The 72,089-nt window shown below is 35.5% G+C and overlaps 1 long non-coding RNA gene and 1 pseudogene across 1 annotated transcript; one reads left to right on the forward strand and one right to left on the reverse strand.

Annotated features, from left to right (window-relative positions):
• Positions 1-25,429: 25,429 nt before the first annotated feature.
• Positions 25,430-58,517, reverse strand: LOC126727871 (probable LRR receptor-like serine/threonine-protein kinase MEE39; annotated as a pseudogene).
• Positions 58,518-67,235: 8,718 nt separating this feature from the next.
• On the forward strand, positions 67,236-70,205 carry LOC126725250 (uncharacterized). Its single transcript, XR_007655378.1, has 6 exons — positions 67,236-67,293; positions 67,413-67,484; positions 68,468-68,878; positions 69,185-69,215; positions 69,566-69,664; positions 70,047-70,205. It is a non-coding gene; the product is annotated as an uncharacterized LOC126725250 (long non-coding RNA).
• The last annotated feature ends 1,884 nt before the right edge of the window (positions 70,206-72,089 follow it).

Here is a 72,089-nt window from a genome sequence, read left to right on the forward strand (position 1 = left end):
ATTTATCATGCAAACGCAAGGTAGCACAAACAAATCACCAATAAACTAATTATGTAGCGGAAAATAAATAATACGGTGATTTGTTTACGAATGGGGAAAACCTAATGGCAAAAACCCCACCGGGTGATTTTCAGGTCACCACTCCCGAAACTCCACTATTATCACAACAAGCGGTTACAAGTTAAGGAATCCAAGTACCTTACCAACCTACAGTTGAACCCTTACCCTAATACCGAATTGGACTTGTTCTATAGTGACAGTTTCCCTTTTAGATGCACGACTCCAAGTACGTGACTAACCAATTGCGCAGATCCCAGTATGCGACTTCAATCACCAACTAAGAAGGTTGTTGGTTGCAAAGTTCTTCAGTTCATCCACACGATGAAGATCAAGAAGATGCTTGGTCACAAAACCCTACGGTGCACATATACAGCAACTTCTTCAAGAGAAAGAGATGAACTAGGGTAAGAACTTCGTCTTCGGTCACAATTTGCTTGAACAGAGTTTGCTCAAAACTTGTGCAACTTGTGAACACTTTGGCGGCCCTTAAACTGACCCTTTTATATGTCTAAGGTTAGGAGAAAAGAAAGCCTAAAGACACATTCACGAATCCCAAGAAAATCAAATTGAAGTTCTAAAAATCTTAAACCTCGATAGATAGCAGGTGTCGAGCAGCTGTCGAGTAGGTGTTGAGCACACCGAATGTAGAACAACTTCCTTAAGCTCGATAGATGCATCTGTTGAGCTTTAATGATTTTGCACTCTGAACTTGTTTTCTTGAACAGACTTGAAGACTTCAATAGTTGATCTTGAAACAAGGTTTCTTGAAGTATTTAAAGACATCCTAAATCTACCCAAATACAAGTAAAGTGCGTTTTGTCAAAGGATAAGCCAATTACATAAAATCATAACATATGTTCTTAAAATGTGAAACACATATGTCCTAACAAATTCAATTACCCAAGTTGATTAACAGGTTTAAATTACATGCAAACCGTGAAGGCACAAATATATCACCAATTAAACTAAATTGCAGTGGAAATTAAATTGACACGGTGATTTTTTGATTAATGGGAAAAACCTCTCTCAAGGCAAAAACCCCACTAAAAGATTTTCAGATTGCCGCTCTCAAGAACCCATTAATCAATGATCAAGCGATTACAAGTATAAGGAATTTTATTACCACACTAGCCTATCCCAAAATACCAACCTATAGTTGATCCTTCACTCCAATCTCCTATTGGACTTAATTTTGTAGAGACTTATTCCTTTTTACATGGATCCCAGTACATGACTCACTTCCTTGCAACTGATGTTTGTTGTTGGATGCAAAATTCTTCACTTCAAAGCACATTGAAGATTTAGAAGAACTTGTTTACAAAATCTTGAGGCATACAAGAAGGGAGTAGCTTTTCCAAAAGTATAAGAGTTCTCTAATCAGAGTCTCCGTGTCTTTAATGACTTTAAAATAAAGCTTTTATATCCTCTAGGAGTTTAGTGAAAGAAACCCTAGTAATACAAGTCATCATCGGCTGAAATTCGGATTTGAGGATTCTAGAGCTATATAGCTCAATAGATCGAGAGGTATGGAGCAGTGTTGAGGTCTATCATTTAATCTCAATAGATGCTAGTGTCGAGCTTCTGTTGAGACTAGTGTCGAGGTTCACTATTTCAACTTTTCTTTACTTGTTTCTTGCTTCAATCTTCATTTCTTTAATGATATCACTATTTTGACTTCTCGTCACACTTCATGATATTCTAAGCACATTTTAGATCTACCCAATTATAAGTAAAGTGTATTTTGTCAAAGAATATGTGAACACATAATAAATATGACCCTAACTAAGCATAACTTATTTGACACAACTTTGGGCTTTTATTTTATTTTATTATATAAATTATAATTTGAACTCTATTGTCTACTACATTAAGCATAACTTATTCGACACAACTTTGGGCTTTTATTTTATTTTATTATATAAATTATAATTTGAACTCTATTGTCTACTACATTAAGCATAACTTATTCGACACAACTTTGGCCTTTTATTTTATTTTATTATATAAATTATAATTTGAACTCTATTGTCTACTACATTAAGATTTTTCTTTAACGTTAGGCTAAGACATTAATAGGTTTTTGGAGCAAGTGGGAATATATTGTTGTTCCTAAGAACAATAATTGATAAATAAATAATCTTCAAATTTTCATTTAAATAATAATATATCGCAAGTATTGGATTTACAATAAAATTAGAGAACAGTTGAGAGATATTACCTTGATGATGCTTCAAATTAATCTCACAACATTAGAAGCAAATTTCTGTCAATTTATGAATGTTTTTAGATGGTGGAGTCGAGGCATAGACTATGTCACTGTCTTGACATGATACAGCCTTCTATGGGATTACCGATCTAGTAGACTAACAACATTGTGCATGCTGCCCCTAGAATACAACACAATCACCTTGCTAATTATCCTTACAAGCCTACACAGCTTGTAGGATCAGAAACTATCAAAATAGTATTTTCATTTACCCAAAATAAATATTGTATAGAACGCATGGTTATATACATGAATTCAAATAATTACATATATGCAATATATAATTGGCAAACTCTCAAATAAAGTTGGCTGATAAAAAGAGATAGCTAGACTGGAGATCACATCAGGTTTATATCTCTTACACTTCCTAGACCAAGATATATATATATATATATATATATATATATATATATATATATATATTTTAGTCAAAGTGGATCTTTCCCGTTTAATTCATAGCCTGAATCCAGGGGCATTAACTTCAAGAAATCAAAGAAAACTTTTAAAACAAATTAAAATCTATAAGCCACTAAAAGTTTTCCTTATAAAGTTACTAAAATTCATTTAGTCAGTATCATTAAAAAAAAAAAAAAAAAACTGACTTATTTGTAATTAATATTAGATTTGAAAATTAATTTATCAATTCAAATGAAAAAATAAATTTTAATATTTTTATCAAAATAATCTAACATTCGAATCCCAAATCTCTTATTCAATAATAAATATTTTATTAGTTGTGCTAACTGGAACTTGTAATGGTTATTTCCCATTTATTAGTTGGGGCTTTATGGCAATTTGGCATATTTCTCATTTACTAGCCTCTAATGGTTATCCCATATTAAGGGGGGTGAAGAGGCAAAGGACCCCTCTAACCTTCCACCAAACTCCTTTAATATAGGAGCCTAATGCTTATTTTGCCCCCCTTACCATATTTTTAGATGGAAAATTATTGAATACTCCCGAATTACTATAAAATCGCACTCCCCTCTCTCACATGAATTGTGGATGTTAGGTTCTAAGGAATTAGGAACTAATGTATTAGAACTTTAATGTGTAACATTAGCAAACCATGACCAAAACATTTAGTCTAGATTTAGGTTGCTTAAAGTGGGGTTTTTTGTAAAGTTTGCAGGATTTATTGTGTAAATCTGCAAAGCTCGATCGATCGAAATTAGACTCGATCGATCGAAGCTCGTGCAGATTGTTTTTCTACAAAATTTTCCAACTCAGGCCCAAGCCCATATGATGTGTAGGGTTTTATGTTTTACCTTAAGTATAAAAGGAAAAACCCTAGCCATGTTTTACAATTGTTTTTTATGCTGTGTGTATGAATATCTTATGAGATCTAGAGGTGTTTGCCTTCATACACACTTAGGGTTATCAAGATCAAGATTGATGTTGAGAGCTTGGTGATCGTTTTAGTTGCTGCATAAAGAGCTTAAAGAAAATCACAAGTGGGAGTACTTGTGGTTGCTATGAATCCAAGAAAGATGTACTCCGTAGACTCGAAGCTATCACATGGTCGTGGTAGTAAGTTTTCTACTCGAGGTAGCAATAGGATGTTAGTGGTCTAAGTCACTATTGTAAAAGTTCAACTCTTTCATAGTGGATCTATTTTACCTTGAGGATAGCTAGGTTAAATACTCCCCAGGTTTTTTATCGGTTTGGTTTTCCTAGGTTATCATATCGTAGTGTTTTTTATTTTCCACATTGTTTACTTGATATGATTTACTTGTGTTAACTTAGTTTTGAATAATTTACCTAAGTTAATGACTTGGCTAGATAACTAGGTTAATCTGTTTGTGTTTAAGGGGTCTAAAAATGAATTGTGGGTCTCATTATAAATTTAATTAGTGGGACCCACAGTTATGTAAGAGTGGTGAGTACGCATTAATAGTACTCCAAGAGTACCTAGTAATTACCCTTTTTAGATTAGTTTGCTCTCTTTAACCAAGAGTTAAGAGATAAGTAATACAATTTTTTTTTCTAAGAAGAGATAAGTTTTACATATTATTTGAAATGAAAGAAGAAAAAAAAAATTACATAGTAATGGATTCATGATAGTTTTTGTTTACTGATAATTATTAGAAGTCTCATGGAGCTTTTGATATTTTACAATAATTGAAATTCAATATTTTTGGGGAAGCTTGGCTTGTTGATCCACGAGTTTTATGGGTCAACAATGTCTTGCTACAAAGTTTCAAAAGTAGAGAAATATACTTGGTTTTAAAGCATTGAAACAAAGGATTTTCATGCACGCTCCCCTTACAGGCTTTGAAGATGTACTTAAAAGTCACATCAATTTCAAAGGTGTTTTTTAACTTTTGTTAGTTCTAACCAAAGTCATCTATAGCGAAGGTTCATTTTGCTGAGAGCTAATTGGTTTAAGATGTTATGAATGTAATAGAGAAGTTTATTTTAACTAGCAAAATTTGGCTATTTGGTTGTCGCATGGCTAAGACTATTATTAGGGCTATATAGATAATTTTCTACATCAATAAAGTCTGCTATTTCTATATCTGTTAATAGTTTTAGATTAGTTGTGCTTTTAATGTCGCTAATTATTATTGCACATGCTAAGTTATACATTACCGCATACACTCTAGCTGAATATCGTGTTTTGAAAACACAATTTCAGTTCTAATAGTGAAATGATATAATCGTATTTTGACAATATTGCAATTATAATTGAAAATCATGAACGCGTTTTTAGCTATGTGTTCTATACACATAGTGTGTAACTATTGCTACTGTTTTTAATCTTCCCCCTAAGCTAAAATCCTAGTTCCACCATTGGTTAGGCCTTAGGAATGAGGACCTTAATTCTTCTTAGAGCTCAAGAGAATTGGAAATTGATTAATGCATTAAAATTTAAAAACCCTAAAAGGGAGAGACACATCATATTTTTACTTTGTCCTTTTGCATTTTAGAATTGTAGCTTACCCAATAATAGGTAAATCCATTCAGTGCGTGGAGTGTGCACACACATGCTTGTGAAGGAGGGAGCATAATCTTTGAATTTTAACTTAACAAGTCTTTTTCTTTGCATACTTTTCATGTTAATGTTTCTTCGAGGTTACTTCAAAGAAAGGTGAGAGAGAATAAGATTAGCTAGGGCCTAAAATTTTAGGAAAGATACCTTCTCTACCGATATGGTGGATTGTTGTATATAGTTATACAGATACTAGTTATTAAAACATATTACGGTTTTAATCCTGAGTTTAATTTTGTCTTTGAATTATCAATTGTATTTATTTAGGTTTAAAAAAATATTAATGTCATCCTTGTTATTACTTTGTTTTTGGATGAATAATTTTCATGACGTTTTCAATGACTTGACATATATACATGTTCATGTCAATTTCACTACAAACAAATTGGACTATTGCGGCAACTCAAAACCGCAACAAAAGCCCAGAAAACCACCGCTAAAGGTCCATTCGGCCCATTGCAGTGGGGGCAAATGCGACGGTTCTACCTGCTAGGCTTGTGTCGCCGCAATAGCTCTATTACGGCGGTAACAAAAAATGCCACTATAAATGAACCTTTTAGTGGCATTTTTATTTTTTGCGGTGGACAAAAAACCACTGCCATATGAGGTCAAAATTCGTGTCAATTGACTTTTAGCGGCAGGTTATGCTTGCCACTACGGGGAACCAATTAAAACAAACTCATTGAACTTTTAGCGGCGGGGAGAAACGCCACTATATGTGTAAACATTTTAGTAGCGAGCAAAAACGCTGCTATAGGGCATCATTTAAATCATAATATATGCACCTTTAGCGGCACTTTTTGACCGCAGCTATAGTGTTTTTTTTTTTTTTTTTTTTTCCAGTATGTATTAAAACCACTATTTTTTTTTTTTTTTTTTACAAACCTATTGCAAAGAACGTATAATAGTTTTAGCTCTACTAACACAATACCACAAATACAACTAATTAACAACACCACAAATGTCTCCAAACTAACATAATATTAACATAAAAATATATTATCAAATACATATAACATTGTCTATAACCATTATCAAATACATATTTACACACTCAAATAGACTAAACTATGGATTTAAAATATCAAAAACAAAAACAATATATATATATATATATATATATATTAAAGATAAAGCCTTCTTCTAATCTTACTATGCCATCATCTTATGTGTCAATTGCCTCTAACCCAATTTCTTCAATAATACTCTTTACCTTCTTCCCACCAGAACTAATGATAGCATTTACTTTCTTTGGCTTGACCTACTAACAACATGGTGAGGGAATACATTATATGTTGCAATTCATCAATTTTAATTTACCAAGCAATATAATGAGTCCTACAAGTGATAAACAAACCTTCATGATGTGAATTAATGGGGAACTTTGAAAGCCTTTTCAAGGGGGGAGGTGAGTATTTCAGCTGAATTATCAAACATTAAAGAAAAAAAAAATAGTTTGAAATGATAGGACAAAGTAAAGCTCAATGTGCTTTTCAACATATAAAATGACCTTTAAAGACCAACACAAAACACTTATTAAATGTCTCTATAGAACCCGAGAAATTGAAAGAAACAGGACTACACAGACTAGATTGAGAGCTAAAAGGAGACAATTAAATATGTAGAAGATAATATATTGACGCATGATCATGTAGAAAAAGAACAGAAAGTGAATAGTTTCTGAACAGAAATCATACTTACATATTCTATTGTTCATATGCATTGTATGTTGTTAAAAAGGACAGTACTTTATCAAGTGACTAAACAATTTCAACAAAGAGAACCATACATGAAAACCAATTAGAGAGACTAAAAATCTAGCAAAGCTCCACTTCAGCTAGAAAGATTTCTAGAAATAGAAAAACTATGAATGGCTTTTAAATCTACTAACAAGTTTCAAACAATTTAAAGGAGAAGAAACTAACCAGAGAGAGATTTTGAAACTCTAAGACTTCATCATCATTGGACTCATCATCATTAGTCTCATAAACATCATCGCAAAGCTCTTCATCATCGATAAAGTCTTGTTCAAGCAATTCATCCTCACTTATTAACGGTGTATTATAAATGGTTCCTTCTTTATTAACTCGAGCCCAAGCATGGTTGTTATTTGCATCATCACTTGCATCATTAGTAGTTATATTGTAAGGGACATTCTTAAGATAGGTACCCACTTCATCATCATTATCATCATCATGTGAAGCATTAATACCAACATCAAACACTTCCCTAGATTTTGTTTTGACCGCCGCTGCCTGATCTTTATGTCTTACATCTTCCACGTAAAACACTTGTGAAGCTTGAGATGCTAATACATAAGGCTTGTCAATCAATCGACCACTAGTGTGTATCAATCGTGAAAAATTAACAAGGGGAAATCCAAACTCATCTTTTTTGCATCCTCTCCCATTAATAACGTCAATCCATTAACATTTGAATAGTACATATCGATACTTGTCAAAGTAGTTCAACTCAATAGTATTGATTAGTACACTATAATAAGTAGCACCACCTTCAGTAACAACACAAACTCCACTGTTTTGAGCTTTTCTAGTTGCCTTAGAGTCTTTGGTGTGAAACTTCACATCATTTGTAACATAACGCTGGAATTGTTTTGCTTCATTATTTGGATATTGAGTAAGCCATATGACTTTATCAGAGAGTTTCTTTTTCTCAGATGCATCCATTGACATCGCCTAATATAGACAATGACGTTTATTATAAGTATGCTATTTAAAGTGTTACAACCAAGTTTTATATATAGACATTGACATCACCTATTATAAACAATAAAGTTATATATATATATATATGCTTTACTTAGTTCCTAAACTAGTTGCAAAATTTCTCCATGTGCTACTTTTGAATATCATCAGTTACATGGAAAGGGAAGTCAGCCTTGATCTCTGCTATGTGTACACTATATAGACAAACATGTTAGTGTTAAATTAGAATATTGCACTTGAATGCCATGAATGGATACGTAATGACATATTACTTACTCATGCAATGGGGTGATTTCTTCACAATTGAATAGCACATAACGATGTCCTTGGATCCATGAATTTGAATCTAGTGTAATGCTCACCACCGCACCCATGGATTCCTCGACATTCCTTACAGGCTGATTGAATGTGGTTTAACAGATTTAAAATAGTGTGAGCAAAATGCTAAGCATTCCTCTGCTATATACCCTTCTATAATAGAGCCTTCTGGATAAGTTTTATTATGCACATAAGACTTAAGTCTTAACAAGTACCTATTGGAAAACCTAAGATCAACAATGGGAAATTGGTGTGAAAAATAATTAATTAGATAGACAAAGTTACTCTATGTGTTACCTCTCTATGGGATACATCCAACGATAATAAATTGGGCTAGCAACTTTGGCTTTGCTAGCCATATGCATGACTAGATGTACCATCCCTGTAAAGAAAGAGGGAGAGAATATCCTTTCCAACTCACACAATGTCATTGCAATTCTCTTCTCAAGAGCCCCAAGTTCATCCATATTTAGTACTTTGAAACATATCTCCCTAAAGAAACAAGATAAGCCAATTAAAGGCCTACTCACTTCGGGGGGCAATGATCCACGAATTGCTATCAGAAAAAATTGATGCATTAAGATGTGATTATCATGGCTCTTCATCCCATTAATCTTGCGTTCTTTGAGTTTAATGCAATGTGAGATGTTTGAAGATCATCCATCTGGCACTCCTACATCCTCAAAACTTGCAAAAAACCATCCTTTTCACTAACATTCATATGGTAGCAGGCATGTGACACATGTGTCTTATCATTCCCAACTTTTTCTAAGTGAAGTTCACTTCTTATACCCATATCCTTTAAGTCTTGACGTGCCTTCAAGTTATCCTTTGTCTTGCCATCCAAGTTCAACAATGTGTAGATTATATTACCGAAAACATTCTTTTCAATATGCATCATGTCAAAATTGTGACGCAACACATGGTCCTCCCAATAAGGCAAGGTGAAAAATATACTTCTTTTCTTCCACACAGTTAAGGCTTCCTCCTTCTTTTTCTTTTATTAGGCAAATTAACTGTTTTCTTCCCAAACACATAATCGACTACAACATCCGATTGTCACATGATTTCCCCTCCAGATACCGTAATAGGAGTTGATCTCATATCAATATGCCCATCAAATGATTGTTTTTTCTTATGAAATTTATGATCACTATCCAAGAATCGTCCTATGTCCAATGTAACTAAATTTCCTTCCATATTTCAACCAACGAGACTAACTATCATAGTTACAAGGGGGACATGTAAAAGCACCTTTGGTACTCCAACCTGAGATATCACCATATGCAGGAAAATCATTTATGGTCCACGATAATGTAGCATGCATTTGGAATGATTTTTTGGAAGACACATCAAACATTTTTACTCCAACATCCTATAACTCTTTCAGTTCTTCTACTAGGGGTTGTAAGTACACATCTATATTAATTCTGGACGAGGTTGGACCAGGAATCAATAATGATAGCATGAAAGAAGACCTTTTCATGCACATCTGTAAGGTTGAATTTATTCAACCATCTAATTGGCTTTATTCAGTGCCAAATTTGCTTGTAATTCAGCATTTAGTAACCCTGTATCTAGGTGGGTTTGTTGTAAGGGTAGTGAGTGAGATAGAGTGAAGATTGCTCAAGAGTGTGCAAGAAAACAGAGTGTCGCGGCTGGGACTCGCGGGTGGACTCGCGGCTGCAAGCCGCCAGAAGCTGCACACGTGCCAAGCATGCTGGAAGATGAACAGTCATGCTAGCTGGAGCACTACAGGACAAAACAGGACAACTGGCCATACGGTTAACTCGCGACTGGATCTCGTGACTTGGTCAAGCCGCGAGCCACCCCTGTTTTGCTAAAACCTGACGTTTCACATTCCTCTCCACTCCAGTATAAATACCCCTTTAACCCACGATTGAAAGAGAGCTTTCAGAGAGAATTTTGAGAGAGAAACCCTAAAGAAAAACCAGATTGCTTCATCCACAATCTATACCTTAGAGTCTCTTCAAATTCCCTTACTCTCTTCCTCTCCATTGTTAAATCCTTGAGAGGCATTATACCAAACCTGGTTCTCACCATTATCATCTCTGTGAGACAGTCGTTTGGAGTTCTGGGAAGCAGTTAGGAAGGAGCCAATCTTCATTGGTTGATGCTACGGTGTAGTAGCGGAATCCGGGAAGCTAGAAAAGAAAAAGGTTCGGCGCAACCTCGTTGGAGCAAGAAGCTTGGACGGCTTAGGTGCACTGGGTAGATTAGGCTTGGAGGGTCTATTGCTGTCCTTGTATCCCAACTGTATTTTCTAGTGGATTGATTACCGCTTGGAGGGCGGCGGAGAGGTTTTTCGCCGAGGACTTCAGTTTCCTCTTCGATAACACATCGCGTGTTGTCTTTGTGTTTGCATCTTCCTTCCTCTCTATCTTTGCTTTTATATTATCTGCTGTGGATTTTATTTTGTTATGGCTTAGATAGTTTATAACCAATTTCATATTATAGCATATGTTAAGTTTCCACACACTAGTTGTTTGACATATTGCTTGTATTGGTTAAATTGGTTTTTGGGGGTCTATACGTTCAAAAGTGTTTTTATACACGTTTTTGAACGTATATGTTAAGTTTCCGCACACTAGTTGTTTGACATATTGCTTGTATTGGTTAAGTTGGTTTTTGGGGGTCTATACATTCAAAAGTGTTTTTATACATGTCCTTATGAAATTTATGATCACTATCCAAGAATCGTCTATGTCCAATGTAACTAAATTTCCTTCCATATTTCAACCAACGAGACTAACTATCATAGTTACAAGGGGGACATGTAAAAGCACCTTTGGTACTCCAACCTGAGATATCATCATATGCAGGAAAATCATTTATGGTCCACGATAATGTAGCATGCATTTGGAATGATTTTTTGGAAGACACATCAAACATTTTTACTCCAACATCCTATAACTCTTTCAGTTCTTTTACTAGGGGTTGTAAGTACACATCTATATTAATTCTGGACGAGGTTGGACCAGGAATCAATAATGATAGCATGAAAGAAGACCTTTTCATGCACATCCATGGAGGGAGATTGTGTGAGATCAAAATGATAGGTTGTGTACTATAAGTACTACTCATATTTCTATATGAGTTGAATCCATCGGCTACTAATCCAAGCCTCACATTACGAGGCTTAGATAAGAACTCTACGTACTTAGAGTCAAATGATTTCCAAGCTTCAGAATTAGTAGGATGCCTTAGTAACCCATCATTCACATGACCTTTGGCATGCCACTTCATATGACTGGATGTTTCAGGAGACATAAATAGTTATTGCAATCTTGGTTTGAAGGGGAACCACCGTAGGATATTTGCAGGTTTCTTCTCTTTTTTTTTTTTTTGGAGGAAGTATTAGTACTTTGTTGACCTTTAGACTCATTAATTTCCCATCTTGAATGGTTACAGTTTAGACAAGCTTCAAGATTAGCATTCTCCTTCCAATATAAAATACAATCTTTAGGACAAGCATGAATTTTCTCATAACTCAAGCCCAAATCCTTAATAATCTTCCTAGCCTCATAACAATCTTTTGGCAACTTAGCATTTGAAGGAAGAAAATCAAGCAAAAATTTCAACAACATGGTAAATGATTTGTTGGTCCAACCATTAAGACACTTCATGTGGTACAAATGCGCAATGACTAACAATTTGTTAAAATGCTTACAACCTTCATAACAAGGTTGATTAGCATCTTCAAGTAATTTCATAAACCAAAGTGCATCTTCATTAGGACCTTCTTTGGGTTGTTGCATAATAGGGACGTCTTCCATTATCCTAGACGCCATATCTTGTATGGGGAACATGTCATGCAACATGTCATGAATATTGGCATATTCTATTGGGTTTTCTTGGACATGATTATTAGGAAGTTTAGAAGAAGTCTGTGCTAACGATAATTCCCTATTAAAAATCCAAGGGTTATAACCCCTACAAATCCCTTTTGACACTAAGTAAGCCCGTACGACATCTGAAAGTTCAAATAGTGTAAAAACACTCTTGAATGTTTAGACCCCCAATTTACAAATTAACCAATTCAAGCTTTATATCAAACAACAAGTGTGCGGAAAATGAACAAAAGCTATAAAACAAAATTGGTAAACAATCTAAGCCAATTTAAAATCACAACCCACAGTAGATAATAAAAGGCAAAGATAAAAGGGAAGGAAGATGCAAACACAAGGACAACACGCGATGTGTTATCGAAGAGGAAACCGAAGCCCTCGGCGTAAAACCTCTCCGCCGCCCTCCAAACGGTAAACAATCCACTAGAAAATGTAGTTGGGATACATGGACAACAATAGAACCTCCAAGCCTAATCTACCCAGTGCACCTAAGCCCTCCAAGCTTCTTGCTCCAACGAGGTTGCACCGAACCTATTTCTTTTCTTACTTCCTAGATTCTGCTACTTGACCATAGCATCAATCAATGTAAATTGGTTCCTTCCTAACTGCTTCTCAAAACACCAAATAGCCCTCTCACAGTAATGGATATGGTGAGAACAAGGTTTTGGTAAAATGCCTCTTAAGGATTTGACAATGAAGAGGAAGAGAGTTGAGGAATATGAAGAGATTCTTATGTAAAGATTGTAAATGAATCAATCTTCTTTTACTCCAGGGTTTCTCTCTCAAAATTCTCTCTGGAAGCTCTCTTTCTTTTGTGGGTATAAGGGGTATTTATATTGGGGTGAGAAAAGAATGTGAAACGTCAGGTTTTTCAAAACAGGAGTGGCTCACGGCTTGGACTCGCGGCTTAACTGAGTCACGAGATCCAGCTGCGCGATAACAGAACGTCCAGTTATCCTATTTTGTCCTGTAGTGCTCCAACTAGCATGATGCTTCAACTTCTAGCATGCTTGGCACGCGCGCTGCTTCTGGTGGCTTGCAACCACGAGTCACTCACGAGATCTAGCCGCGAGACTCTGTTTTCTTGCACACTCTTGAGCATTCAACACTCTATCTCACTCACTACCCTTACGACAAGCCCACCTAAATACAAGGGTTACTAATTGCTGAAATATAATCAAATTTGGCACGGAATAAAGCCAACAAAATGGTTGATTAGTTTCAACCTTACAATCTCCCCCTTTGGCTATTCCGTGACAAAACCTTAAAACAGACTCTAGACTTAGCATGTGAGTTGGGAACAGTTGAGCAAAACTCATTCACACCTAATTCTAGAAACTGTGAGGCACTTGAATCATATGAGCATGAAACTCCTAAAACACAACAATACACCATGATTATTGTATGCAGAAAACATGAAATGCATACGAAATAGGCATAAGATGATCAAGCAAGGATGAAGTTAAGAAACAAACCATGGCTTGATCAAACAAGTAATCACTACAAGGTAGTGATTACAATGCTCATTCACACTTGGAATGAACACTTAAACATACAAGCAAACAAGAACAATGCAAGTTACTTGTATGCCCAACACTCAACCTATGCATAATACACCAAGTATATGCATCTAGGAACAATCCTACAAGGGCACAAGAGTGACAGTACTTAACAAGAAAATGCATGACATTTAGATAGAAATACTGATTTAACAAAAACATAGAGGCTGCATAAAGCATGGTACAAACCACAAAGCCTACAAGTAACCCTAAAAGCTTACAAAAGTAGCATGGGTACAAACCACAAAATATTGAATATAAACTTAAACAATATAAACTAAAAGTGCTTAAAGTTTCTCCCCTTCAAAGTGATGAGAAGCTGTGATGCACTTGGAACATATATACTTGTAACCTGAAACACTTGCACAAAACACATTAGACCTTCAAGGTAAAGCAAGTAATAAAGGGACAAGTATAATGTAACAAGTAAATTGCGATCAAGTAAACATGATCTGAAACATGTGAGCAACTTGATCATACACCAAAATAGTCATATAGAAATGACTATAATAATCATATAGCAAAGTAAATGATCATCCAAACATGCATTCAATGGAGCACAATAACATAGGGATATATGCATGTCCAAAAGAAAAACATGATGCGATGAGAATCACAAAGCATAACTCAAAGCACCATAAAGCCAACAAGAAAACAAACAGAACAAAGTTTTCTTATTATCTCAATGTCTTCTCCCCCTTAGTATATGCATCTTCCCTATGGAATATCTCTCCCCCTACAAATGTGCATAAGAAATATAATTTTTCCCCCTAAGGATGTGCATAAGAGTCATATAGAAATGACAAAACACTCCAGTATACTCTCTAGAGTATACTCTCCCCCTTTTTGTCAAGAATAGACAAAGGGTCAAGAAGAAACAACGGCAAGAGATGAAGGTACAAACAATGGTAATGATGCATGAGGGGTACGAAATGAATGAGAAAATGAAGCTCAAACCTAAGACAATGTAAAATGCTACAAAGCATAAGGTAGACATGACATGATAGGATGAAGAAGCTAGGTCTAGACCAATGCATGACAAGGGTAGCAAAGGTGTGTGCAAGAAGTGGTTGTGTGCAATGCATGAAAAATGCACATGTGGGGAAAGGTGTGTTAAATACACAACCAATGAACCAAACATGTTCTTAATGAGGAAACATGAGAAACCCAAAGTTTGGTACTCATCGTAGTCCAAGCAAGCGAGAAAATGTCTAAGAGGCATTTTATCAAACACCTAGCATGCACACTATGAACAATAATGTGAAACAATGCATGAATATCATGAAATCCACCCTTAATACATGTTCTTACTGCCACAAGGGGCCAACATCCAATGCAAATCAGCAAAAGAAACCAATCCCATGAAGAAATTTGACAAAAATTAAGTTTTCCCAACCCCTATGATAAAAATCCCAACCAAGAGCACAAAACTCTCCAAAACATAATCAAAGGATCAAAATTAATGAAAAGAGTTTATAATTACCATAGAAATGTTAATGGAATGAAAAACCATTCAAATTGGTTGGGTTTTGATGTAAAAATATTGAAAAAGGGGTTTTAGAGAGGATGAGAGAGGTTTAAAACAAGTTTCCCATGGAAAACTCTTTAAAAAGCTATTTTTGGGGGCTTCACGAATGGGCGAGTCGCGAGGCATAGTCGCGAAAATTTTTGCAAGTCACGAGTGAGTCGCGAGCAAGCTGCGAGTGAGTCGCCAAAGCTTCTGGATGAACTCGCGACTAGGGTTTCGCGATTGGTGAGTTGCCAGCTGAGTCGTAAAAAACTCTGACACCTGTTTTTCAACCCAGAACATGTTTAAACAATGAAAAACAAAGTAAGCACTAAACATCAACAAAAAGAGTGATAAAAATCACTTCCAAAAACATATAAAATGATCAAAAATCTTTTTGGATTGAACCATATATAGTTGAGCACACACACATCACATTTAAACAAGTACAATCGAACAAATGAGTAAGACATTCATTGATCATTAGACATGTGTGTTGTGTGAGCGTATCAAATGTAGAATAATCCTTAGTCTAGAGTGAAACTTCAATGATCAATTCAATCAAGTCATACACAACTAGTACTAAGTCAAGTGGTTTATCTCAATTATATAAATGAACATATATGACCTCTCACAAGAAAATGATTACATAAGATTGAAGCTTTTCATTTGGCTTCTTACAATTCATATCATTTGATCATTTTGAATCAATACAACTCATTTTGAGCAATACATCTCATTTTTCAAATTGATGCCTGAAATTTTTGATATTTCAATTCGATGAACAAGCCTTTGGCTTTTGGGCATCAAACATTTCCAATACAAGTCGCTTTCCCTTTTTCCTAGTCAAATACTAGTATGTGCAACGGCTTTTGCAGTTTATTATCTCTTTTCATTTTGAGATTTACATTTGTTGATCTCTTTAAGCAAAAATAAATAAATAAATAAATAAGAAGTGTGGGAAGATATATAGGCACAAGTCTATGCAAGTATGAAAACCACCAAGACTATTGACCAATCATTCATGACAAGCTTGAAGATCGATTTACAACAATCACACATAGATGTCAAGATTTTTCCCATAATGAAATAAGTGCATAAAGAACAAGCTAAGCTCGTAAATGCACAAAGCCATAAGTACAAAGGTACAACGCAAAACTCACATGTGATATGTGCTCAAACATATACTATTAAACTTTTTGAATTTTTCACTTTTTATGTGGTTTTGGATTTTTACTCACACAAAACTAAAATATAAAAGTAAGATCGAAAATGAAACAATGCATACAAATAAATGCAAGATGCACAAAATGCATGAAGATATGACATTTAATGCATGAAGAGTCCTACAAAGATTGAAAGAATTAGATCAAGGACCAAAAGAGCAAAAGCTCAACCATAGGAACCCTTCCTCATCCAAATGGAATGATTGTTTGGAATGAGTGTCTCATGGGAAGTGAGACGAGGGTTGGAAGAATGAGAACCGGAGATGTACATAGACAAGGACGTAAGAGCATTAACCACTTTCTTCAACAACTTACCATTTTCCATCCAATCCGGTTTAGCTTTCAAAGCACAACTTCCTAAAAGCTCAAGTTTCTCTTTTCTTTTAATTCTCTTAAGAGCTTGAAACTTAGAGCAATGAGGACTAAGATGACCAAAGGCACCACAATGGTGACAAACAATGTGTTTAGGTCCACTGGCTTTTTAGGAAGGGATCTAGCAACAAAGGTTTGTTCTCTTTTTAACTTGGGGCAATGAGGTCTTATGTGACCGATCACGCCGCAATGGTGGCAAGTAGGAACAAACTTAGATCCACTCAATTCCCTAAAATGGGACCTAAACAGAGGCTTAGGCTTAAGAGCCTTTCTCTCCACTTTTTGATTTCTTTTGTGTGGAGGAATGTACACCGATTTATCCTTTGAGGTAGAACACACAATAGACACAAAATCGACCACAACATGATTGCAACAAATATTATCATCCTTTTTAGTAATAGGTTCAACAATCAAACACTTGGCATGCATCTTAAGAGATTCATTTTCACATTTTAACTCATCAACAAGCTTGTTAGACAAAACAAGTTTAGCATCCAAGTCCATATTCAAACATTCTAACTCTTTCAGCTTTTCATGAGAAATTTCAGCAAGTTTTTTATATTTCTCAACCAATTCATTGGATTCATTGAGCTTAGCAATCAAATCATCATTTTCACAAAATAACTTGCTCAAATTCTTTTGAAACTTCTTAGCATTTTTCTTTAAGAGTTTGTCAACAACACCTATAGATTCAAATAGCATGTCATCACACTTATGAGGATTAACACTCATAGAGGCATTTTCACAAACACGTGGCATGTTACATTTATCACCAACCAAATCATACAAAGAGGCATACAAAGCACAATCCATGGCAAAAAAAAAAAAAACACAAGGAGTCAAGGATCACACTTAGGTATTTAAACCACAACAAGTGTACCCGCTCTGATACCCAATGAAAGTTCAAATAGTGTAAAAACACCCTTGAACATTTAGACCCCCAATTTATAAATTAACCAATTCAAGGATTATGTCAAACAACAAGTGTGCAGAAAATGAACAAAAACTATAAAACAGAATTGGTAAACAATTTAAGCCAATTTAAAATCATAACCGACAGCAGATAATAAAAGGCAAAGATAAAAGGGAAGGAAGATGCAAACACAAGGACAACACATGATATGTTATCGAAGAGGAAACCGAGGCTCTCAGCATAAAACCTCTTCGCTGCCCTCCAAGCGGTAAACAATCCACTAGAAAACGTAGTTGGGATACATGGACAGCAATAGACCCTCCAAGCCTAATCTACCCAGTACATCTAAGCCCTCCAAGCTTCTTGTTCCAATGAGGTTGCGCCTAACCTATTTCTTTTCTAACTTCCCGGATTCCGCTACTTGACCATAACATCAACCAATGTAAATTATTTCCTTCCTAACTACTTCCCAGAACACCAAACAACCCTCTCACAGTAATGTATATGGTGAGAACAAGGTTTTGGTAAAATTCCTCTCAAGGATTTGACAATGGAGAGGAAGAGATTTGAGGAATATGAAGAGACTCTTATGTAAAGATTGTAAATGAATTAATCTTGTTTTATTCTAGGGTTTCTCTCTCAAAATTCTCTCTGGAAGCTCTCTTTCTTTTGTGGGTATAAGGGGTATTTATATTGGGGTGAGAAAAGAATGTGAAACGTCAGGTTTTTCAAAATAGGGGTGGCTCGCGACTTGGACTTACGGCTTGACTGAGTTGCGAGATCCCGCCGCGCGATAACAGAACGACCAGTTGTCCTATTTTGTCCTGTAGTGCTTCAACTAGCATGACGCTTCAACTTCTAGCATGCTTGGCACGTGCACTGCTTCTGGCAGCTTACAGCTGCGAGTCACCCGCAAGATCCAACCGCGAGACTCTGTTTTCTTGCACACTCCTGAGCATTCAACACTCTATCTCACTCACTACCCTTACAACAAACCCACCTAAATACAGGGTTACTAATTGCTGAAATACAAACAAATTTGGCACGGAATAAAGCCAACAAAATGGTTGATTAATTTCAACCTTACAACATCTATAGGCCATGAATTTGTATGCACACATTGTTTACATGGATATGAAATCATTTCATCCGGGTTTACAGGGTTAGATGCAAAATTCAAAAATTGTTGGACTCCATCTGAATATTTTCGCAACCGTCTATTTGTAAGTTTCATCAAATTCCTATCCATTTCTATAACGTGGTTTACAAGAAATACCTATAATGTCATTTCATGAAAGCATAAAGCAAGAGTTAACACACATTTCATTTAAACAATTTCACTTTAATTTAAGAAACAAATAATCTTTAATCATTCAATTTTCAGCTATGTTCCTAACAAAACAATGAATTTAAATGTATAGAGAAGTTATAAATACATTTGGTAATTATAACATCATTACTAGCAATAGCCTAAAATGAATTAATCAAATAAAAAAAACTCAACAAGAATCATCCAATCTTACACAAAACAGTCAACACTTCCAATATCAGCTAAAACCACCTTATTACTCCATGCAAACCACCTGCTTGCCCCAATTCAACAACCCACCACACACACACACACAAAGAGCAAGAGTACCTTAATTATTTCACCAACTTCACTTACTTTGCTAGCAATTAGTTGTATCTATGCGAGATCAATGGTCCAAATGCTACAAAGTGTCAACAACGGGATTGGACTAGCAATATTAGAAGGTAGAGTATCACAAATTTGTAAGATAATCCACTTCAAATATTAAGTTACTACTAATTACATTATTAAAGTGTAAGGTTGAATTTAATCAACTATCTTGTTGGCTTTATTTCGTGCCAAATTTACTTGTAATTCAGCATTTAGAAACCCTATATTTAGGTGGGAATCATGTAAGGGTAGTGTATGAGAGAGTGTGAAGAAATGTTCAAGAGTGTGCACGCAGCAGGGCCTCGCGACTAGATCTCGCGACTGGCTAGTGGCTGGCAAGTAGCCAAAGCTAGCATACATGTGAAGCATGCAGAGAAGCTAAAGAGTCATGCCAGTTAGAGCATTACTAGACAAAACTTCCAGTCTAGCCAGACAGTTAGCTTGCGACTCAAACTTGCGACTCAATCAAGTCGCGAGGTCATGTTTCCAGACCTTTCTGTTTGAGAAAAACTGACATTTCACATTCCAAACACACACCAATATAAATGCCCCTTATACCCACGTATTGTAGAGAGCTTCCAGAGAGAGTTTTGAGAGAGAAACGCTATAGAAAAACAAGATTGACTCATCCACAATTTTCATCCTTTGATTCTCCAAATTCCTCTACTCTCGCCATCTCCTTTGATACATCCTTGAGAGGTACATTTAGCCAAAACCTTTTCTGGCCATACCCATATTTGTGAGGAGGCTATTTGGTGCTTGGGAAGCAGTTAGGAAGGGACCAATTGATATTGGTTGATGCCATGGATTATAGCGGGATCCGATAAGCTAGAGAAGACAAAGGTTCGGTGTAACCTCATTGGGGCAAGAAGCTTGGAGGGCTTAGGTATACTGGGTAGATTAGGCTTGGAGGGTCTTCTACTGTTCATGTATCCCAACTTCATTCTCTAGTGGATTATTGATCGCTTGGAGGGCATTGGAGAGGTTTTACACCAAGGACTTTGGTTTCCTCTTCGATAACACATCGCTATGTTGTCTTTGTGTTTGCATCTCTCTTTCCTTAATCTTTGCCATTTAATTTTTGCTGTGGTTGTGATTTTATTTGGTTTAGATTGTTTTATCAATTTTGGTTTAGCTTTTTTTCATATTTCGCACATACATTGTTTGATAATAAGCTTGAATTGGTAATTTGTAATTTGGGGGTCTAAACGTTCAAGGTGTTTTACACACTATTTGAACATTCATAAAGTTTAGACTAGTAATATAGTGTTTTGGAAAGGAAGTGAGCATTGTGTAAAGAAGGGGATCCTTCTCATGGTTGACCAAGTTAATAATGAATTGTAGTAATTCTAATCACAGCACATAGTTAGTTGATTGGATTTTAAACTCATAAATGCAATAAAAACTAAAATAATGAAGTAATATTTTGATATAATGCTCTATTAGAAGTCTACAAATCAACAATCAACTATGTCTCAACGGTATATATCAAAAACTCAATTCCTAGGCCAAGCAAGAAGGCACCTTTTTATCTTTAATATAGAACCTGAAACTTTTGGAAAATAATGTGTATTAAGAAGAATAAGATAGTCACTTATCTTCTTCTTCTTTTAATAAAGAATGCATTTTATTAGAATAAAGGTAAGAGTGGAAATTTTGATACCATAAAATAGGTCCAATTGTTCTTTTTACAACTGGTTCATTACTAAGTTGTCCAAACAAATCCTTGGAACAAAAAAACACATCAATAACCTTAAAGGCATCACACATCCATGAGATAATTACTTATCAAGAAAAAATTGACAAGATAAGCTGATATCATTAAGAAACCAGCACATAAACATCAAATCCCAGATAAAGCCTTAATCCAATTCTAAGACTACAAAAACCTATTGACTATTGAACCAGTTCAAACAAAGCAGCACTAAAGTTTTTGTCCAAGTCATAGGACACCAAATTACTCAATACTACTAAATTATATATATATGTATATATATATATTGTACACATGACTAAGTCCCATGTAAGATAGCTTTCTTTGATCTCACCCTAATGATGATTAACAAATTGCCAATGAGGTACACCATCTCTCAAACGAAGGTAGGAGACAACGGTGGCCGCAAAAGCAAATAACTTAATAGCAATAAGCTCCTTGTCCTCTAATTATTGGTTCTATTGTTTTACTTGGAGTTGGGAAATCTTGGCATAACTTAATAGCCCTAGAGCCTAAACAAAAACTACAATTTTGCTCAAACAACAAGCAGGGAATGCTGAACAGGATGTGTAAGTCTAAACAGCATGTATAGAAAGCCAAAACAACAACTACAAGCAATCCAAAAAGAGATACCCAAAGTCCAAAAATGGATGCAGACAAATCTAAAGCTTCTAAAGGAACCAGAAACAACATTTTCAAGACTCGTAAAAATTCAATAGTAATAAAAAGAAACCAGAATCTTTCAAAAAAAAAAAAAATAATACCAAAATATTAGCTATTTAGACTTACCTTTGCATCAAAGTTATCATCAATAAAAATATTAGCTACCTCGATGTCATGGTGTATGATCTTAGGCTTACTTGAAGAACATTTAGCTTCAAAGGAGAGTGAAACTATAACAAAAAAAATATTGTTTTTTTTTTTTTTGAGAGGACAAATATATATATATATATATATATATATATTGTTATTGTTTGCAATATAAAGATAGAACATAAAGGAAACTCACAGTCCTTATGTAGATATGCCAACTAGAAAATATTGTTATTGTTTATTTAATTGGGATTAAAATTTAGTTTAATTGAGTTGCATCATTGGATGAAGCTATATTGCTTTGTCATTAATTATAATTGTTGTAATATTAGTAGTGCTAACAGCCTTATTTAGTCTCTAATTTTATTTTCTTTGGTTTGCAATAAAATCGCACCTTACATGGTAGATCAAATGACTTTAGCCATATATGTTACTGCCTCATGAATGAAAATATGAAATATATAGTACAATTCAATTTTTAATACTTCTACGATCTATCTCAATATATATTTCTCCTCAAAAGTTTACAGATATCTAAGAAATTCTAACTTAATGATGATGCTAAATCATAATTATCAATGATACAACTCAATTAGACTATGTTTTAATCCCAACTCACAGTCCTAACTATCCTATCAGTCTATCACTGTTGTTATAGTACAATCTTCAGTCACTGAGTGCATGTATAACTTACCAATGAATCAGAAATAACAGTTTAAATTTTTGGTGCATAGTCGGAATCTCACACTAGCTTTCTGAACTGAACCTCAAAATCCAATACCAATTCAAACACCCAAAAAAAAAGTTAATAAATAAATAAGTAAATAAATAAATAAATTATCCAAAAATACTATACATTAATACCAATTCAAACACCCAATGAATTAACTAAATTCATAAAATCATAGAACCAAAAAAAAAAAAAAACCCAAATTGAGAGAGAGGGAGAGTACCTTTGGATTGGGAGATGGAGATGGAGATGGAACATTCCTTGCATCGAGAAGGAAACCGGGTAGCATCGATCCAAAAAAAAAAAAAAAAAAAAAATGAAGGAAAGTTAAAATGAGTGAAATCGGCAAGTGGGTTAGCTCGGATTGAAAGCTACGGTGATGAGTGCGAAGATGAAGTGATGTCGGCAGAGATGGAGATGAAGTGAGGGTTTTGGAGAGAGTGAGAGTTTGGTGGGAGTGAAAGCGAATAAGTGGTAAAATGAAAACCTAATAAGAGGGAAGAAGGAAAAAAACACAAGGAAAGGGAAATTTTGGGGCTGGAGATTTAAAGGTCTATAGCGACAGTCCAACCTATCGCTATAACTAAGAAAAAGCGCTACAAAAAGGAGTCCCTATTGCTGCGGTCATACAAAACGCTGCTACAGCTCGCATATTGCAGCATTTTTCTCTGCCGCCGCTATAGTATCTACTCAAAATATATTTATTGCGGTGGGTTTTTAGAGCGCCACTATATCTCAGTTACTGGTGCTAAAATGTATATATTGCGGTGGTTTTATGTCCTACCATGGTAGGACGCCACAAAAAACCATACCTATAGAGGCGGTTCCGAAAAATGCCGCAATATGTGACATATAGCGACGATTTTTGCACCCACCGCAATAGTACAAATTTCTTGTAGTGTTTGGACCAAGTAACTCTAACTTTTCAACCTCTTAAAACTGAACATATTTTAAAAAGTGACATTAGAGAAACAAATGTTGTTTAAAATTTTAGTCTAAAAAGTCCAATATGTATAAAAAAAAAAAAAAAAAAAAAAAGCCCAATATTAAACCACCCTAATAGGTAAAAAAAAAAATTAATTTAATGAAAAATTACTATTTAGTCCCTAACTTTCAGACTTTGTCTCAATTTAATCAACATTTCAAATATTTAGTTTATCAACACTAACCGAAACTTCCTAGACTTCCAATAAAGTCCTCTCTTTCTCTATTCAATTATTTGGTTTGCACTGTGAGTCTCTCTTATAATATCTTCATAGGTCGCTTTGGTTCATTGTTTCTCTCACCCATTTCATCAAATTTGTAAATTTTTCAGTCCCTGGAGTTTCTTGAGGCCTATTTTCCAATTTTGCTTATTGTGTGTTGAGTTGAGTTTTGATTTCTTAGTATTTATTCCATGTTTGGTTCCCAATAAAGCAAAGGAAAAGAAAATTAGGGAAAATAAATTTTCAAATCTTTAGTTTTTGGTAATGAAGATCAAAATAAGCTAAGTTCAAAATTTTTTCAATTTTAGGACATGTGGTAGCTTATGTCTTGGAATATATAATATATTAATATTAAGTTAGCCATGTAGTTTCTCAAAAAAAAAAAAAAAAAGTTAGCCATGTCAATATTTTTTATCCACCATTTAGCAATAGTGACCAGTTTGACACAATAAAAGGTTAGGGACTAAACTAATATCTTTAAAATGTTAGGGACAAAATTGATAGACAAACTAAAGATTAGGGATCAAATAGCTAATTTACCCTATTAATTTTAAGGGTATGTTAACAAATTCACTAAGAGCATTGATTTAGAAAATATTTTTTGAAACATTTTATAGAAACAAAAAAAAGTAATAGATTCTTTTGACAGCTTTTACATTTCTCATAAAAGTAGTTTTAAAACTTTGTTAAAATGATCTATTAACAAATAACTTAAGGGCAATTGTTAACAACACTCTAATTTTAATTCTAGTTAATGTAGGAGTTAAGAGTTTGAATAAAGACACGTAATTTTTACAATTTTGAAAATTCATTTAATTAAGAGAAATGCTATATCCACAACACTTTCACAATAAATTATAAATGACATGTTATTACTAGTTGTTACTGGTGGGAAAAGAAAAAGTAATTTTATTAGTTAGTTCAAATTAGAACCAATAATAAGTTACCACCTATGAATTGATGTAAAAATGTTGTACATATAGCACTTTCAAATTGTGTAAAGAGACGTAGTCATAGCATTGTTTCTGATATGCATTGATAGGAGGTTACAATAAAAGAAATGTAATGTTTACAACATTTTTACAAAATTTTTACAACAAATCTTAAGTGATAGGTTATTATTATTAGTAAAAAATAATAATTTTAGTAATATGTTCAAATTAGAATTAATAACAACTTACCCACTAAATTTTGTAATGAAAGTGTTGTAAAAATACTGTCAATGTAGTACTTCTTTTAAAATAAAGCAAACAATACAGCTTAGCAATAATTCCTAAGGTGTAGAATTAATTAAGTTTTTGAATTAATATCAAATATATATCTACATTAAAAATTTTCCTCTTAAAAAGGAAAAATATAGTATTTATAATTCATTGTTTAATTGGAGAATGTAATGTAAACCACTTAAACGATTGTACCCAAAAATTTTCAAAAGCCGTTAAAGATCAAATACATGATTCTCATTTTTGGACAACAACTTACCTGGCTAAAGGATTGGATTCCTTAATCGTATTCATATTGACATTATCAATTGAATAATTTGATTCACCCTCGAAATTCTCCCTTTTAATTATTTCAGATGTCAAACATTCTTTTAGTCTCACTACCACCTCACTCAGTGGTGGCCTATTACTGGAGGTGGTGGACACACAAGCCATTGCTATTTCAACAGCTTTCCAAGCAAAGTTAATGTTGAAATCTCCACCCAACCTTGGATCAACAATATTTTGAATATCTCCTCTATCAGGCATCATTCTCACCCATTGGCTTATGGGAGTGTTTTCATAGGATCTTTCAATCGTGGGTCGACTTGTGATTATCTCCAAAAGAACAACCCCAAAGCCATAATATCGCTTTTCTCAGTCAGCCTATACGAAATGGAGTACCTACAAGCAAATGCATGTCATACTTTTTTATTCTTCTTCATTTTTTTTTTTCATCTTTTGTTTTAACAAGATCAATTTTCAAGTGACTCCTGTAAAGTTGTAATTTACAACTATATGTTTTTTTGGCTTTAATTCCATTCCAAATTTGATTGTAATTATGTTCAATCTTTGTACCTTGTATTTATTGTGGGATTTAATTGTAAGGGTTGTGTGATAGAGAGAGAGAGTGTGAAGACTCAAGCAATTGAAGACAGAAGAGTTTTCGTGGGTATCTCGTGACTAAGCATCCCGCAAAATGATGCATGTGCCTTGCACATGACTGGAATGCGAAAAGTCAGGACAGATGTAGACAGCTGTGTTTTGCGAGTAGCTCGCATGTAAGGCCTTCCCACGAGACACTCATGAAATATTTTGTTTTGCCAGACCATGCTATCTGATACACACTTTCTGTACCTACACTATATATACCTACATTACCCATAAAAGTTGAGGAGTGATTCAAAGAGAAAACCCTAGCCACAAACCTTGAGAGTTAGAGATTGTTATACCCACAATCTTCTACACAATTGCTTGTGGATTTTTCTCAACTCCTACCTCTCCATTTTCATATTCTTGAGAGGTTGATAGCCCAAACACTTACCACACCCTTTTAGAGTGTTCAGTGAGGCTTTGGTGCTGCTAGGAAGCATTGGAAGAAGCCAAGGATGGAAGATGCAACATGGAGCTTGTTATGGGATCCGAAGAGCTAGTCAAGACACGGTTTCGAGAAGCCTTGTTAGAGTAGGAGCTTGGAGAGCTTAGGTACGTCGGGTAGATTAGGCTTGGAGGGTTTCTTGCTAACCCATGTATCCCAATTGATTGTCTAGTGGATCAATTACCGCTTGGAGGGCAGTGGAGAGGTTTTTCTCCGAGTTCTTTGGTTTCCTCTTTGATAACACATGGACATGTTATCTTGTGTTTGCATTCTTCTTCCCTACTCTTTTACATTTTATTTTACTGCTGTGTTATAATGTTTACGGGTTAGAGTAGCTTGTTTGTTTATCTGCTCACATTTACTCTATTTCGTACTTAGTATTAAGTTAGAGTAAAATCTTTAGGTCTATTCCGTACTTAGTATCAATCGAGTCGTAACTTTAATTTGGGGGTCTAAATAGCTCTTGTGTTTTCACACATTTTCACACATTCAATTGGTATTAGAGAGGGTATACTTGATTTGGTTTCATTACCTAAGTGTGATCCTTGACTCCTTGTGTGTTTTGCAATGGATAGTGTTTTGTATGCTTCTATGGATGTTGATGATTGTAGCATGCCATATGTTTGTGAAAATGCTACTATATCATCATGATTATGATGCCATGTTGCATTAATCTTTAGGTGTTGTTGATATTCCCAACATCAAACTCTTGAAGAAAGACGCTAAGAAGTTTCATAAGAATTTGAGCAAGTTTCATTGAAAAAGGATGATTTGATTGCTAAGCTCAATGAATCCAATGAATTGGTTGAAAAGTAGAAGAAGCTTTCTGAAAATTCTCTTGAAATGCTAAAAGAGTTTGAATGTTTAAATATGGACTTGGATGCTAAACTTGTTTTGTCTAACAAACTTGTTGATGATCTTAAGTGTGAATGAATCTCTTAAGATGCATGCCAAGTATTTGATTGCTGAACCTATTACTAAAAATGATGAAAATATTTGTTGCAATCATGTTGTGGTACCCAATTTTGTGCCTATTGTGTGTTCTACCTCTAAAGACAAATCGATGTACATTCCTCCACACAAAAGAAACCAAAAAGTGAAGAGAAAGGCTCTTAAGCTAAAGCCTCTGTTGAGGTCTCAACCTAAGGTTTTGGATGAATCTAAGCTTATTCCAACTTGCCACCATTGCAATGTGATTGGTCACATAAGACCTCAATGTTGAAGAGAGAACAAAATCATGTTGCTAGATTTCTTCCCAAAAAGCCTAGTGGGCCTAAACACATTGTTTGTCACTATTGTGGTGCCTTTGGTCATCTAAGACCGCATTGCTCTAAGTTTCAAGCTCTTGAAAGAATCAAAAGAAAAGAGAAAGTTGAGTTTCTTGGAAGTTGTGCTATGAAAGCTAAACCGGTTATGGGGGAAAATGGTAAGTTATTGAAAAAAGTTTTTGATGTTCTTACCTCCTTGTCTATGTGCATCTCTGGTTATCATTCTTCCAACCCTTGTCTCACTTCTCATGAGACACTAATTCTAAGCAATCATTCCGTTTGGATGAGAAAGGGTTCCTATGATTGAGCTTTTACTTTTTTGGTCCTTGTTCTAATTTTTTCGATTTTTGTAGGACCTTTCATGCATTTGTGCATCATGCATCTCTTTATATGCATTGTTTTGTTTTTTGTTGATCTTACTTTACTTGTTCTGTTTTTTTGTGTTCAAAATTCAAAAACCCATGAAAATTGAAAAAATTTCAAAAAATTTGATAGCTTGTGTTGTGTATATTAGATGTGAGTTTAGCCTAGTATCTTCGTACTTATGGCGTAGTGCATTTACGAGCTTGGCTTGTTATGTATGCACATATATCTTTGTGGGAGAAATCTTGAAAACTATGGGTGATTGTTGTAAATAGATCTTCAAGCTTGTCATGAATGATTGGTCAATAGTCTTGATAGTCTTGATACTTGCATAGACTTGTGCCTATATATCTTCCCACCTTTATTTTTTATGTTTTTGCAATAGAGATCATCAAATGTAAATCTCAAAATGGAAAAGAGATTATGAGCTACAAAAGCCTGTAGTAAATACCAGTATTTGACTAGGAAAAAGGGAAAGCGACTCTTGTATTGAAATGTACGGTGCTCAAAATGCCAATGACTAACTCTCAATGTTGAAATATAAAAAATTTCAAGCACCGATCTTAAAAAGAGATGTATTATCCAAAAAAGGATCAAATGTTATAATTTATGCAAAAGCCAAATGGAAAGCTTCTAAGTTTTGTAATCATTCTCTTGTGGGAGGTCATATATGGTCATTTCTATAATTGAGATAGTCAACTTGACTGAGTACTAGTTGTGTATGACTTGATTAAATTGATCATTAAAACTTCACTCTGGTCTAAGGACTATTCCACATTTGATACTCACCCACAACACACAAGACTTTGATTCAATTAATGCTTATCTCATTTGTGTGATTGTACATGTTCAAATGTGTTGTGGATGCTCAATCACTTGTCGATCAAACCTAAAAATTTTTTTTGTGTTTTATATGTTTCTGAAGGTGATTTTATACTTTCATGCTTTTAGTTTTTGTTCAAAATGCATTTTTGTGTTTTTCTTCAAAAACTGGTTTAGAGGCTATTTTGCGAGAAGCTGGCGACTTAGAGCTATCTGCAAAATGTGCTTAAGGGAAATTACAAAGTCACATTTTCATACAAAGAGTCTCGCTATTGCCTCATGAGTATTTCGTGACTAAACTCTTCTCGCGAAATGTTTTTAGGTAAAATCTGGAAATTTTTCAATTTCATACAGAGGCTATCACAATTGTCTCGCAACTGTTTCACAACTAAAAGCTTTTCGCAAAAGCTTCAGTGTGTCTCATGACTAATATTGCAACTGCCTAACCTGTGAAAAATGCGTGTTTCCAATTTTATATAGCAAATGTGACGGTTTTTTCAAACACTTTGTTTTTCCCTCGCATTGCCTCTCTCGAACCCCTCTCAATCCAAAATCATTTTTCACTCAAACCCCATCATTTTTAAGCAAAAATCTCTGCAAAATCACTTCAGTGCATTTTTTCCTAAACATTGTTTTCACTTTTGTCTTAGATTTTGCGGATTATAGCTTAGGGTTTTAAAAATTGGGGATTTTCAAAAACTGGGTTGGGGTTCTTAATTTTGTGCAAAGTTTTTTCAAAATTTTAATTGGGTTGAGTCCCATTTAATGTGTTTGTATCTGTGTTGGCCCCATGTGGCAAATTAAACATGTATTAGGGCAAATTTTCATCATGTTCATGCATTTTCCATAGGTGTTATGTACTGTTGCATGTTAGGTGTTTGACAGAATGTCCTAGTGACATTCTTGTGTTGAATTGGACTCAAGTAAGTCCCTTTGCTTGGGTTTCCTTTCGATTGAACATGCTAGACATGTTTTGATCAATGGGAGTGTATTTTACACACTTTAATTTTTTTGTGCCTCAGTGTCATGCCATGCACACACTATGCACACACTAGGCATCCTCTTGGCGCACCCCATGCACCTCCTACTACACTCACTTGCGTCAGCACATGCACAACACAGACACACACATGCACAGTCATGTACTTAATGCATTATGCCTCTGTTTACATGTTTTAACACTTATAGCATGTTGTTTTCAGTTTGTTTGCTCTATTTTGAGTTGGTTATACTCTGTTTTAAGATTTTTACTTTTTGTTTTGGACTAACTTGAATCTAATCAAGTTTTGTGTTCTGTTTCTGTGTTTTTGCACTTGTTCCTTTTTGTTGTGAATCTGTTTCTACAGAAGTCTAATCAAGTCATTCTTCGACTGAGTGATAAAAGCAAAATTTGTCACAACATAAAAGAGTGAATCTGTTCAACATGTTAATCACTCAGGTCATGGCTCAACTGCTCACACTACCCCTGGACATATTGAGACTATATCTCCTTACATTCCTGAGCCTTAGATAGCTAGCACTCAGCCATCACAATCTAGTTCTCACACCGACCGGTTCACTATTCTGGTTGAAAATTTACATGAGCATGTTTTAGGACTTGCAAATGCCATCTACTCCACAAACAACCAAGTTCAAATGCATCTCACTGAAATTGAGACACAGCCAAATGAGATTCAACACAAGTTAGAGGAGAGCCTTTAGCTATTCGTGCCAAAAAGTGGGAAAGCAATCTCTGTGTATAGACTGTATAGATTGGACGATAGCATACAGTAAGGGGGAGAGCATCTCTAGAAGGAAAGTGTGCATAGTGAAAAAGGGAGTTTTGTGAGCTCAAGAGGATAAGAAAAAGCTGACACAGACCATTTTTTTTGGTCATATACTCTTGGATAGTTGTTTTTATTGCTTTCTTTAAGCTTTAGTATGTTGTTCTTAATTTTAGTCTTATATTCAGTAGTTGTATTTATCTCAATGCTTTGTAGCATTTTTTTGTGCTTTTAAGATATTGCTAATATGTCTTTAGTACCTCACACTTGTACCCTGGTAGGATCTTGTATCCTAAATGCATATACTTCATGTATTTTGCATTGGTTGCATGTTAGACATGCAATTGATCATTGTGGTTGGTCTTCATTGCATTGCATGTTCGGATAAGCATTTATTAGTAAAATGTTCATTGTAGTCCTTCTTTAATGACTGTTCTTGTTTGATCAACATATGCTTATATGTTTTATAGTGTTTACAAACTTGATCGTACTTTACTTGCTCATGTACGTACCATGTATTCAACTTGTCATAAGCTTGATGAAAGTTTTGTTTGTGTGCAAGTGTTTTAGGTTACAGGTATATATGTACAAGTGCTTCACAGCTTCTAGATTAGGTGTGAGTGAGTTTTGCCACTATTCCCAAACTCATGTTTAAGTCTAAATTTTGTTTTAGAGGTTTTGTCACGGAATAGCCAAAAAGGGAGATTGTAAAGTTGTAATTTACAACTATATGTTTTGTTGGCTTTAATTCCGTGCCAAATTTGATTGTAATTATGTTCAATCTTTTGTACCCTGTAATTATTGTGGGATTTAATTGTAAGGGTTGTGTGATAGAGAGAAAGCGTGTGTGAAGACTCAAGCAATTGAAGACAGAAAAGTTTTCGCGAATATCTCGCGACTAAGCATCTCGTGAAATGATGCATGTGCCCTATACATGACTGGAATGCGAAGAGTCAGGATAGATGGAGATAGTTGTGTTTCGCTAGTAGCTCGCAGGTAAGGCCTTCCTGCAAGACACTCGCAAAACATTCTATTTTGCCAGATTGTGCTATCTGATACACACTTTCTGTACCCACTCTATATATACCCACATTACCCACAAAAGTTGAGGAGTGCTTCAGAGAGAAAACCCTAGCCATAAACATTGAGAGTTAGAGATTGTTATGCCCACAATCTTCTACACAATTGCTTGTGGATTTTTCTCAACTTCTATCTCTCTATTTTTATATCCTTGAGAGGTTGATAGCTCGAACACTTACCACACCTTTTCAAAGTATTTAGTGAGATTTTGGTGCTACTAGGAAGCATTGGAAAAAGCCAAGGATGGCTGATGCAACATGGAGCTTGTTGTGGGATCTGGAGAGCTAGTCAAGACATGGTTTTGAGAAGCGTTGTTGGAGTGGGAGTTTGGAGGACTTAGGTACATCAAATAGATTAGGCTTGGAGGGTCTCTTGCTAACCCATGTATCCCAACTAATTGTCTAGTGGATCGATTCTCGCTTGGAAGGCGGCAGAGAGGCTTTTCGCCGAGTTCTTCGGTTTCCTCTTTGATAACACATCGGCGTGTTATCTTGTGTTTGCTTTCTTCTTCCCTAGTCTTTTACCTTTCATTTTATTGCTATGTTATAATGTTTATGGGTTAGAGTAGCTTGTTTGTTTATCCGCTCGAATTTACTTTATTCTACACTTAGTATTATGTTAGAGTAAAATCAATTGAGCCGTAACTTTAATTTGGGGGTCTAAATGACTCTTGTTTTTTCACACATTTTCGAGCATTCAATTCCCATTCATATTAACTGGAAAAGGGCTTCGTTTCCCTTTCCATTTAGAAATGGTCACATGCTTGTGGATTTAAATAATACTATTATTGTATTTTACAAAACAATTTTGAAGATGATAGGTAAACTACGTAAAAATAAATAAACATACTTACTCAGGGTCAAGGTATCCAAGGGTGCCAGCAACACCTATCATTGAGACATGAGTGCCATCAGCTGGGAAAATTTTGGATAGACCAAAATTGGCTAGTTTGGCATTAAAATTTTCATTCAACAAGATATTTGTAGTCTTCACATCTCTATGGATTATAGGTGGTTTACAACCATTGTGTAAATATTCCAATCCTACATTTCACAGTAAAAAAATCATTTTTAGAATAGATGAAGCACTATTAAAAAACAATCAGCAAATAAACTCATTAGCTCATCAATAACCTTGTGCTGCTTCCATTGCTATATTAAGCCTTGCTTCCCAACCCAGGATATTAGCATTCTTACCTGCATCAATAAATAAAATGTGTTAGATTTTCTTGTTGTGTAATTCAATTAAAATAACTTTCATCATGTGACGATTAAAGTATGTTGCTAATGTTAGATTATGTCTCCCCTAGGCCCAAGCTACGTTGGGTCATATATTATATTGTACTAGTACTACTATTGGTAGGACATGCCTATATATATGAGTAATACTATATGCACAAAAAATTCACAACAGTTGAATTGACAAGTTTTTATTAATTCTTATTTGGGTCCACTACTAACACTATTTTTTTACTTGCCACTTACAATCTTCCACATCAACAATATCATTTTTTATTTTATTTTTTTGTCTATAGAATTTCTCTATGTTGGATTTTGTTTCTACTATCGTAATTGCAAACATCATTAGCATTATAAGCACAAGTGAGGAGATTTTATTCTTAGTTTAAAATGAATATGCATCTTTTTATATAAAATTTTTAACCTATATTCTTATATTTCTGATATCTCCAAAGCCCCCACATGACAGCCGCAACAATGAATAAGAGAATGACTGATATTGGAATAACAATATTGTTCTTCTTTTTGCATGATCCAGATCCACAAAGATTTGAATTTTCATCCACACTAGATTAATAAAAGGGATGTCAATGAAATTTTAATTAACACATTGAAATCTCTCTCTCTCTCCCTCTCCCTCTCTCTCTTCAATCTTTTCTAGAAGAGTTCATGTAATATGAAGGAAAATTATAAAAATGAAGTGTTAATATTTTCAACAAAAATCATACCGCAATAATAGTGTACCATTGTTTGATCTTTCTATGAGGTTAGCTGGAACAGAACCTGAAAGTTCAAAAACGTGTACAAAAACACTTTTGAAAGTTTAGACCCCTAAAAACCAACTTAACCAACACAAGCAATATGTCAAACAACTAGTGTGCGGAAACTTAACATATGCTATAATATGAAATTGGTTCAACAACTATCTAAGCCATAACAAAATAAAACCACAGCAGATAATGTAAAGGCAGAGATAGAGAGGAAGGAAGATGCAAACACAAAGATAACACCCGATGTGTTATCGAAGAGGAAACCGAAGACCTCGGCGAAAAACCTCTCCGCCGCCCTCCAAGCGGTAATCAATCCACTAGAAAATACAGTTGGGATACAAGGACAGCAATAGACCCTCCAAGCCTAATCTACCCAGTGCACCTAAGCCCTCCAAGCTTCTTGCTCCAACGAGGTTGCGCTGAACCTTTTTCTTTTCTAACTTCCCGGATTACGCTACTAGACCGTAGCATCAACCAATGAATATTGGCTCCTTCCTAACTGCTTCCCAGAACTCCAAACGACTGTCTCACAGAGATGATAATGGTGAGAACCAGGTTTGGTATAATGCCTCTCAAGGTTTTGACAATGGAGAGGAAGAGAGTGAGGGATTTTGATGAGACTCTAAGGTAGGGATTGTGTGTGAAACAATCTTGTTTTTCTTTAGGGTTTCTCTCTCAAAATTCTCTCTGGAAGCTCTCTTTCAATCGTGGGTTAAATGGGTATTTATACTGGAGTGGAGAGGAATGTGAAACGTCAGGTTTTGGCAAAACAGGGGTGGCTCGCGGCTTGACCTCGCGGCTTGACCAAGTCGCGAGATCCAGTCGCGAGTTAACCGTATGGCCAGTTGTCCTGTAGTGCTCCAGCTAGCATGACTGTTCATCTTCCAGCATGCTTGGCACGTGTGCAGCTTCTGGCGGCTTGCAGCCGCGAGTCCACCCGCGAGTCCCAGCCTCGACACTCTGTTTTCTTGCACACTCTTGAGCAATCTTCACTCTATCTCACTCACTACCCTTACAACAAACCCACCTAAATACAGGGTTACTAAATGCTGAATTACAAGCAAATTTGGCACGGAATAAAGCCAATTAGATGGTTGAATAAATTCAACCTTACAATCTCCCCCTTTGGCTATTTCGTGACAAAACCCTAAAACAGACTCTAGACTTAACATGTGAGTTGGGAACAATTGAACAAAACTCACTCACACCTAACTCTAGAAGCTGTGAAGCACTTGAATCATATGAACATAAACTCCTGAAACACAACAATACACCATGATCATTGTAAGCAGAAAATTATAAATGCATATGAAACAGGCAATATGAGATCAAGCAAAGATGGAGTTAATAAACAAACCATGGCTTGATCAACCAAGTGAACACCACAAGGTAGTGATCACAGTGCTCATTCACACTTGGAATGAACACAAGGACATACAAGTTAACAAGCACAAGGCAAGACACTTGTATGCTCAACACTCAACCAATGCATAGTACACAAGGCATATGCATCTAGGAACAATCCTACAAGGGCACAAGAGTGACAGTACATAAACCAAAATGCAGAACATTTAGATTAAAGTACTGATTTCAACATAGCATAAAGGCTGCACTTAAGCAAGGTACATACCATAAAGCCTACAAACTATGCATAAAACATTAACCCTAAAAGCTTACAAAAGCACATGGGTACAAACCAACAAATACCTGAATAACATCAACAACATATATCAAAGTTTAAACCAAGATTATAAGTTAAGAGTTAGGAACATCTATACACCAAAACACAGTGTATCAAAACCATAAAAACCATAAGTTTAGAAGATAAGACTAAAAACAAAAGTATGACAAAAGTATGTGTGTACTCCCTCTATCACTGTGCACACTTCCCTTTGAACTTTTCTCCCCCTTACTGAATGCTCTCCCCCTTTTTGTCAGGAATAGCTAAAGACTCTCGTCCAACTTTCGTTGAATCTCATCTAGCTGATTCTCCATAGTCTCGAGGCGCATTTGGACATGGTTGTTTGTGGAGTAGAGAAGTGCCACAAGCTCATTAACGCATTTCTGAATATGCTCAAGTACACTGCCAACTCTGTCAGTATGAGAAGCAGTTTGTGCTTGCGGAATACCAGTCGGTGAAGCTTCAGGAACATCACGCGATGCAGATGTGGTATGTGCAGGTGTCTCTGAGTCAGGGGTAGATGAAGTAACCGGAGAGATGTGAGCACTTCTTGGTGATTTAGAGGAGTGACTTCTGCTCGCTTGAAGAGTGAACAAGGAAATGGGATGTTGACGAGTCAACATTTTACCATCTGCAGGAGGAATAATGCCTGCACTAAGAATGAGTTTCATGACAAGACTGCAAAATGGAATGATTTCTCGAGCTGTAGATCGACATGCGGTCTTCCTCAAGTTGTAGTAGATGTGAGCACATATATCAATGGGGGCTCCTGTAATGAGGTCACACAGAAATATAGCTCTCCCAAGATTGATGAATGTAGTGTTGGACAGTGGGTAGAGATTGGTGAACATGATCAACTTCAGTGTGGTCAGCTCAGGTGCAAACTTTGCGGTGCTGATGGAAGTTCCTGCACTGGATACCTCATGATCGTGTCCTAGGATTTGTAAAATTTCTCCAACCTCTGGATTTCGTTCATCATAGGGAGTTAAATTCACATTCTGAGGTCTGGTGATGCCGAGAAGATCTGCGATGGAGTCTGGGGTAACACAAAACTCTGTTCCTCTGACCCAGAAAATGAGGTTAGGTCCAAGATCAGTTGCATTGGAGAAGCATTCTTTGACCAGCTCATCCATTGGATCATCAAAGTTTCCGAACAAGTTTGCCCAGTCTCGTTTCTCAAAGATTCGAGGGATGAAAGTAGTCCCTAAGGTGTTGAACTCTACTACCCGTTCCACTATAGTGGTTGACTTGTCAAACACATTTGAGTAGGCGTGTGAGTTAAGGGGAACTCTGAATCTATCCTCATTTGGATCTTGAGATGCCTGAGATGATAGACGAGTCCTTTTAGCAACTGGTGTTGCTGGTTCGTCAGCAACAATGTCTTTACCCCTGGAAGATCGACGAGACATCTGCAAGAGAACAGGCCAACAGAAAAGAACCAAGCAACAATACCCCACAAAAAGATTGTCAACAAGCTTCAGTGTAAACAATATTTCAATATATAAACACAAACTGAAGATAGTGCAGACCCAACCAAAACTTCCAACAATACACAGAAGCACAAGCTAATACTTGCATCAAACTTGGTGAAAGTGCACCCAGACAAAGATAGACAGCACAACTGACAAAAACTGTCTTTGAGACAGGTTAACATGACCATGATATGCAATAAGATACAGCATTTGAACAGTTAGAGCAGATAACATAAATCACTCCATCAGAGACATGAACATGGGGAAAATATTTCAATCGTGAAGAAACCAAACATCCACACAGGAGCACGTGGATGAGAGACATACATTATGTTAACATAACAACTCAGTGACCCAAAACCAAACACCAAATACAATACTCAAGCAAGTGTAATGAGTAAGTCAAATAGACGCCAAACCCATTTCATAAAAGATTCTCAGAAACACTAATAGGCAAAAATCAGAACAATGAAAAACACATTGTGACTGCTCAGCATGAAAATAGGTGAGAACAATATCACACAAGACACTCCATACCCATTTCACATAGAGATAAGAATAACGAATACAATACCAAACCAAACAGTAACAGAAATATGCAGGAAAAAGAAAATGAGATTGAGAAAGCAAAACCCATACCTTTTCTTGATGATTTGGATAAGAAACGAAGCACCAAAGGGGTTTGAAAAAAAATGGATTCACGAAGTGTGTGGGAGGAAGAACAGTTTAAAGAGAAGATGAACAGTTACAAAAGTTCGAGGGAAAACTGAAAGAGGTTTAAAAACTGCTCCTGTTTCTGCAAAACAAGCGATTTTCGCGACTTGATTAAGTCGCCACACAGTCGCCAGCTCAAGCCGCCAAAGCACTCAAGAACAAAATTTTGAAAAATTTTTCTAAGTGTTTTTCGCGACTGGAAGGTCTACCCGCAAGTGAGTCGCGAGCTGAGCCGCGAAAATCTCTTAGTGAACCTCGCGACTGGACCTTCCACTCGCGAACAAGTCGCCAAAAATGACCAGTGAAGATGCGACTGAGGCTCGCGACTTGACATACCCGCGACTGAGCCGCCAAAACAGGGCAAAACTGTATTTTTGAAATTTTCAGATTTTTCAAACAAAATACTTTCCAAAAATACCTAAAACACTCAAAAATCTTTTTGTGCTTGAATTAACAAAGATTGAGCATGAGAAAACACATTTTATCAAGTACAATCACACAAATGAATATGGCATTTATTGAACATAAACTTGTGTGTTGTGTGTGGATATCAACAATGAGATAGTCCTTTGTCTAATGTGAAGCTTCAATGATCAATTCAACCAAGGCATACACAATTAGCACTAGATCATGTAACCCATCTCAATTATAGAAATATGTATATATGACCTCCCACACAACTTGATAACATAACTTGGAGCTTTTCATTTGACTCCACTTTCAATCATAACATTTGATCTTTTTGATCTTTTGAGGCAATCATCTCTCATTGTGAGAGGGATGTATAACATTTCTCTATGAAAAACCGGCCTTTGGCCTTTTTGAATGAACATTCACTTTTAATATAAGGTCGCTTACCCTTTTTCCTAGTCAAATACTAGAATGTGCGACAGGCTTTTGCAGCTCAATATCTCTTTTCATTTGGAGATTTACATTTGGTGAGCTCTTTTTAGCAAAACAAAAATAAAAAGTGGGAAGATATATAGACACAAGTCTATGCATGTCTCAAGATCAACATAACCATTCACTAATCATTCATGACAAGTTTGAAGATCTATTTACAACAATCACATAGATTTCAAGATTTTTCCCACAGTGATATGAGTGCATGAAAACAAGCAATGCTCGAAAATGCACAAAGCCATTAGCACAAAGGTACAAGGCAAAACAAGTTTTGAGACAAAACTCAACAAAGTCAATCAAGCTTTTTGATTTTCTAATTTTTTTATGTGATTTTGGATTTTTGACACAAGAAACAAAAAGAATGATAAAACAAAATTAAGAAATATTCACAAGAGAATAATCAAACAACCAAAATCAAAAACAACAAGCATACCAAACAAACATAGTCACAAAGCATAGGAAGTATTAATGCATGGACATGTTGTAATGCTTATGCATGAGTACCCCTTTTCACCCACACGTCACTTGCGTTTGGGGTGATTTCCTTATAGGATTGGGTACGGGAGTTAGGGCTTTCAAACCTTCGTGAGAAGCTTTCCAAGCAGTTGGTGAATGCACCAATCATCTTCATCACGTTCATCATTCCGGGATCTCCATTTTGCTCTCTAGATTGATCACCTGCCCAAGTTCTCCTATCAATTCTGGGTCCTCCTGACCTTTGAGGAGTTGCACTGTTCTTTGCTCTCAGTTTTTGGCAATTTGGTCGAGTGTGCCCTTGAAGTCCGCAATAATGGCACATATACGTTCCTCTAGGACCTCTTTGTGGTCGTGGACGTGACTTGACACGAGATTCAGACCTGCCCACAGACTGATTACGATGATTCAGCATCCGTTGGTCCACCACATTCTTCTTCTCCTCCACCTCAAGCTTCACACCAGTAAGGTCATCTACAACTGGATCTTTGGCCTTTACAAACTTCACTTCTTTAGTGACATTTCCAGATGAACTACTTCCTCCGGTATATCCCAGTCCGGATTTGTCTGAAAAGCTCTTTTGAGATGATATAACATCATCTAGCTTCTTGGTGGTGACCCTCTCTATTTTTGCATTTGCTTGCACAACCTCATTCTCAAGAAATCTCACTTTAGTGTAAGCTTCGGACAGCTCACCATTCAGTGTTTCAATCTCGCATTTGGCCTCCCTATACCGGATTAGGAGACTTTTGTAGTCCTCCTCAGCCTTCTTCATTTTTCTCACAGCAGCCTTGGCCACCCTTGTATATTCACCCGACTTCTCCAAGAGTGAGTTATAATTCTCTTGAAAATTTGCTGTGCTTTCATCTTCTTCAGCTTCTGATTCTTCAACAATTCCTAGTGACTCCTCATCACTATGTTCTCCAAGATCTCGTACAAGTAGATTCAACTCATCCGAAGACTCAACATGAGCAATAGTCATGAAAGCTGAATAGTTCCCCTCTCCATCACAGCTCTCTTCAGATTCTAAGTCAGACGAGTCTGAGTCACTCAAGGTCGTGGCATACACTTTGCCTTTCGATTTCAAATAATTCGGACATTCCTTCTTAAAGTGTCCATGCCCGTTATATTCAAAACAAGTGACACCTTGTGTGGATTGGGATTCTTTTCCATCTTTCTTTTTGAAATCCCTTTTCTCCCTTCCAGAATTTTGGAATTTTCTTTTATCATCAAATTTCCCATTATTTTTGAATTTCAAAAACTTTCTGAAATTTTTGACAAGGTAGGCTACATCTTTGTCAACCACATCTTCTCCCGATGAGTCTTGATCTTCCACCTTCTCATTAATGGTCTTTAGAGCAAGGGATTTACTCTTCCGTTGATTTGGCAACGACATCTCATAAGTCAGCAGAGAACTAACCAGCTCCTGTACCTTGATGTCGTCTAGATCCTTGCTCTCTTCAATGGCTGTCACTTTAGCACGAAAACTTTCCGGCAATGATCGAAGGATCTTCCTTACAATCCTTGAGTCCTCCGTTTTCTCCCCCAAGTTAAACTTACTGACAACCACCTCATTTAGCTTCCCATAGAAAGAGTCAAAAGACTCATCCTCACTCATTTTAAGCTCCTCAAACCGAGTGGTCAGCATTTGTAACTTGGTGTCTTTCACTTTCTTCGTGCCTTCATAAGTTGTTTCCAGAATCTCCCATGCATCTTTGGCAATGGTAATGTGAGAAATCCTGTGAATTTGGCTGCCTTATCCCATGTGGATTTGGCTGCCTCAGGTTTGGTCCAACCAATCTCAACAGCATCCCACACGGATTCATCAATAGAACACAAAAAGGCTCTCATACGAACCTTCCAAAACGCATAATTACTACCATCAAAATATGGAGGTGCATTAAGGGATTGAGACCTATCCATCTCAAAAGGGAGTCAAGGATCACACAATGGTAATGAAACCAAACAGCAGTGTACCCGCTCTGATACCAATTGAAAGTTCAAAAACGTGTACAAAAACACTTTTGAACGTTTAGACCCCCAAAAACCAACTTAACCAACACAAGCAATATGTCAAACAACTAGTGTGTGGAAACTTAACATATGCTATAATATGAAATTGGTTAAACAACTATCTAAGCCATAACAAAATAAAACCACAGCAGATAATGTAAAGGCAGAGATAGAGAGGAAGGAAGATGCAAACACAAAGATAACACCCGATGTGTTATCGAAGAGGAAACCGAAGACCTCGGCGAAAAACCTCTCCGCCACCCTCCAAGCGGTAATCAATCCACTAGAAAATACAGTTGGGATACAAGGACAGCAATAGACCCTCCAAGCCTAATCTATCCAGTGCACCTAAGCCCTCCAAGCTTCTTGCTCCAACGAGGTTGCGCCGAACCTTTTTCTTTTCTAGCTTCCCGGATTCCGCTACTAGACCGTAGCATCAACCAATGAATATTGGCTCCTTCCTAACTGCTTCCCAGAACTCCAAACGACTGTCTCACAGAGATGATAATGGTGAGAACCAGGTTTGGTATAATGCCTCTCAAGGTTTTGACAATGGAGAGGAAGAGAGTGAGGGATTTTGATGAGACTCTAAGGTAGGGATTGTGTGTTAAACAATCTTGTTTTTCTTTAGGGTTTCTCTCTCAAATTTCTCTCTGGAAGCTCTCTTTCAATCGTGGGTTAAAGGGGTATTTATACTAGAGTGGAGAGGAATGTGAAACGTCAGGTTTTGGCAAAACAGGGGTGGCTCGCGGCTTGACCTCGCGGCTTGACCAAGTCGCGAGATCCAGTCGCGAGTTAACCGTATGGCCAGTTGTCCTGTTTTGTCCTGTAGTGCTCCAGCTAGCATGACTGTTCATCTTCCAGCATGCTTGGCACGTGTGCAGCTTCTGGCGGCTTGCAGCCGCGAGTCCACCCGCGAGTCCCAGCCGCGACACTCTGTTTTCTTGCACACTCTTGAGCAATCTTCACTCTATCTCACTCACTACCCTTACAACAAACCCACCTAAATACAGGGTTACTAAATGCTGAATTACAAGCAAATTTGGCACGGAATAAAGCCAATTAGATGGTTGAATAAATTCAACCTTACAGAACCAATAAGCTGATTTCTTTCTAAGTTTCTGCAAAGGTAAAGTGAATATAATTTATATCTCTTCTAACAAATAAATTTGCAGTAACAATCCTAAAATTCAACATACAGGACCCTCAAGTATTGCAATTGAGAAGAAATTTTGGTATTGATCCAGTTAGGCTATTGTCCAATAGATCCCTGAAATTGGCCAATTACTTACATTTCACATTGGTTGTCATAAAAATTGTAACCAAATTTGGTATTCATTACCAGATTTTAAAATTTTTGTTATGTGAATTGCAAGTACTTACAAATATTTTAACATCATGAGATTTGATATATCAGCAGATATCACTCCAGTCAATCCACTAGCAGACAAGTTCCTGATTCAATTTACATTTCACAAAATATTAATTAAGAGATACTAAAAAGCAAAAAGTCCCAATTCATGAAGCACATATCCGAACGAATAAACTTACAAGGATTTTATTCTAGGGGGGTTAATACTATCATAGCTACAATGTAAACCAATCCATGAGTATGCTTGTGGGAGACATGGATCACCTTCCCAATTTCTTTTTAGTTCGTATGTTGACATGATATTTGTGATGGCATCAACTATAACATTTTCATATGCATCCAAATAAGTAAGTAAAAAAAAAAAAGAAAAAGAAAAGGAAGGCACAATATTGACATGTGTGGAAGAAAACATACTATAAGGTTGAATTTAATCAACCATCTTGTTGGCTTCATTCTGTGCCAAATTTGCTTGTATTTCAGCAATTAGTAACCCTGTATTTAGGTGGGATTTTTGTAAGGGTAGTGAGTGAGATAGTGTGATGAAATGTTCAAGAGTGTGCAAGAAAAACAGAGACTCGTGACTAGATCTCGCAGGTGACTCACGGCTGCAAGCTGCCAGAAGCTGCACACGTGCCAGGCATGCCAGAAGTTGAAACGTCATGCTAGCTGGAGTACTACAGAATAAAATAGGGCAACTGGCCGTTCTGTTATCTCACGACTGGATCTCGCGACTCAGTCAAGCCGCGAGCTAGCCCGGTTTTGAAAAACTTGACTCTTCACATTCCATTCTCACCCTAGTATAAATACCCCTTATACCCACGAAAGAAAGAGAGCTTCCATAGAGAATTTTGAGAGAGAAACCCTAGAGTAAAACAAGATTGATTCATCTACAATCTTCACATAAGAGACTCTTCAAATTCTTCAACTCTCTTCCTCTCCATTGTTAAATCCTTGAGAGGCCTTTTACCAAAACCTTTTCTCACCATATCTATCAGTGTGAGAAGGCTGTTTGGTGTTCTAGGAAGCAGTTAGAAAGAAACCAATTTACATTGGTTGATGTTATGGTCAAGTAGCGAAATCTGGGAAGCTAGAAAAGAAATAGTTTCGGCACAATCTCGTTGGAGCAAGAAGCTTGGAGGGCTTAGGTACACTGGGTAGATTAGGCTTGGAGGGTCTATTGCTGTTCATGTATCCCAACTACATTTTCTAGTGGATTACTTACCGCTTGGAGAGCGGCGGAGAGGTTTTACGCCGAGGGCTTCAGTTTCCTCTTCGATAACACAACGTTTGTTGTCCTTGTGTTTGCATCTCTCCTCCCTTTATCTTTGCCTTTTATTTTCTGCTGTGGATGTGATTTTAATTGGCATAGATTGTTTACCAATTCTGTTTATAGCTTGTGTTCATTTTCCACACACTAGTTGTTTGTCATAAAGCTTGAATTTGTTATTTTGTAATTGGGGGTCTAAATGGTCAAGGGTGTTTTATATACTATTTGAACTTTCAATTGGTATCAGAGCGGGTGCACTTGTTGTGGTTTAATTACCTAAGTGCGATCCTAGACCCCTTTGTTATGGATGCTGTTATGGAAAAGGCCATGCTGAATTGTGATTTAAGTGTTTGTTATAATGACTCTATGAGTATGTTTGAAGGGTGTCCTAACAATGAACTCTTAGATTTATTAAAAACAAAGAAACATGCTAGGATATTTGTTCACATGCTGAAATATTTTGAAAATAAGAATCACATCTTACACAATAGCATATCTGAATCTAAATCTTTGATTAAGAAGTACAAAAGAAAAAATAGAATGTTGTGTGAGAAGATTGATAATCTGAAAATGAAATGTCAATCTAATAGAAGCATGAAAACTGAAGATAAAATTCTGTTTGAAGGTTAAGAATGTTTTTCTCATTCGAGCTTATTTGTGTACACCTCATTGAAGGTATTTAATTCATGCTTATGGTATCTTGACAGCGGGTGTTCTCGTCACATGACAGGAGATAAATTACTGTTTAAGACACTCAAAAAGAAGGTTGGTGACTATGTGACTTTTGGTGATGGAAGTCATGCTCAAGTTCTCAGTAAAGGGACTATTGAGATACCTGGATTACCTCTATTGAAAGATGTATTATACATCAAAGGGCTGAAGGCAAATCTTTTAAGCATCACTCAAATATGTGATGAGGATTTCCTTGTCCAATTCTCGAAGAAGGGATGCTTAATCATCAATGAAGAAGGGATTCAAGTCTTGGAGGGAAATAGGACTACAGATAATTGCTATGGAGTAGTTCCTACGGCACCCATTTCATGTAGAAGTGCTCGTGTTGACATGTTGGAACTTTGGCATCATAGATTTGGGCATCCGAAATTCAAACAAGTAGCTAAAGTGTTTAAACTTGAAGCAGTTAAAGGACTTCTAAAGTTTGGAAAGGTGAAGAAGGCTATTTGTGGTGCATGCCAAATGGGAAAACAAACAAAGGCAAGCCATCACAAGGTGAATGTGATTGCTACTTCATGGTGTTTAAAGTTACTTCATGTTGTTCTAATGGGGCCTACAAGAACTGAAAGTCTAGGAGGAAAGAGGTACATTATGGTCATTGTGGATGATCACTCAAGATACACTTGGATTGAATTTCTTAGAGAAAAATCAGAAGCATGTGAAAGGTTGGAAATCCTTTGCAAGAAACTACAAAACAAGAAAAGGGTTCCTATTGCCAAGATAAGAAGTGATCATAGGAAGGAATTTGAGAATGCAAGATTTGAGTCTTTCTGTGAAAAGAATGGAATCAAAAAGGAATTTTCAACCCCTAAAACTCCTCAACAAAATGGAGTGGTAGAGAGAAAGAATCAGGTGATTCAAGAAATGGCAAGAGTTATGCTACTAAACAAGGAAATACCTCAAAAGTTTTGGGGAGAAGCTGTGAACACCTCGTGCCACATTGGCAATAGAATATTCTTCCGAGTGGGAAAAAAGAAGACCACCTATGAGATTTGGAATGGAAAGAAGCCCAGAGTAAAGTACTTCCGAGTGTTTGGAAGCAAGTGTTATATTCTAAATGATCGGGAGAACCTTGAGAAATTTGATGCAAAAAGTGATAAAGGTATTTTCCTTGGATACTCTACTACTAGCCGGGCGTATAGGGTTTTCAACAAGAGAACTAAGACAGTAATGGAGAAGGGCCGAGCACCAAAGAACCCGATATTGAGGTTGAAGCTCTTGATATAGAAGTTGAAGGATCTACACCGGAAGAAGAATCAACTCCCATGAACCCAAGAATGGAAACAAGATCAATGTCTAGAACATCAAGTCCTCTCACTCCTCCGGAAGTTCATCCTCCCATCTCATGGAATGATGAAGTCTCCACATCAAAGAAGCCATCATTAAGAGTGATTAAGAACCATCCGGAAAGCAACATTATAAGGTCTCTAGATGAAGGTCTTCGCCTCAGAAAAGTAAACATCCTTTTGGCCTACTATGTAACATACCATTGCTACCTTGCTCAATTTGAGCCAAAAAGGGTAGAAGAAGCTCTTCAAGATGAGAATTGGGTTGAGTCAATGCATGAAGAGCTGAATCAATTTGTGAGAAATGATGTGTGGGAACTTGCTCTAAGGCCTAAAAATGTTCATGTCATAGGCAACAAATGGGTATTCAAAAACAGAACCGATGAAGATGGAGAGATAATACGGAATAAATCTCTGCTAGTAGCTCAAGGATATACTCAAGTAGAAGGAGTAGACTTTGATGAATCCTTCGCTTCTATGGCAAGACTTGAGTCTATTCGAATTCTCATGTCCATTGCATGCATTATGAACTTTAAACTCTATCAAATGGATGTAAAATGTGCATTTCTAAATGGATACCTGAATGAAGAAGTGTTTGTTGAACAACCAAGAGGCTTTGAGGATCCTCACTTTCCTGATCATGTGTTGAGATTGAAGAAAGCCCTTTATGGCTTAAAACAAGCTCCTAGATGTTGGTATGATCGGCTTACACATTACCTCCTGGATAGAGGATTTAAAAGGGGATATGCCGATCGGACTTTATTTGTCAAAAATGATGAAGATTATCTCTTTGTGGCACAAGTATATGTTGATGACATAGTGTTTGGGGCTATCATTGAAGATCGGGCTATTGAATGCTCTAAGGAGATGAAGAAAGAATTTGAGATGAGTATGGTGGGGGAACTCACATTTTTCTTGGGCCTTCAAGTCAAACAATAGAAGGAAGGCATATTCATTTCACAAGAAAAGTATGCTAGAAACATTGTTAAGAAGTTTGGACTAGACTCCAAAAAACATGCCTCCACTCCCATGAGCTCGTCTACTAAACTAAATATTGATTCTTCCGGAGTGAAAGTGAGTACTACCTTGTATAGGAGTATCATTGGGAGTTTACTCTATCTTACAGCTAGTAGACCGGACATTGCATTCAGCATTGGTGTTTGTGCTAGATATCAAGCTACTCCAAAGGAATAAACCTGACTGTGGTTAAGCGAATTATTCGATATATCAATGGAACTCCAGACTATGGTTTGTGGTATTCAAAAGACTCAAATGCTTGCCTTGCCATGTATTCAAATGTTGACTGGGCTGGTAGTGTGGACGATTGGAAGAGTACTTCAGGAGGTTGCTTCTACCTTAGTAACAATCTTGTCTCGTGGATGAGCAAGAAACAAAATTTTGTGTCTCTCTCTACCGCTGAAGCAGAGTACATAGCCACTGGAAGTTACTGCATACAGCTTCTTTGGATAAAGAAGTTACTCCATGACCATGGAATTCCTCAAGAGACAATGTGTGTCTTCTGTGATAACACCAGTGCCATCAGTCTTTCTAAGAACCCGGTCCAACATTCAAAATCTAAACATATAAAGATACGCTACCATTTCATTCGAGATTTGGTAGAAGAAAGAGTTGCGTGTCTTGAATTCATACACACAGACAATCAAAAGGCAGACATCTTCACCAAGCCTCTCGATGGTCCACGATTTGAATCCCTCCGTAAGACCATTGTTGTTGGTACAATTCCTTGAATCTCTTGTGTGATGTGTGCTTCACATATTTACATTGTGTTATTTTGTTTATTGGGGCACACACTACTTTGTTGGCTATTTGTATAGCATGATTCTGTTGGTTGTTTATTGCTTTGTCTATTTTTGTTGTTTCTACATTGTTGCTTTTGATCAATCTTTTCCTTCTTATGTGTCAAAAATCCAAAAACCATATAAAAAGTAGAAAATCAAAAAGTTTGATTGACATTGTTGAGTTTTGTCTCAAAACTGTACCTTTGTGCTAATGGCTTTGTGCATTTACAAGTGTAGCTTGTTCCTTTGCACTCTTATCACTATGGAAGAAATCTTGAAATCTATGTGACTGTTGTAAATAGATCTTCAAACTTGTCATGAATGATTAGTGAATGGTTATGTTGATCTTGAGACATGCATAGACTTGTGCCTATATATCTTCCCACTCTTTAGGTTTTTGTTTTTTCTAAAAAAAGCTCACCAAATGTAAATCTCCAAATGAAAAGTGATATTGAGTTGCAAAAGCCAGTCGCACATACTAGTATTTGACTAGGAAAAAGGGAAAGTGACCAAAAATAAAGTGTATAATTCTTCAAAAAGCCAAAGGCTATCTCATCAAGGTGAAATATCAAATATCACTCTCACAATGAGAGGTGATTGTTTCAAAAGGATCAAAAAGATCAAATGTTATGATTGAAAATGGAGTCAAATGTAAAGCTCCAAATTATGTAATCAAATCTTATGGGAGATCATATATGCATACTTCTATAATTGAGATGGGTCACATGATCTAGTGGTAATTGTGTATGTCTTGGTTGAATTGATCATTGAAGCTTTAGATTAGACTAAGGACTATCTCATTGTTGATATCTACACACAACACACAAGTTTATGTTCAATGAATGCCATATTCATTTGTGTGATTGTACTTGATAAAATGTGTTTTCACATGCTCAATCTTTTTTGGTTCAAACACAAAAAGATTTTTGAGTGTTTTAGTTGTTTTTGGAAAGTATTTTGTTCTCTTAAAACTTGAAAATTTCAAAAACAGTGTTGCCCTGTTTTGGCGACTCAGTCGCAGGTCAGTCAAGTCGCATGCCACAGTCGCGAGCTTGCGAGTCTTTTTTGGCGACTTGTTTGCGAGTGGAAGGTCTAGTCGTGAGGGTACACAGAGATTTTCGCGGCTCAACTCGCGACTCCCTCGCGAGTGAGACTTCCAGTCATGAAAAACAGTTAGCAATTTTTCAAAACTTTTGGTTTAACGTGTTTTGGCAGGTGAAACTGGCGATTTTCTGGCAACTTACCTCAGTCGCAAAACTCGCGTGATTTGCAAAGTGATGTCCTTTTTAAGCTCTGTTCTCAAAAAGGGTCTTAATTTTTTTTTCCTTCTTGCATCCTGTAACTATTCATTTTCTGGTCTCTATTTCTATATTTCAATGCCACCGTGGTCAAATCTAAAATCTTCCACTATTTTGTCACCATTTTCTCAATCTTCAAGGAAATGTATGAGTTTTGTCCTCTACTCTTCATTTTTCACTGTTATTGCCTTTTCCTCATGGATTTTGTGCTCTCTATGATATTTATATATCTCTTGATTGTGTTTAGGTATTTGTTTGTCTGGTGTCTTCATTGTGTGTTTTTTTTCGGTGGTTATATTCTGATCTACTCTATATTGTGACAACATTGGGTCATTATTATCTCTCATTGTCTTTTTCTGGACATTTCCATCTAGCTCTTAGGGTTTTCATCACATTTTGAAACTCACCCTTTGCTAATAACGTCTCTTGGATTGTGTTCTTTCGTTTCTTCTATTACATGATGTAGACTGGAAATGTCTCCATTCAAGAAAGCAGCCGTGAAAGGAGGTTGTTCCAAAGGAAAGGAACCTGTCATTGATGTCGATGACTATTCACCTCAAACAAAAAGGAGTCGATCTCCATCAGGAGTGTTCGATCCCAACAAGTTCAGATCCTATGCTGCCTTTCAAACTCATGAGAATTATTTCAGAAATGCTACACCATTACTGGAAAGACCTGTTGACCAATCGTCACTTCATGACACTAACATTCCAAAATGGTTTGCCCACAAGGATTGGAATTACCTTCTCTCCGATCTGGATGAAGCTTATGAGAATTTGGTAAAGGAATTTTATGCCAATGCAATTGTGGAAGGAGAAGAACTCAAGTGTTGGGTTAGGAGAAAAAGTTTTTCAGTCTCTCCTGCATATTTGGCAGAAATCCTTCACATCAACCGGCCAATGCTTAAACACTCACCGGTTTATAATGATCTATATCCAAATGAGGAACTACTTAAGGATGGTTTTGGACAGGACTTGGAATTCTCATCCAATAGAAACTTAGTCAGCGTTTCCTCTCTTCCTCTGAAACTGAGAGTGCTTACTATAATGATTTTTCACAACTTGTACCCCCTATCGAGCACTGGGTATATGAACCTCGGACGTGCCTTGTTTCTTTATGACCTAATCTCTAATGTAGAGATTGACATTTGTGCTCATATCTTTCACGTTCTGCGTAAAATGGTTCTACAAACTGAGTCACGAATATGTGTTCATTTTTGCTGTCTCATTTCTAGGATCTTGAAGCTTAAATGAATTTACCCAACAGTAGATGAATCTCCCTGGCCAAAACTGAGTCCAATCAACATGCATACATTCAACGCAAGCATTGTTCATAGTCAGAAGAGAGCCAAACTAGAAACTTCCACATCTCATAGTGGTTCGCGTTTTAGCACTTTCTCCCTTGACGAAAAACTTGACAACATTGTGACATCTGTCCACAAGTTGAGTACCAAGTGTCCGGACTCACATCTACTTTACACCATCACAATACTCGGTGGGATATGAAGTCTACCTCCCTACAAACTTAACTGGATCAGATTCAGAGGAAACCAGAAGAGGATATGTAGCTATTCCATGACAAAAAGGGGGAGATAATGTCATAAGAGGAATACAATGAAAGGGGGAGTTTTTTAGCAAGCAGTTTCAATATTTTACTTTAAGTTGTTTTTCAGCTTTTTATGTTTTTGTACCCATGTTACTTTTGTAAGCTTTTAGGGTTTATGTTCATTATCTGTAGGTTTTATGGTTTGTACCATGCTTTATGCAGCCTTTATTCTTTGTTAAATCAGTACTTCTAACTAAATGTCATGCATTTTCTTGTTAAGTACTGTCACTCTTGTGCCTTTGTAGGATTGTTCTTAGATGCATATACTTAGTTTATTATGCATTAGTTGAGTGTTGGGCATACAAGTGACTTGCATTGTTCTTGTTAGCTTGTATGTCCAAGTGTTCATTCCAAGTGTGAATGAGCATTGTGGTCATTACCTTGTAGTGATTATTTGTTGGATCAAGCCGTGGTTTGTTTCTTAACTCCATCTTTGCTTGATCACATATTGCCTGCTCCATATGCATTTCATGCTTTTCAGCATACAATGATCATGGTGTATTGTTATGTTTCAGGAAATTCATGTTCATATGATTCAAGAGCTTCATAGTTTCTAGAGTTAGGTGTGAATGAGTTTTGTTCAACTGTTCCCAACTCACATGTTAAGTCTAGAGTCTGTTTTAGGGTTTTGTCACGGAATAGGCAAAGGAGGAGATTGTAAGGTTAAATTTAATCAACCATCTTGTTGGCTTTATTTCGTGCCAAATTCGCTTGTATTTCAATAATTAGTAACCCTGTATTTAGGTGGGATTTTTGTAAGGGTAGTGAATAAGATAGTGTGACAAAATGCTCAAAAGTGTGCAAGAAAAACAGAGACTCGTGATTGGATCTTGCGGGTGACTCACGGCTACAAGCCACCAGAAGCTGCACATGTGCCAGGCATGCCAGGAGTTGAAGCATCGTGCTAACTGGAGCACTACAAGACAAAATAGGACAACTGGCCATTCTGTTATCTCACGACTGGATCTCGCGACTCAGCCAAGCCACGAGGCCAAGCCGCGAGCCAGCCTCGTTTTGGAAAACCTGACTCTTCACATTCCATTCTCACCCTAGTATAAATACCCCTTATACTCATGAAAAAAAAAAAAAAAAAAAAAAAAAAAAAAAAAAAAAGAGCTTCTAAAGAGAATTTTGAGAGAAAAACCCTAGAGTAAAACAAGATTGATTTATCCACAATCTTCACATAAGAGACTCTTCAAATTCTTCAACTCTCTTTCTCCCCATTGTTAAATCCTTGAGAGGCCTTTTACCAAAACCTTTTCTCACCATATCCATCACTGTGAGAGGGCTATTTGGTGTTCTAGGAAGCAGTTAGGAAAGAACCAATTTACATTGGTTGATGCTATGGCCAAGTAGCGGAATCCGGGAAACTAGAAAAGAAATAGGTTCGGTGCAACCTTGTTGGAGAAGAAGCTTGGAGGGCTTAGGTACACTAGGTAGATTAGGCTTGGAGGGTCTATTGCTGTTCATGTATCCCAACTACATTTTCTAGTGGATTACTTACCGCTTGGAGGGTGGCGGAGAGGTTTTACGCCGAGGGCTTCAGTTTCCTTTTCGATAACACATCGTGTGTTGTCCTTGTGTTTGCATCTCTCTTCCCTTTATCTTTGCCTTTTATTTTCTGCTGTGGATGTGATTTTAATTGGCTTAGATTGTTTACCAATTTTGTTTATAGCTTGTGTTCATTTTCTGCACACTAGTTGTTTGTCATAAAGCTTGAATTGGCTATTTTGTAATTGGGGGTCTAAACGTTCAAGGGTGTTTTATACACTATTTGAACTTTCACATACCATCTTGTTTTTTGTTCCTAATTGCGAGAGATTTCTCACTGAATATATCTCAATTGCATTGATGATGGGTGGCAGTGTTGAGCCTTTTGCTTTGAACAGTTCAAAGTTATATGTTTTTGGGCAATCTCCAAGGCCGATTGGCCGCACACCGTGGTTGTGTACAAGTATAATGGAGAAGATATACTCCACCAGTAGTTCCCATTTAGAGTAATGTTTATTGATCTGGATTGATTAAGTTTGAGCTGTTCAACTTCAACAAAGTGCATGTAGATATAGTATTCGGAAGTTGCACTCTCTGAATCCCAATACATGTCCAAAGGAGCATTAATATTAAATGGTGTGGCGGCTGTACCCATTACAATAGATGGTGGCTGGTAATAATTGTTACTCCCTCCATCCCATTTTGTTTGTCTTGTTTGAAAAGTCAAACTATTTAAGGGAACATCATTTATTGTCTTGTCTACCTTTTAAAAATATATAAGTTTCCAAAACTATCCTTAAATAAATTTATCAAAAATTTGAATTATTAATAAAATAGGGGTATAATAGGAATATTAGTAAATTAATGACTTTTGTTTTTAGAAACAGGACAATATTTTGGGACATCCCAAAATGGAATAGAGGACAAACAAAGTGGGACAGAGGGAGTACTTTGGGAGTCAATACTCAATAGTAAGCGTAATATTTAAACTTGTCCACTTGTTAGCAAAATAGGGATACCATATGCGATCATAAACGTCGACTGGATACCTAAGAAAACATAAATATTTAGCATAAGTCAGAAACTAATTGTTTATAGATATAATTTGAAATCTTCATATTGGGAAAATCTCAACCCTACCCAGCCTATGGGAACTTTAAAAACCATTCCAACTTGGGTTAGGTTTTCAGACAATTTTGTGAAACCCAATTAAAATATCGAACATCATTCAGTTTTTTAAACCCATTTCTCATTGATAAATGATTGTAATTTACATAGTTGGGCCTAATAATGCCAATATTCCAGTTTCATCAAGACTAAATTTTAAAATGCCAAAATAAATCAAAATAATCAATTTAGACTAAGTTCCAAAATCCAAATTAAATTGAACTAATAGTTCACAATACATATTTTTAAAATTGTAGCAAAAATTTGGCGGGATACTTGGGTTGAAAGTTTAACAACCCAAGTTTCAAAAAAATTTAGAACACAACCCAACTTATCAACCCATGAAAAAGTATTCATTGGTGTTGGGTTGAATGCACACCCTATATTGAATGATATTCTTCTATAGAAAATTAAAGCCAATATATTTATAGTTTCATTAAAATTCTATAAATTGTATGACAGTTTGTGAATAAATTGTTTAGTGTATCTAGCTAGAATATGTGTAGCAGTTATTGTTCGGTCACACGTGTGAGTGAAGTCCCACATTGAATAAAGATGAGAATAATGAGTGGTTAATATAACATAATTGAGCACATACCCAAAGGGCTTAGGCCTTTTGGGTTAAAGTGTATCTCTATATATTATATTAATTATTCAAGTAAGCTCCCTAAAGTGTTTAGCTCCCCAACAAGTGGTATCAGAGCCCATGGTAGTGTGCGGCGAAGGTGGTGAGGTGTTCATGATCCCTACCCAGCGGGGACAGAGAAAGCCTAAACGGCCCACACACAAAGATCCTGGAGGAGAAAAAAAAAATGCCCAACAAAGGAATATTGCTAATAGTGCTAAATAATGGTGTGATGCGAGGTTCCCATGGACATGGACGTGCGGGGTTGACAGGTGGTTCCCATGGATGGTGTACGAGAGACCCATGGATGACGTGTTGATGAAGTGAAAAGCCCATTAGGCAAGGGGGAGTGAGTAGGACTTGTTCATGGCCCACAGAGAGGTCTTGAAACCCATAGAAAGGTAGACTCACACGTGAAGGGGTGATTGTTCGGTCACACGTGTGAGTGAAGTTCCACATTGAATAAAGATGAGAATAATGAGTGGTTAATATAACATTATTGAGCACATACCCATAGGGCTTAGGCCTTTTGGGTTAAAGTGTGTCTCTATATGTTATATTAATTATTCAAGGAAGCTCTCCAAGGTATTTATCTCCCCAACAGTTATCCCAACCACTCCCCTCTGGCATTGTACTCCAAGAAAAAAAAAAGTGCAACTTAGAGCCCATTTAGGAATAGCTTTTTCCTAAAACAAAAAACATTTTGAGAAATGATAGACTCACAACACTATCACAACATTTTTATAACAAATCTTAAATGGCAGGTTGTTACTGACTGTTATTGTTGGGGCAAAAAAGTAATCTTAGTGTTAGATTCAAATTTGAACCAATAACAACTAACCACCTATAATTTATTGTGAAAATATTGTAAAAATATTGAGGACGAAACATCTCTAAATTTTCTTTTTGGATTTAGATCCTCTAGATTTTCTTAGGGTACTCTACCAAATAGATTTCCTTAAATTTTAACCATTCTTAATGATTTAATAGTCTAAATTTTGTCATGTCAGCATTCCACTAATAATAATTTTAATTGTTTTGTTTGCAAGATGATTTTATTATTTTAAGAGTATTGTTAGTGAAATACTGACATGGCAGAATCTAGATTCTTAAATCATAAAAGTGTGGTTAGGATTTAAGGAAATTTATTGGTAAAGTACTCTAGGAAATCTAGAACATGTGAATCCCAAAAAGTAAGCTAAATAGTAGCAAAAATAATCTAAATAGTAAAGCAAACTGCCTTTTTATGCTAATGCCAAACACAACTTAAAGCTTTAATACTGGAGTTTGGGCGTGTAAATCATAGCCAGTTCTTTTGATATTCCAACATCTTCTTCAAATATCAGATTTTCTTTACAAACTATTGTGAAATTCCACCAAAGATGAAAATTAATTGTCCAAATATTGAATTAATTACTTGGATTTTTTTTTTTTGAGATTTAATTACTTGGATTAAACTCTTTGTAAACTTAAAAAAAAAAAAAAAAAAAAAACACTTTATTACTTGTTCACAAATTTTTTGTAATATGTTAATAGGTGCCCTTAGAATAATTGTCAATAATCTATTTTAGGAATGTTTATATAGCACTTTTATAAAAAAATTGAAAAAGTTGCCAAAACATTCATTTTTTTTTCCTTATAAAAACCTTTCAAAAATAGTTAACTAACAAATACTCTAGGCCTTAGAATATTCCTTAACATTTCACTTTTATTATTGCCAAAAAAAAAAAAAAAATGAGTGAATATATATATATATGGTAACAATGTTTTAATGAGATCCCGTGTGTATATCAGTTTATGGTCTTAATTGCAAAAATCAAATGTATTGAAAAATATAATATGAATTTTGATTTTTCTCTCTTATTTATTTATTTATTTTTGTCTAAGATGGAATTTGATAATTATTTATTAATAGACATTTTCTGTGATTATGTTTATATAATCTAGCATTAGCTATTTTCTATGATTCTGTTGTATATGGAAGTATATATTCTACCATTTAAGAAAACATACTGGGATAAGATTATAATAAATGGCTTAAATGTGTATTTATCAAGGAAGTCAATATCGTACTAGAGGCTGTATCGGTTTGATCAATGGTACGATATATTTCGGGTACCGGTCAATACCGATGTACCATTTCGGGTTTACCGCTATTTTATATATATTATATATAGACACACACACTCATTAGGACCATACTGATTTATATATATATACACATATTAGCAAAGAAAATTTATAAGTTTAAAGTTTTAAAAAAATTATCTAGCAAAGATATAATTTATAAATTAAAAAAATCTATAAATTATCTTTGATATATATATATATATATATTAGCAAAGATAATTATAAATTACTTTAAACTTATTATAGTTTAAACTTTAAAAACTTTAAACTTATAAATGGGTACTTATAAATTATATATATATTAGCAAAGATAATTTATAGATTTTCAGATCACAACATCATTGTCACCATCACATCCTCATCAAGGATTATGAGTCAGTGGCTCAAGGATTATGAGTTCTAGACAAACAGCCCCTAACTATTCGCGTAACCAAATAGAGTTAACAAAAAATAGATCAAATGGTGTAGAAGCGCCTTTAAAACCCTTGAACCAATCTGTACTGTCCATTATTAGGTCAACCTCCTTATAAAAGCCTACAATACACATTTTAATCCTCCTCAATCTCATTGCCGAAGTCTATGGTTTTCACTTTCTCAGTGCAGCACAGCTTAGCTTCACAGGACTTGGTCTTGTTTTTCATTTTTCTCATCTGGGTTTTCGAATGGGTAGCCTTGTTTTTCATTTTTCTCATCTGGGTTTTCGAATGGGTAGCCTTGTTTTTCATTTTTCTCATCTGGATTTTCGAATGGGTAGCCTTGTTTTTCATTTTTTTCATTTGGGTTTTCGTTGTTTTCATTTACCGGCCGAAACAGCCAGATTGCGCTGGTACGGCCGGTTTTCGCCGGTACGACCGATACGCAGCCGGTATGACCGGTAATTTTTCCGGTACGAAACATAGGTGAACCTGTACCAGTGTACTGGCCGGTAAGGTATTTACCTGCCATACCAGCCGGTACGGTACGGTATGGAATTGACTTCCTTGGTATTTATCTAGTACAACATAAAAAATTTATGCTATTTTTGTGTTCGTGTGTTCTAATAAGTATTACTATTTTCTCAAAAAAAAAAAAAAAATAGGGATGTTTATCCTATATTGGTCGTGTGTGTTAAAATTTTAATCCTTATAACTCAAGCTATCACTACAAAGGTCAGACCCTTTGATAGTGGTACTTTGGTTATGTAATATATTATAAGTTTATTTAAAAAATTCTAAATATTACTTTCATGTTCATGTGTTCTAATAAGTATTCTTGTTTCCTAAAAAAAAAAAAATCTAACACAACATTATTGGAAGGTGCAAATAGGGCTTTTACATCTAGCCCTTATTGAACTTACTATATTTGCAAAAACCTTATATGACCAATCAAATTCCTTACCACCCCTTCCAAAAAAAAAAAAAAAAAAATCGTTAACACCCCATGTTTGTAACAATTTTATTATTATTTATTTATAGTCAAATTGATAATTAACCTATCATCCGTCATTTTCTTTAAGCACAACTAATAAAAAACGTTTATGTAATCATTGCCATTTGTAATGGATTTAATTCTATGTTCAAATTAAATTACAAATCTAAACATGTATTGAGAATCATGTTATTTAAAATTTAAAAATGTCAGGACTCTCTATACGCTGTGAAATTCCAAACCATTACTGCATGTGTTCTTTTTGTTGGTAGCAATGCAAAGGTGCAAGGGAGTTAATCTTAAATAAAGTGACTCACCTGTATACTGTACGGCTGAGTGAACCAAGATCGTAGCGACTGAAGAGTGCCAATGATCCAGAAATTGTTACATAAGTCTTATTGTTCAATGGCCTTAGCTCTATTGCTGATATAAATGGCATTCCGAGGCCTGTGTTTAGAAGACAGACTTGTAAATAATTTTGCGATGGAACATGTATGAGCTCCTTGATGACACCAACAGATACATTCTCTATTTTGACCGTGTCCCACTTATTTACATCTAGATGAAGATCAAACTGTGGTAACTTTCTTAGTCCATCATAATTTCCATAGAAGAAAGTTCCTTGGATCAAATACTTAGTGCCTTGCATAATATTTATGTTGTAACAGTTCCGGATTCCTTGAGGAAAGCTTCTGAGATCCCATGCTCCTTGTTGAAGACCAGTCATACATACTGTTGAAATCTTCTGACTTATACCAGTGTTTATGAATGCAGCATCCGAAATGTAATTTATGCCTGTTGTTGCCTCCGAAATGTAATTCGCGAATAGCTTGAATTTTCTGGTGACCCGCAAGATATGCTTATGAAGCCTGAGACAGATAAACAGAATATATAATAACACCTTAGTTAAATGGTTAGCTGAGCAAGGAGAAGATTTGAACTCCAGATGATTCATTTGGAAACACCAAGATATGCTTATGGCATCTGTTTATGATAATAGCTTTTTATAATCAGAACAAGATATCAATTGGTTTTTTGGTGTTAATAGAGAATGAACTTCAGATTTTTTAATTGACTATAATAATTTTACCAGTTAAATTAATTGGAACTCATTGTTAATTCAATAGAGAAAAGAAGGGAAAAAAAAGAAGAAGACTGCCATACCTGCTTGATCCTGGGCATTAACTAGATGTATAAGAACAAACCCACCAAGAAAAGCAAGGATGAAATTTTTGAAGCTCCCCATCATAAATATCTAACTTTCTTCTCTATTATTGGGACAATGCTGCAGAAAATTTCTCCATCATCTTATCCTTTAAACTGCAGAATAGTTTAATAGCGTACTAAGTAACTAAGTTGTTCTTGTCACAAGAGGGACCTCTCTTTGCAAATTGAAAGTTCATCAAATTGGTTAATTCATTTGCAAAACTACCTGCAAAAATATCTGTATTACTCTGAAGTTTTACCTTAGGCTTAGTCTGGAAATTTATACTCATACACCGCTTGGAGTGTATGGAAGTTTGTCCCTCTCTTTAAGAACAAGTAAAATTCCAACAAGTCATAGTAACCGCTTGGAATTTGAATAATGTATTCTGAAAACAATTATTAAATGCAGCTTGGCCACTAACGCTAAAAATCATTTTGATATTATAATTTATAAGAAAGAATACACGTTTCTTACATTTCTTACATAGTATGTTAAAACACTTAAAATATTTGCTTATTAATATCATTTACTATACAATGAAATTGTCATTGCATCAAGTAGCACTATCGTTTATGCTACACATCATATAATTAGCTTTTATCCTGTGTGTCGAAATGTTTCTTAAAAAAAAAACAAAAAACTTTTATCCTGTGACATTTTTTCTAATAAATCATGCAGCTAATTAATTATTAATTAATATAATTCTCAATAAAGAAAACATGGATAATCGATACAACTTAGATATCTATATTACATATCTTTAGGGTTTTTTTTTTTTTTTTTTTTTTTTTTTTTTTTTTGCTATGCAAATTTATCTGCCTTCCATTATATCAATTTAGAACATTTTTATTTCTCAAAAAAAAAAAAAATTAGAACATCTTTACCTTTTATAAATAAATAATTAAAAGTAAATAAAGAGATAACCATCAAAGACATAAACAATGGGTGTAAATAAGCATGCATGTATATGGGTTTCGAAGATGTTCTAGAGTTTTACCATTTTAAATTATTTATTATTTAAGGAGTGCTTTAAAATTTTCCACATCATCACTACCTTAAATACATATCAAATTAGTGTTTAGTTAAATGCTGATGAGCTGTAAAATTCAAACCATTTTTTTTTAATTAGAAATAAAAATCTTTCTTTACTCCAATCTAATTATATATGTGTTTGAAGTTTCTTTCAGTAGATTTGAACCTCAATCTTACCCTTACACCTAATAAAAACCTTATAGAGTAACCATCAGGTCAAAGGTGTGTAGTAGACCAAACCATTTTTTTTTTAATGAGAAACTTGAACTTTATTAAGAAGAAGATAAATCCAGTACATCATGAGTAATAACTGACTCAATTAGTGATGGATTTTTCTCTATCCATGTTACATAATTATCAATATTATCTATTTCTTTGGCAAACTTTGCCAAAAGATATGTAGGTTTATTGTCTTGATGCTTCACATGAGATACTTGAACTAATCTAAAATCCTTAAATTTGTATGCAATACTAGTCAGAACATTTGAGACAACCATAGGAGAAGCACATAATCCCACGAGAGTGTCAGCTACAATCTTGGAATCACTTTCAACTATCACATCCCTTATACTGGTATCCCACTCCAATTTCCATAGTTTTTGCCTTAATCTCCAGTGGACCCCAAGGTTGAAGAAGTTTCTTGTTCATTGCTGTTGCAACCCTTCCTTCATGATCACGGATCACCAACCCGACCCCAGACCTGCGAATATGACTAAAAACTGCGCCATCCACGTTTACCTTGTAATTTGGGGCCGTTGGTGATGTCCATGAATCATTCATCTCCATCCTTGGTGAAGCAATAACATGCCGATTGATGAACACTCCCATTTCGGACTGCATTCCTATTGAACCACATGCACCAAGCTACCATAAAAATCATCTCCCAAGTGTCATCTCTAGCATGTTGGATGAAAATCAAATACCATACCAAATCTAGAAATTCTTGATTATGGATTCCTTGTATCTCCAAACCACTTATTTAACAATGAATGATTATGACTTCTAAAACATTATGATGGAGTTTTATGCATGTATGTGGGTGTATATGTATGCGTAAGTCTATGTTGTGTGTTTATATATTGTTTATAAGGCAGTACTTAAAATTTTAGGTGGATGTTTAACAAATTCGAAGCTGTGGAGGTAGATGGAAAAACAATCAAGATGTAGATCGTGAGTGGAAACTGGTATCTTTATACTTAATATATAGATATAAAATAAGTAATTGGGGTTGGTTTGCATAAATTTTTTTGCATTAATATTAAAATTTTGAGGTTATGTGGGTGCATTAATATTTTTGCAAAATTTTACTCTTTTGCTATTTTGGATGGTGGGGTTGGGTTGAGGGTTCATGAGGGTGATTATCACTTTCAACTCTTATTCTAATATGATGTGGTGATTTTAAATATTTATAAAATTATATAATTCACTCCACATCTCGGAATAGTGTGTCGTCGTGCAATTGCTCTTTATTTATAGAAAACACCTTAAAATCTACAAAGTTTTTTACAGAAAATACCCTAAAATATACTAAGTGTTTGCTAGTCGTCTATATCTTTTTGTCGTATAGATGACTGATCTTCTTTAGATGTCTTACTTTCTTGGCGTTGAATGACATTCTCCTCTTTTCGTTTTGATGACCATCTTGGATGTGGTATTCCTTGGATGACCCTTATAGACAAATCATACTTTCATAAATTACCCATCACTTATAATTTGTGAATTTCGGCTTTTTCAAGCACGCACGCGCGCGCGCACGCACACATATATATTTGAAATAGTTTCAACTTATGGCATCAGCTCCTAATAATACCTTTTTCTCATCAGATCAAGACACCAATCAGTTTTTGATGTAGGCGAAAATTGAACCCTAGATCTCTTGTTCAATTACAAGAGACTTTACCAGTTGGCCTAACTAGAACTCACAACTTTTTCGAGTATATATATTATGGTAATTGCCAGGGGCATAAAGTAGAAATAAAAAGGGCATCAAAAATTGTGAAATACTTGGAGATTGTTATTTTAAATGTAATCCAATGATTAAAGTAAACCTTTATAATTTAGTAGGAAATATACTTCAAATGATATCAAATTTTCAAGTATATCCATTATTCTTTTCTTAATTAAATATGACAGGGTTCTAGACCCTAGTTTTCACAGATTTAATAAACTTTTAAGAAAATAATTAATTAGATTAATTATGATATTGATTAGAATGATGACCCAATAATTATTTGAAACTGTAATTTCAAAGAAAAAAACCTAGGAGGATTTAACCTAAACAATTCTCAAGGCAATATTTCCATTAAATAGAATCAAAGTTTATACAATAGGCTCGACTATAAATCTACTGCTACCTCTCATGTAATACATATTGGTGTGACCACACATAGGTCCAAATTGATCCATAGACTCTTCTATCTTGGACTGTTGCACACAAAGTCTCTTGTTTGTGACTTTGAGATCTCCACTCAAAAGTTTTAGATCAACAATTGTGGTTAACTAATTTCACATAAACTTCTCTATTTGTGACTCCAAGAAATCCACTTGAAAGTTTTGACTAGCAACTATTGTAGACTGGATTTCTCTATGGCTTCATACAGATTTGCACTATATATGGCAGAAATAACACAGTGTTGATCTTTTTCTATGTGCTCTTGAAATCTCACGAGTTGAATAGATAGAGGCTTAGATTTATTTTGAAAGTCTCTAGTATAGTGAGATTTGAGTAAATTGGTTATACAAACCCTAGTTGCACAAACGGTGATTTCTCTCTCTGAAAAGTCTTTATAGGGATATGTAAAGTCCATATTTTTAGGTTGGTAACCACGAACAAATTGTAGCCTTTAGAACTTAATTTATGTCTAGAGTTTAGTTTAAAAATATTCAATAACAAGAAAAAATGAAGTTTTGCACAACCGAAGACTCAAGAAAGTAGGAAAATATAAGTGCAAAAATAGTCTCACTTATCTCGATTGATCGAGATGCACATCTCGACTGATTGAGATTCGTGCAAATCTGAATTCTCTCTTTATTTCTCAACCATTAGATCTAGGATTTGGATGGATCTTAATGATATTTAAATACAAACCATAGAGCACGTTTTTATATATTCAAGAGGAGTGTTTTGCACACAGGTCTAGAGTTTTCCAAACACTTTTGAAGCTACAGTTGGAGACCTTGTGTAAACAACAGATTTGGCTTTAGAGAAAAGTTGTTGTAATCAAATCAACCACAGTTGATGGTCTAAACCTTTGAGTGGAGTTTCAAAGTTACAAATAGGAGTGTTTGTGTACAATAGTTTCACAATAGAAGATTTTGCAGATTCGGAGCTGCGTGTGGTTATGTGAGTAACTAGTTCATGAGGTAGCAGTAGATTTAGGGTTAAATTTATTGTATAAATTTCCATTATATTAGTGAAATGTTGCCTTGAGGATTATTATGTTAAATCCTCCCTATGTTGTTTACTTTGAAACCACAATTTCAAAAAATTTCTTGGGTTATCATTTTTTATGTTTATGTAGATTGTGTTTGTCTAATGTTTGTTGAATTCAGATGTAATTTCATAATTAATCACTTTAATTAATTGGCTAGAAATCTGATTGAATCTGACTGTACTTGGATCTAAAACGCTAACACGATAGTTTATATATGATGTCCTTTAAATTGCATAACAAACTAATCACGAATCGGGCTTGAAACGAGAAAGTTATCGTATTTTTCACGTTTTATATTTTTGATAATATCGCAATCTCGATCGATCGAACTAGATGTTGAGCTTGAAATCGAAAATCTTATTCGGTCTAGCCAGGAATCGAGCCAACAGTCAAATTGATAGAAACTTTGTTTTCTTGCTCTGAACTTGATTCTTTCTTGATCTGAACTCGAGTCTTTGTCTTGGACTATAAAATACATCTTTAACCCCCCTAAGACACACCAAAAACACTATAAATTGATTACATTTATCGCATTTGCCAACTACAAAAATATGGACTCTACAAAATGCATTTTCTTTTCTATGAAGTTAGAAACACCACTGTTGTAAGTACTAAAACTGTTATTTCTAAGGTAAAGTTCCTAAATCTAATGCTTTAATGATATTGGTTTCAATTGTGTGGTTTTATTTTTTTTTTTTTGGTTCTAAAATTGATATTCACTTTTTTAGGTCTTATTATTCTAAGAAAAAAAAATAGTTCTTATTAATTCAATAAAAATAATCACTTCAGAATTATATAAAACAAGGATGCCTACAGATAGTGAAACACAAGTACATCATTAGATTTTATGTAACAACATTTGTGAAGGCGATACAAATAGATGATTAATTTAGCATAAGTATGTTAATATCAAAAATATTATCTTTACAAGTGAATTGGATTCTACAACAGTTTAAAAAAACAGGAACGGTTAAAGAAAGAAAAAGGGACCAATTCCAGCTTTTTTCCGATTCTTAACCAATTTTCACTGGTTTTTTTTTTTCTTTTTTTTTTTTGCTGGTTTTTCCAGTTTTATCGAATCGGTTCCGTGTCCAATTTACAATTCAACCAATTGAACTTGCCGATCAGTCCGATTTTTGAAACAACGGATTCTACAAAATACATTACTACCTTTATAATAAAAAATAATCGTGGTTATTTAGTATTGAAGTGACTATTATATGATCATTACATCAACAGCTGTAAAGACATACATGAATAAGTAATTCTTTCAATTGGAATATATTAAGTGTTCGTTGGGTAGAGATTATTTTCGCAAATTTATTTTACTATTTAGCTTATTTTTACTACTATTTATAGGTCATGCTGCACTTTTTTGTACTATTTATGAATCTCACTGTACTATTTCAGCTAACTTTTACTTTTATCTACAATATTTTCAGCAAAAAGTTTTTAGTTTCAACAAAATAAGCAGATCCCAAACAGACCCTAAATGTATGTATTTAGACATCAGAACGTAGGCTATTTTATTCATGTTTTAATGATACTAGCAAAATATCATTGTCTTCACAAACTCTTCAAACTTTTGTTTTTTTTTTTCTTGTATTTATAATAATTAAAAAAATTTTACTAAGTATTTCGTGGACCAAAAGGAGATCATTTTATTGGTTAGTTTAATAAGTTTAAAGAAATGAATATTGAGTCATTGTAGCTGTCAAATATAGTGCTTGACCTAAATTAGACAACAAGTATATTACTATCACACAATTCGGCATTTCTCTAAACTAAGTAAGAATATGTTTTTTAGTTATTCTTTGTCAATACACTACAAACCACATGACCTGTTTCGACCCTTTTTTTTAAAGGGTTACTAAAATTTGTCCAAATAAACACTAAAGTAGGACTATTACTAGATTTATTAAGGACCATCAAAATAATTAACACAACCCTTGAAATAAATATATAAAAAAGTGGTTAGTTTTGTCGCTAAAATGTAAATCCTCTTAAATTCACAACGCCTAATAAAAATTCCCAAAAAAATTTTCAACCCTTGAAAAAATTTCAAAAAGATATTTAAAAAAACAAAAGAATATGCTATACGATAGCCTGAAGCTAAAAATCTAAATGTAATACCCAACCTTCCTTAAAAAAAAAAATAATAAAAAAAATAAATAAAAAAATAAAAAATTGTCGTCTCTCATGTATCACAAGCTCTCTCTCGCTGAGTCATTTCCCCCCCCCAAATACAAATCTAAGCTCGGCAATCATGGAAATCACATAGCATTCAATCTCAAGTTCGTGATTTCTTCGTCTGTGTCTCTTTGTCTTTCTCAATCTAAGCTCGGTGTTCTCTTCGTGCTTCGTCTCTGTCGGTCACGATGTGTTTTCTTCGTCTCTCAATCGCATTGATAAGAATTGGTATTGCCTAATCACAAACCCTAATTTCTTCTTTGAATTTTTGTGTTTCTTTGTTTTCTCCTACTTTATCGTCGATTTTCACCGCATTTCTTTGATTTTCCTTTCGCACATTTCTCAGAAAACTCAAAAATCGAACGACTCCAACACCGCTGATTCCCCTAGTTTGAAAAACAAAAGAAGGGTATGTTAAATATTAGCATAGAGTGTTATACCATGTTGTGTATGCTAGAGTAGATGCGGAAGAGGAAGCATAGAAGAGGAACACTGAGAACACAAGGGTTACGTGGTTCAGCCTTACGGCCTACATCCACGGAGGAATCCCTTAAGGGCTACATCTTTATTGTATGAGAGTGTAGTACAATAACTTCCTGTGTTACAATGAACCCTAACATGAGTATATATAGGCGACTAAACCCTAGACTAATAGACTTCTAGTACAAGTAGGAGACTTGACTTGCACACAAAGTAGAATTAGGGTTAGGCCTATTACATTGGGCTAATATGTCTAATATATATCTCTAACACCCTCCCTCAAACTCAAGGCGGAAGCTCGATGAAGGCTTGAGGTTGGATAAGCATGAGAAGATCACTTGGAGATGCCTTGAAGAATGCCTTCGAAGAAACCACAATGAAGAATGTGCCAAATGTCCAATTTCGGAGCCTCAAATGCAGAAATGGAGCCCAAAATCGGAATCTACGCGAAAAACTGAGCAAGATAGGCCCTTTTTGGAAATTTTGACTTTTGGTCAAAGGTCAACGCAAAAGTCAAAGTCAACTTGTCCAGGTCAAAGTCAACAGTCAAAGTGCTCACGGGTCAGATCCGGGTGGTCCGGGTCGGGTCGGTCCGGGTCAACGACGTGGTGCTGACGAGACGACGCTGCTGACGTGGCTGATGACGTGTCGCTGACGTGTACTATGGCTGACGTGGCCGTGCTTGCGTGGCTGCTGACGTGGATATATGACGTCATTTGGTGACGTCAGATGACGTCAGCAATCAGTTTTCCGGCGCGTGGAATGCGCGTGACAGCGTCACCGGCGCGTGGAGGAGAAGCCAGAAACCCAGGTGGCGCGTGGAGGCGCGTGCAGCGGCCGTTGAAGACGATATTTCTTCCGTAGGTAGATCGGTGGTCGACATGGCCGATTGGACGGCGCGTGTGGCAAAAGGATGAGCTGAAGTGATGAATCTGAGACGGCGCGTGGGAATTTTCCGGAGGCTTCTGCGGCGCGTGGAGGCGCGTGGCAAGGATTTGGGTGACCGGATTTCTGGGTTTTGGTCAGGAGAGATCTTGGAACAAGTCTGTGGTGTTGGTTTCGTCAGGCGAGGCTTGGATTTGCGCAGATCTGAGATTGATGTCACGGGTTTGCTTGAGTTTGTGGATCTTGGACACAGCACTGCGCCACGGTGGCTGCGAGATGCCGTGGAGTCTAGATCCAGCAGACAAGCATGTGTGACTTCTGTTGGCGATGTGCACATGAGAATCTTCTTTGTTTGCTAGAGATATTTGTTTGATGCCAAGAACGGAGTTTGGCTCTGATACCATGTTAAATATTAGCATAGAGTGTTATACCATGTTGTGTATGCTAGAGTAGATGCGGAAGAGGAAGCATAGAAGAGGAACACTGAGAACACAAGGGTTACGTGGTTCAGCCTTACGGCCTACATCCACGGAGGAATCCCTTAAGGGCTACATCTTTATTGTATGAGAGTGTAGTACAATAACTTCCTGTGTTACAATGAACCCTAACATGAGTATATATAGGCGACTAAACCCTAGACTAATAGACTTCTAGTACAAGTAGGAGACTTGACTTGCACACAAAGTAGAATTAGGGTTAGGCCTATTACATTGGGCTAATATGTCTAATATATATCTCTAACAGGGTAAAAGAGCAAAAATCGTGTTCAAATTCAACAGCTACTCCACGTTTTGGTATGTATGAAGTTAGAATAATGTGTTATTAAGATTGGCTTCTAAAGTTACTATTGCTGCACTTACAGGTGTGCCTAATTAATTTATGTTTGTTTGTTTATTTTTTTATTTTATTTTAGAAGAGAGAATTATTTCAAGATTTGGCTCCATTGTTGTGGAATTCTTTTGGTACTATTGTTGCACTGTTACAGGTATGCTCTTTATAATTGAAAAATTATTCTCATTGGTTTTATGGCCATGTTCTTTTCTTTGAATGGTTATGCAATTTAGCTGTTGTTTGCTGTAATTATAAACTTCTGTCTGCCTTTGGTTTCATTTTTTAGAACAAGGAATTATTTCAAGATTTGGCTCATGCATATACAACTTTAAAAAGATTCTGTAACGCATCTAGATTTTGAACTATCAAAGTAATTCTTAAAGAAGGATTAGTTAAAACTTAGGATAGAAAAATGCGCAGATCTTAAGTATGTTTCTCCTTAAGGCTAGTTATGCAAACAGGGAAATCTGAAGAGAGAATTTTATTACAGTTCATTATGTCTCCAGCTAGCTGCACCCCAAATAGGAGTTCATTTGCATTCCAAATTTCAACTTTCATTAAGTTTTTTTTCCACATAATTTCAAATCTAAATAGTAGAATAAATAATTTGGGACCATGCCTTAGGAAGTGAATGTCCCAAATTCAACTCCCTGCTGGGGCTATTCCTACCAGATTTTCCGGGGTTTATATATATATATATAGTTGGGGGCATTTTTTGCATTCCCTGGATTGGTCTTACCCCGTGTAAAAACCAAATTCAACATTTCTGTTCTTCCCACATTCTAATCCCCCTAGATTCATTCTAGGTTGATGTAAAAAAGTATCAGCTCTGTTATGCTTTGTCTTTTATTTCTTTCAGTAGATTTGTTTTCTGTTCTGAATTGTAGTCTCCCTTTTTTTTTTTATTTACTAAAAGGCTTTTTCTATTCTGCCCTTCTCCCTAAGTTCTAGTTATGTCAACTAGAAAAAATCATATGTTAGAAAGGACTTTATGGGGTTGATTTGATAGTTAATCAATTATAATGGCACTTCCTGTGTTCAAGCCCATTGGATGCCTGTGTGACTGACCAATAATATAAATAGTTAATCCTAGATACATTCTGTAGCCAAATTTTTTAATACCCATGTGTTTTGCAGCTTGCCAATTTGGAAGTTTGGTTTCAGCGGCCAAAAGACATTGTTCCGAAATTGGTATCTGGAGTCCTTGTTTTCTTATCAAGGATTGGTATGAGGAAGTGCATTACCATTAAAAGTTCATCATTTTTGTTCCTGCTGTCAGGGGAATGAGGATCTTATTCTTGTTCATGATGCTCTTGAGTATGGGGACTGCTGAAAAGACTCTGCGAGTCGCTACTGGATTCACCTACGAATGATCTGTGTTTCATTTTATTATATTATGAAAATTTCAGTTTATTTTTCTCATTTTTGTAACATTTTCAGTTTTGGCCCTATCCTTCTGCACAGCTAGATCCTAAATTTATGAAAGAAAATGGACTAAAGTATGTGACTTTTTCAACTGCTGATGGAGCATTGGAGGCAGCTCCTGCAGTGAGAAATGCATTCTTTCTCTATGATTTGCATATTTCTTTGTTTCTTTTTGCTATTTTCGTTTTCCTCTATTTAGAACTGAATTGTTGCTGTCCATTGAGATAGTTGATCTAGTCCCTTGTCATATAATAGCACAATGCATGTTGTTCTTGAGGAAGAGGCTTACAATTTCTCTTGATCCAGAATATTGATCACCCTGCTAGTCAGTTTATTTGTTATTAACATATTCTTAATATTCTTTTCCCCTTTAAAGAAGATTTTTTATTTTGGTTATCTAATTATTTATATTCTCTACTGTTTTACCAGAATAATGGTTGATGAGATCATCGGTTGGCAGGTAGTTTATTTCTTCTTTGTTTTGTATCGACTTTATGTAGTACTGTTTTCTTGTTGCTACCCGCCTACTACTGGTGTAATGTTGATGATACCACTGCCAGTAACTGTGTTGCTTGTCTGGATTATGGATTGCTTGAGACTTTGTTAAAGTAAAATGGTGTGAATAGGTTCATCAGGTGAATGTAATCTTTGTCTGGATAATGGATGGTTTTGGGGCTTTGCTGTCTTGACTGTATCACTAGGGCATTGTGTTTCTTGTTTGCATCCTTGAATCAAGAATGTTTGGTTGGTTTTTATTTTAAGAAGCAAGGTATCACGACTATGTGCTTTTATGGTTCTTGTCCCTCTCAGGTTTCCAAATGCACTCGGGGTTTTATGTATCCAATTTATGGTCATGGGGAACTACCACAGGCTTTTTGCTGTTGTGCTGCTGTCAAAGGTTGCATTCATGTAAGTTCTAGTCAAGGGATTCACAGTTTAGTTTCCTAAGAGCATCATCATTTGATAATTCCTTACCATTTTTACATCTTGCTGAATACTTGTTAATGTCTTGTGCATTTTGTTTATCAGGAAATAGGTATATGCATGTTCATACATGTCTAATCTTATTTCAAATGCACTTAACTGTTTGTATCAAGCATTTTATAAGAGAGAACTTGACCTATTTGCATGATGCCTTTAAGAATTAGGAGTGAGTCAATTATTATAAGAGAGAACTTGTCTAATCTTCTTGTTCTTGTCAATATGGACTTTATTGTATGACAATTTTTCAATCAAACACCTCAACCGTTTAACAAGTGCATGATTAATTGGTTTGTCTATTTCCTTGCAGTTCTTAATGCAAGGGAAAGTTGGTGGCTATGCATGAGTATTTAAGAAGTACCAGGAAAAGGCAGAGTCCTTTATGTGAGACCCTTTAAATATTAGTACCTCAGTTTGTTTTGCATTAAAATAGAATAATATTAAGATTAAGATTAAGATTTTGATCATACATGGTTCTTGTACTGATTCATTTCTTTTCTTCTTCTTCCTCTTTTTTTTCTCCTTTATCTAGATAAAATACTAAGTTCCTTTATGTTAATATGAAAATGTCTACATAAACTTCAAGAATGAAGAATTTAGTAATTTGGAAAGCTAATTGAATTTTGTTTTGATATTTGTGTTTTGGTATTATATAGATTTTTTTAAGTCTATGTGCATGGCTGTGGGTTTTTATTTATTTATTTTAAAAGAAAAAAAAAACCTTATTTTGAGGGTTGGGAGACCCTCAAAAAAAGGTTATTGTTCTTTTATCCCTTTCAAAGGTTTTTCAAAGGTTGTCAATCCTTGATAAAGGTAAAACATTTTTTTCGAGGGTCATGTAGGCTGTTGAAATTTCGGTTTCAAGGGTTACAAAGTCCGTAGAAATTTCTATTTCGAGGAAATTTGTTTCAAAGGTCATGAAGGGTCAGTTAAACACTTAAACCCTCAAAATAATATCTTTTGAGGGCTTTTAATACTTTTTTCAAGGGTTTTGACCCTCAAAAAAATCAACTTTGTTGTTATAGAACTACATGTTCTAAAAGTTTATAACTAAAATTGTGAAATGTAGGGGCCAAAGTAGTTAAATGTTTGCCAAATGGCCAATTCCTTGTTAATTCTCTTCATTTAACCCTCAACATCATCAAACCATTGTATTTATGTCAAAGTTTTATTTCATTTCTAAAGAAGAAAATACAATACTCAATATTTACGCAAAACATTTAATTATATTTCTAATTATATATAGTATTTCTTTTCTATTAAAGAAAAAATGATAGTGTTTTTTAATGAAGAAATATTAATTTACTTTTAGATTTTTAATGACGTACATGCATTCAATTCTAGTTTCCAAGTATTAATTTTCTATCAACTATGCACTAATTAATATAAAAATGGAATTAATATATTTTCAGATTTTTTATTTTATTTTTTAAAAATTTTTTTTTTTTTTGCTTACAATGCCACTTGGTAGAACCTTAGAGCACTATCTGTGGTGCATATATATGTATGGGACAAGATTAAATCCATGTATAAATTTTTGTTGATGTTACAACACCCAATAATTTTTATTATTGCCAATAGCTTATAACTCAATTGATTGAAACTTTTTTGTGTGTTAACAAAAGTATTCATGGTTAAAATCTGTCCACCAACAATTATTCAATTACCAAAAAATAAAATTTTTTATTAGTTTAATATGTTCAAAAGGCGAAATTACATTATTAGTCCCTGAAGTTTACTCTGTATGCGCAATTGGTCTCTCAAGTTTGTAACGAGCACAATTAGTCCCTTAAGTTTTAAAACTGAGTTATATTGGTACTTTCACTAATTGTTGTTAACGGTGTTACTTACATTGCTAACGGATCAATGACTTTAACTTTTTTTTTTTAATTAAAAACATGCCACTTCATTAAATTAATTAAAAACATAATTTGTTTTTAATATCAGATTTTGTTTAATTTGTAACATCTTGTCCTCGTCCAAATCGTCCTCGCGCCACAATCTCCTGCAGCGGCGACATCTCGTCCTCATCCAAATCGTCCACCGCCATGTCATCGGCAATCATCCCGTTCTGATTCTTCTCTGCCATCGCCTTCGACAGCACCAGAACCTTCATTGGAGTCGACTGCTGGTGAAGCTACGGGTTCTCGTTCTGCTAGTTCTGGAACTTCCTGTTGCAGTTTAGAGCCTGAGAAAGCTCTCTCCAACGGCCTCGGGATCGCCAGAATCGCGGAGATTGACGGCTTCCGGCACAAAATCGGTCCGTCTCGAAAATTCTGGGACTGGTTATCGGTTTCCGGCAACACCACGAGGATTCCTGAGCTCGTTGATTTCTGTAACTTGTTAGCTAAAC

This window comes from Quercus robur, chromosome 5 (assembly GCF_932294415.1).
Source record: "Quercus robur chromosome 5, dhQueRobu3.1, whole genome shotgun sequence".
Lineage (NCBI taxonomy): Eukaryota > Viridiplantae > Streptophyta > Magnoliopsida > Fagales > Fagaceae > Quercus > Quercus robur.